The following is a 72,089-nucleotide window of genomic DNA, read 5'->3' on the forward strand; positions in this document are numbered from 1 at the left end:
ACGTTGTCACTTTATTCCCTGCTGTTTTGTTTCTCATCTCAATCTGACATTCTTTTTATTTCTTGGTTGATTATTTTCAGTGCAGTTCCCAATTTGTTTTATTTATTTTAGGTGTTTCTTTTTACAAATGGGACAAAGATATCTTAATTTGTTAGGGGATGACTTTTGAATCAACAGTAGAATGGGGCACCAGGAAGCTGTGATAGCAATTTTAGATGCTGCCACTACGTTGTAAGCAGTGAACCCTGTCCTGGCACCATTGAGCTGTATATTATATCTGTTCTGCATCTTACCAGAGTAGCTGTTTGAGTTACATGAATCAAGAAGAGGAAACCGGACAAAAGGAGCTACTTAAGACCTTGTGTTCAACAGAAGTAGAAAGACACTGAAAGGTGCAAAGACCAAAAATACATTTTTGAAAGCCCTGCATCTGTCCTTAGAGGGGACAATATCTGAGAGGAGCGTCTCGGCACTGCAAGAACTGTGAGGTATAAAGAGGACTGGACAGTAAACCTTTGAGGTATTCTGAGTCTGCAGTGAAGGTGGCCACTTACACATTTTTTATTGTATAGCCTGCTTTGATTTTGTGTGTTATGTGATGTGTACAAAATAAGGTGTTGGAACATCTGTAAAGCAAGTCGGGATTAAGCCCTGATACAGTAAAAAGGAAAAAAGCACTGGTAAAGCCAATCGGTCTGACACTGGCTGGCAGTCTTTTGATTTTGCCAGTTCTTATTTTGTTTTCTTATTTTTGTTTTATAGTAGGGAGTGTTTTTTTCTTACTCTCACCACCTTTCTTACTTCTGTATTATTTTCTTCCACCACGTTTCAAACCTGGGTTGTTTGTGTTTGCCTTCAGAGATGACATGGTCTGGCAGTTCAACTGGATGGTTCCCATGAGGATCAGGGTCAAGACTGATTTGCCAAAGGCAAGGTCTAAACCGAGGTGGCATGGTGAGCAAAAGAACCATTAATGGGGATGGAACCCCGCGTGAGTGCCAGTGGTTAGATTACTTGCAAGCATTCCTCCAATCACCTTTTGAGAGAACTTTACATGGACCAATTGTACGAAGCCTATATTTTCAATCCTAGAAAGCCACATAGCCATAATTTGAAAATGTTGCTTCAGTATATTCATAATGATTTTGATATTTGGAGGGGAACTGAGGAAATCATTTTGGCATCTGTTTTATCGCTCAACAACTGCAATCCTGACTTACAAATCACACTTGAATGCAGAAATAAAAAGAAAATTGTATGACAAAACGTATCTTAAGATCAGGACCAGAAACAGAGTTTCAATACTGTCTTATGCAAACCTGCTAAGTAAAATTCAATCGCAATATGGTAGCTTTCATTCTAGGGCGGTGAGAGATAACTTGTCCTTGTTCTGCTTCTCTGGTTTGGTGGATGTGATTAGTCATGAGTGACATCTCGGATTGAGATTCCTGTGTGATAAAGTGTGGTTTCTGTATGGTAGAAGTATTATGTGGTCTTGCAGGGGTGCCTTACAGTGCAATACTGATAAAATATGCAAAGATGGAACCCGGGTACTCTATCAGTAGACCTTCTCTCATTATACTCTCTAAGTATACCCTCCATCAGTCCTGGTGGAGTGACAAAGAGCATACAGACTACTTAGAGGAACAATTGTGAAGCTTTTCAAATCAGCAACATGGACATAAGTAATTGACACACATTGGGAGGATTTCAACACCACTTTAGAAAAGATGCTCTGATTTTTATGTATTTTTAGATACAAAAATGAAATCAATACATACAGTAGGACCGGAGCTATCAGTTTTCAAGCAATAAATAAATCAATACTTTGCAATGTGAAAAACATTAATGTTACGTTCAGTGGGAAAAACACATATATGTAGTTGATACTTTAAAGGGTGAGTTCAATGGAACCCACTCGGAGTTAAGGTCTCTGAAGGTCTAAGATCAGTTCATAACAGCTAGCACAGTTGTACCTCTTTAAAGTGAATGAGGTGCAGAGGTGCACTTTCAGCTGTCAAACGGAGCTGTAAATCAGAATTGCGGGGTTGAAATAGTTACTTCAGCAAAATGGTACTTGCATGGGTGAGTTGAGCAAAACCCTTTAGAATTAAAGCAAGGAGCTGGTCCTGGACCAATCTAACTCGCTCAGGGGCTCGGGTGTAGAGGTGCTCTTGGCTACCCAAGCTGCTGAACAGGATCTGTGGCCAGAAGAACTGGTAGGTGTGGCAAAAAAGGGTAAAAAACAAATGCAAGGTCTTTAAGATGGAGCCACAGGAGTGGTTGGTTCTTCGAGCGGATATATCTCTGCTCTCTAAGCATTCAATCAAGCAGGTTGTCATTGAACTACAAAACAACAAGCCTTGGTATCTTCAAGCACTCTGGTTAGAGAAATCTTAATCCGGAGGACCAGGGGAATGGTGTAGAAAGCTGAGCCTCACTGAGGGTTGGGACAAGAGTTTCCAGAATCCACCTACACAAGGACTTGGAGCAGCCATTTCAGGTGGCTTGGGGTGCAAGACTTTAAGGTTGTGGACTTTGCAGTTTGTGCCTGCCAACTGCAGGGGACTTGTTCCTCTAATTCAAGGGAGTTCTTGTGATGACTGGGGTTTGTAGAGGTGTTCACATTCCTTTGCTAACTGGACTCTTGCCTTGACCGAGTTGAAATCCAGTGGTTACAGGGTGGCTGCCACAGGTGCACCTCTCTTCGTGGAGTCCTGCTATGTTGTGTAACAGGTCTCTTGGTATCATGTCGAACCTGAGGTTCTGGTGTCTGGGGTGGCCCTTAAATCCTAGATTTAGGGAATGTTAGTGGGTGTGAGGCCTAATAGCTAATTGAAATCATGTCCTGTGGCTAATCCGCGTCAGTAGTAACAACATGCTAATGTTAGGGATGATTCACAGAACTAACATAAGACAAATTCCTAAACTTACTGCTTTTGGTATTCACAGAAGTTAGGATTTTGTCTTAAGTTTGTCTTAAGACAAACTTAAGACAGGCTTTAGACAGATTTAGGACAGACTTAAGACAAAATCCTAACTTAAGTCTGTCTTAAGTCTGTCTTAAGACAAAATCCTAACTTTTGTGAATACCAAAAGTAGTAAGTTTAGGATTTTGTCTTAAGTTTGTTCCGTGAATCGGGCCCGTTGTATGTCACTAAAGTTAGTCAGAACCTGTTTCAGCCTAAATTCAAGATTACCAGAACCATCCTCAGTGGTTCACCTCAGCTGCCAGCCCATGGAAGTGGGGTCAGCCTTGTGGAGGTGAATGCCTCCTGCATAGCGAATTTCCAGTCTGTCCATGAAATACAGAGCCTGGGGCAGGGGAAGGGTTTGTCCTCGAGCTGTGGACTGTTAGATTGACCAGTGTCATGAATGAAGCCTATGAGGCTCACTGCATTGCCAGTTCAATTCACTAATCATCATGTGTGGGCCGAGGTGTCACCTCCTGCTCACACAGGTCCATTGTCTCTGACCTCTGGGAGCAACACAAACTTCCCAGCATGAGGTCAGGCTTATGTGTGGGCATCAAGTCTTCAGAAAAGTCAGCCAAGACCTGGGAACACTGGTTAAATTAGGTGGGCACTTTCTGAAGTGTCACCTAAATAGACGCTGGTTAGACCTCAACACCACCAGTGTTTCAAGGATTAAAAAGCACACACTTGAAAGAAATCAGCTGTGCCATCATGGAGCTGGACATAGAGGTAATGTCCCAATGCCAGCCCATATTATCCGACGGGACACCAATCCTTTGTGGTGGAATTACGTTTAGAACACTACCACATGGCACTATTTTAATACTGATAAATATGATGTTGAGATACACGAAGATATATGTATATTACATTTCAACTTTGTAGACACACTATCATGAAACCTTAAACGAGGGATAAAGTTCACTGCACAAATCTAATTATTGTTATTGTCCGGTAAATGATAAAGCTATCAAATAGAAAAAACGGTTGCGACCTGACTGAGGTTTCGACATGGTCATATGGGTGCTGTTTATTATATATGCAGAACCACTTCCTTGATTTGGTCAGAGGAGCACTAACACTGCGAGGTCACTGCATACTAGAATTCCTGCTCAGCTGTTTTCTGTTTTCCGACACGTCCACACGATGGACAGCCTGATGGCACTTACCCAGAGGTAAAGGGAAAGTTAGACCACCCAGCAGGGATTTTGCAAACCACCCACCCTAGGCAAGACTAGGTTAATCTTTTTAGCTATTCTCGTAATGGTAATTACATTATTCTGTTTCCTTTTATTGATCATTACAGCACACATATTACACTCAAGAATCGCAATGCTGTAATGTATAGAGAAATGGCAGGTTGTGTATTACTTTGGGTATGCATGAGAGTCCAAACAAATAGCTCTAGATTTCTTACAATGATTCCTTGGGAAATCAGGTTGGGCATGTCCTGAAGTTGCACAATCTATCTGCTACCTGGTTAGGTTTGGGGTACCAATAGTGCTCTGTGGGCTGGCAGGATTACAGGCAGCACATCCTGGGGGTATGCATAGAATTAATCTGGCACAATCCTGTAGTTTATGTTGTCCAATATACACACAGTTTTTACTAGGAAGTATAAAGCCGTGCGACAATATTAGAACATCTTAGAACCTACATTTGCTATTACTCAAGTTTACTTTTTCCTACTTTCCGTTCTTGATGGCTGATCCTCACTTTTCCTTTCCCTTCGTATATGTAATATCTATCCTTGCACTCCATTTCTTTTCCATACTTTTAGTTTTTTTCTAATTAGTTTTTCTCCCTCAATTTCTCTTTGCCAATCTTTCAGGGTAGCTCGATTTCCTCTTTCTGCAATAGATTTCTTGTTTTTACTATCAAATGTGTCCACAGCCATCCTCCTAAGCATATGGTCTCTCCAAATGCCCTCTATACTCCATCTTGTCTTCTTTGCTCTGCTGCATAAGTTCTCCTAGATGAGATAAATGAATAATCGTCTATTTTCTGTGAGCCCTAGTCATAGCCTTGTATTATAAAAGCAAATCATGAATTAAATTAAAATAAGATGATTTTAATCAAGCCCTAGTCATAGCCTCTGTATTATAAAAGCAAATCATGAATTAAATTAAAATAAAATGATTTTAATCAAGGGAATATATATATATTTATATATTGGGGACATGTAGTTGGCCCATAATAGGGATCGCACCTGCATATATGTATTGTTATGGCCACAATTGAAATATAATTGGCTTGTTGAAATTTCTTCTACAGTAAGGTGCTCCTGGGTTGTCGATATAATCGAAATTTCCCTTTTGGACCTACGGTGGTTATTAATCTTCCCATTGTCTACTCTAACCCAGTGAATACACCACTTTGTATATATATTTGTATCACTTGTTTGGGATGGGGGGCGCACATACACAGGAACTGCCTACTCTGTTGTATGTCATACCACCAACATATTCATAATTACAACATTTGAGATTGTCGCCCTTAAAGTAAGGAACATTATCTTTTATAGCTCTTAGTTTAGATGCAGAATTACAATGGGGTACATTACCCCGTCGTGGCACTGGAATTGTTCTGTGTAGAATGTGACATGTGCTGATTGCGTGTATGATATACCATTTATTAGCTTCATAAAACTATTCAAGTATTAGAATTCATTCCATGCTCATATTGTGAAATAATATTTCCTTCCAGCTGTTATATGCAGAAATCTGTTTACGTACATTAATGTTGCCAAAGCTGTTCCATTTTACACATCATGACTCACTTTTTGATTTCTGTTCTGATTATGATTGCTTTAATTATAAATTATTAATTTCAATTCATTTGTATTCACAATTGAGCTCTAAATTTGGAATGGATCCAGCGCGTCGATTGGCTTAGTAGTATTTCTTCCAAGGTAATTACAGGCTTACAGAACGATTGCATTGGCGATTCAAATGTGATTTTATTGCTCTCATTTTTTGCATCTTCACGAATTTTCAATTGCTTTATTTACAAGTATTGAAGACATTAGACAATCGTTTTTGCAATTGCAGTCTATTGTTTTGTATTTCTTCCAAAACGATAGTATCTTGTTCATGTTCATGAATCAAGACGTGTATTTCGTATAGGGGATAGAGCGCAATTCCTCAACTTGATAAAGGCATTGCCGAAACGCGTTGTTGTTTGTGTACACAAATAAAATCTGTGTACTGTCCTCTGGTGTGCTGCTGGACTTCTTCGTGGGGTTTCCTGCTTTGTTCCTGCTTTCTGCAATATATATATATATATATATATATATATATATATATATATATATATATATATACATATATAATCACCTAGCCTGAGTAGTGTAGTTCCAATAGTACCCTGTCATGCAGGACCTAGACTTTTTACGGATAACATATACCGTGGGTCTGGTGGCCGACTGACTCCGTACACCCCCGCTGCATATGTTAGCCTATAGGTGAAAGGTTTAGTCCACAAAAGGCTGCAGTCCTTATAAGGCGTGATGTACTTATAAGGCATTCTGTCCTTATTTGGAGTTATGTCCTTATAAGGCTCGTTCATATGAAACAACGGGAGCTGATGTAGGGAAAGTGTACAATGTTCCTTGGACCTATATTAGGTTACCGATATGAAATATAACATCTGTTCTTACTTGAGCTGAAAAGAGCTAATTAATACGAATGAGGCGGTTTTGTGTGTTCCATATAGAGGTAACACGAAGTCCCTATATCATTCCATCTCCCATTTACCATCCCATTCTCCTTTCCCTTTCGTGTGATCAGTTGAATGGTCCTGGACCTGTCCATCCTCTTCTTTGGTGAAGAAGTTGACTGAGAGAACATTGTGAATGTGTGACGGCTCCTTGTCAAATGCTATGCTGTGCATGGACAGTCATGTGACAGCCGTGCTCTTGCACTGGAGAATTATAGCTGACGTCCACCTTTATGCCCTGATTTTGACAGACTTATCCCAAGTTCCCTGCAGTTTTCCATGGACACGTTCCACAAGCTTTAACCTGACCAAATGTATCCATGACAAACCCTGAGAGTGCATTAGTGTTACTTTGTTTGCAATACCCGTTAGATCAGAAATTTAGTTTTTGTGCAAAATCAAATATACAACAAGACTTGCAATGAAGGTGTCTGTGGTGTCACAATGAAGCCACTATGTGATGTTCAGGCCTTGCTAATATGAAATTTGAACTCTAATTTAGAATGAGTTCTACTTTGTAAATTACATTCTATGTTTGGAATGAGAGTTCTAATTAGGAAATAAAAGAATTCCATTAGACTGCAGATTGGAACCAACCTTCTAATTTGGATAGTCAGAACTATGGAATGCAAATTCTACCCTTGGAATGCGTCTTGCGCAAAACAAAATGTTTTTTCAGGTTCAAGCAGCAGCTGTGCATGATGTCTAAGGTTCATTTTGTGAGTAGTAATGAGCAGATTCTAAGGCTACAGTTTTGTTGGGCACCTTGTCTCCCCTGGGTACCCAGAACTACCTTCTATTGACTGAATGGGTGCAATGCTCTTGAAGCTGTGTAGAGTCACACAAGGAGTCTATGGCAAGCCAGGCCAGCACAGAGGCATTCACACAGATGAAGACTCAGAGCCCAGACATAAGGCCACTGTCAGGCTCTGCTATTCAGTGCAGAAGAAAGATACAGGGTGTCTTCTAATTCTTAGATCCCACCCTGCCATTTGAATACCTGAAACACACCTGTGAAATGGGCAGAGAAGATAGGAGGAAACAGAATGAAAAGCTGTGCATTCCTGTGCAGTGCACTAGGCCCGTCTCACCAGCGCCTTTACAGATTCTGTTACGATGGGTTTGAAGGACATTCTTTTTGGCAGCGACATTGAAAGATGACTATTGTTAATTATTGACCACTGTGGCTACAATATCTGTAGAATAATCAAGACAAAGAGAAATTCTGAAACAAATCCTCTGACAGCTTCTGTCTGTCTAGGCAGGTTCAAAATAAAAGTCTGTACGCAAATAAGAGAACACAGGAAACCTTAATAATTAGTTAATTGTAACTGAATTCCTTCCCACAATCTTTTGGTTCTGTGATGTCATGTTACAGACGGGCTTACACCTATCAACATAATGTAACACTGGTCTCTCCATGAAGCCTTGAGTGTTATACGCGTTTCCATCAATCCCTTGTGACATCAGGTACTACATCACATCCCTGGTCCTGGCAGGCTTGTGACATCATGTACCTCATCACACCCCTGGCAGATATTATGACATCATTCACCACTTAGATATATGTAGAGCCATAGTCAGGGATGTCTGCAGTGTGAGTGCAGTGTGTAGGCTAGTGTATGAATGGTGTGAAAGCGGTGTGAATGGGGGACTTTGGGGCACCTAGACTGACATCAGACAGACAGGATGGCCACAACAGCTCTACTTCGAGGCCTCTGATGGGTGCTTGCCTGGTTCCTTCAGGGGGAGAAATCAGGAAGACCTTGTGCCTGCCCTGTGATTGCTTGGTTCCTTCAGAGAGGAGAAACCAATCAACACCTTGCAGACTGCAGCAGCCAATGAGAAGGCAGTCGTTTGCACTGTGACGTGGGGGTGCCTGGACCAGTCGGTGTGGTATGGCCAAATAAGAAGTTGTTTTCCGGGGTTCTCCAGTAGGCAAATTGAATTTTGCCCTGAGCTCGACGGACCCTAGCACCGCCCCTATCTGGAGCTGGACACCGGATGTCTATATATCTGTTGGGAAGAAAGGTAGCCCCCTGAATGATGGTGTGAATGGTGTGAATGTCCAGTAGCAAAGGTCAAAACCTTGGCGTGGTGCTACTGCTCACAAGTTTACCCATGAACTTGTGCTAATTTGACCTGTTTTGGATGAAAGTTGATCGTGCATTGGCTTTGATTTCTTTGTCTTTCTGTTCTGTGTTTTTCTCCTAACTGCTTTCTTGTCCTTTATCTCATGTTGCCTTTCTCACTTTTGCTTTTGAAATCTCACTTCACTCTCTTCACACATTCTTTTGTTCCTTCATTGTTCAATTCATCTATGGGTTTTGTCTTCTCATTTGTTTTGTCTTATATTTTATTCTTTCATCCTGTGTAGGCTTCCAACTTTCCTCATTGCTTTTTTTTCTATTTTGTATCTTGGACTTTCTCTTGTCCAGAATATTTTCTTTTCTCATTCTTACTGTATCCTTTCTCTTATTCCAACTTCCATACATTCTTTATTTCCTCGTTCTTCTTTATGTTGTCCTTATTTTATCCTTTCTAACATTTTACTTGTTTTCATATTGTTCCTTTCACCACTCTTGTACTTCACTACTTTCTGGCATCAATACTTCATGTCTTCATTTTTTCTCAACGTTGTCACTTTATTCCCTGCTGTTTTGTTTCTCATCTCAATCTGACATTCTTTTTATTTCTTGGTTGATTATTTTCAGTGCAGTTCCCAATTTGTTTTATTTATTTTAGGTGTTTCTTTTTACAAATGGGACAAAGATATCTTAATTTGTTAGGGGATGACTTTTGAATCAACAGTAGAATGGGGCACCAGGAAGCTGTGATAGCAATTTTAGATGCTGCCACTACGTTGTAAGCAGTGAACCCTGTCCTGGCACCATTGAGCTGTATATTATATCTGTTCTGCATCTTACCAGAGTAGCTGTTTGAGTTACATGAATCAAGAAGAGGAAACCGGACAAAAGGAGCTACTTAAGACCTTGTGTTCAACAGAAGTAGAAAGACACTGAAAGGTGCAAAGACCAAAAATACATTTTTGAAAGCCCTGCATCTGTCCTTAGAGGGGACAATATCTGAGAGGAGCGTCTCGGCACTGCAAGAACTGTGAGGTATAAAGAGGACTGGACAGTAAACCTTTGAGGTATTCTGAGTCTGCAGTGAAGGTGGCCACTTACACGTTTTTTATTGTATAGCCTGCTTTGATTTTGTGTGTTATGTGATGTGTACAAAATAAGGTGTTGGAACATCTGTAAAGCAAGTCGGGATTAAGCCCTGATACAGTAAAAAGGAAAAAAGCACTGGTAAAGCCAATCGGTCTGACACTGGCTGGCAGTCTTTTGATTTTGCCAGTTCTTATTTTGTTTTCTTATTTTTGTTTTATAGTAGGGAGTGTTTTTTTCTTACTCTCACCACCTTTCTTACTTCTGTATTATTTTCTTCCACCACGTTTCAAACCTGGGTTGTTTGTGTTTGCCTTCAGAGATGACATGGTCTGGCAGTTCAACTGGATGGTTCCCATGAGGATCAGGGTCAAGACTGATTTGCCAAAGGCAAGGTCTAAACCGAGGTGGCATGGTGAGCAAAAGAACCATTAATGGGGATGCAACCCCGCGTGAGTGCCAGTGGTTAGATTACTTGCAAGCATTCCTCCAATCACCTTTTGAGAGAACTTTACATGGACCAATTGTACGAAGCCTATATTTTCAATCCTAGAAAGCCACATAGCCATAATTTGAAAATGTTGCTTCAGTATATTCATAATGATTTTGATATTTGGAGGGGAACTGAGGAAATCATTTTGGCATCTGTTTTATCGCTCAACAACTGCAATCCTGACTTACAAATCACACTTGAATGCAGAAATAAAAAGAAAATTGTATGACAAAACGTATCTTAAGATCAGGACCAGAAACAGAGTTTCAATACTGTCTTATGCAAACCTGCTAAGTAAAATTCAATCGCAATATGGTAGCTTTCATTCTAGGGCGGTGAGAGATAACTTGTCCTTGTTCTGCTTCTCTGGTTTGGTGGATGTGATTAGTCATGAGTGACATCTCGGATTGAGATTCCTGTGTGATAAAGTGTGGTTTCTGTATGGTAGAAGTATTATGTGGTCTTGCAGGGGTGCCTTACAGTGCAATACTGATAAAATATGCAAAGATGGAACCCGGGTACTCTATCAGTAGACCTTCTCTCATTATACTCTCTAAGTATACCCTCTATCAGTCCTGGTGGAGTGACAAAGAGCATACAGACTACTTAGAGGAACAATTGTGAAGCTTTTCAAATCAGCAACATGGACATAAGTAATTGACACACATTGGGAGGATTTCAACACCACTTTAGAAAAGATGCTCTGATTTTTATGTATTTTTAGATACAAAAATGAAATCAATACATACAGTAGGACCGGAGCTATCAGTTTTCAAGCAATAAATAAATCAATACTTTGCAATGTGAAAAACATTAATGTTACGTTCAGTGGGAAAAACACATATATGTAGTTGATACTTTAAAGGGTGAGTTCAATGGAACCCACTCAGAGTTAAGGTCTCTGAAGGTCTAAGATCAGTTCATAACAGCTAGCACAGTTGTACCTCTTTAAAGTGAATGAGGTGCAGAGGTGCACTTTCAGCTGTCAAACGGAGCTGTAAATCAGAATTGCGGGGTTGAAATAGTTACTTCAGCAAAATGGTACTTGCATGGGTGAGTTGAGCAAAACCCTTTAGAATTAAAGCAAGGAGCTGGTCCTGGACCAATCTAACTCGCTCAGGGGCTCGGGTGTAGAGGTGCTCTTGGCTACCCAAGCTGCTGAACAGGATCTGTGGCAAGAAGAACTGGTAGGTGTGGCAAAAAAGGGTAAAAAACAAATGCAAGGTCTTTAAGATGGAGCCACAGGAGTGGTTGGTTCTTCGAGCGGATATATCTCTGCTCTCTAAGCATTCAATCAAGCAGGTTGTCATTGAACTACAAAACAACAAGCCTTGGTATCTTCAAGCACTCTGGTTAGAGAAATCTTAATCCGGAGGACCAGGGGAATGGTGTAGAAAGCTGAGCCTCACTGAGGGTTGGGACAAGAGTTTCCAGAATCCACCTACACAAGGACTTGGAGCAGCCATTTCAGGTGGCTTGGGGTGCAAGACTTTAAGGTTGTGGACTTTGCAGTTTGTGCCTGCCAACTGCAGGGGACTTGTTCCTCTAATTCAAGGGAGTTCTTGTGATGACTGGGGTTTGTAGAGGTGTTCACATTCCTTTGATAACTGAACTCTTGCCTTGACCGAGTTGAAATCCAGTGGTTACAGGGTGGCTGCCACAGGTGCACCTCTCTTCGTGGAGTCCTGCTATGTTGTGTAACAGGTCTCTTGGTATCATGTCGAACCTGAGGTTCTGGTGTCTGGGGTGGCCCTTAAATCCTAGATTTAGGGAATGTTAGTGGGTGTGAGGCCTAATAGCTAATTGAAATCATGTCCTGTGGCTAATCCGCGTCAGTAGTAACAACATGCTAATGTTAGGGATGATTCACAGAACTAACATAAGACAAAATCCTAAACTTACTGCTTTTGGTATTCACAGAAGTTAGGATTTTGTCTTAAGTTTGTCTTAAGACAAACTTAAGACAGGCTTTAGACAGATTTAGGACAGACTTAAGACAAAATCCTAACTTAAGTCTGTCTTAAGTCTGTCTTAAGACAAAATCCTAACTTTTGTGAATACCAAAAGTAGTAAGTTTAGGATTTTGTCTTAAGTTTGTTCCGTGAATCGGGCCCGTTGTATGTCACTAAAGTTAGTCAGAACCTGTTTCAGCCTAAATTCAAGATTACCAGAACCATCCTCAGTGGTTCACCTCAGCTGCCAGCCCATGGAAGTGGGGTCAGCCTTGTGGAGGTGAATGCCTCCTGCATAGCGAATTTCCAGTCTGTCCATGAAATACAGAGCCTGGGGCAGGGGAAGGGTTTGTCCTCGAGCTGTGGACTGTTAGATTGACCAGTGTCATGAATGAAGCCTATGAGGCTCACTGCATTGCCAGTTCAATTCACTAATCATCATGTGTGGGCCGAGGTGTCACCTCCTGCTCACACAGGTCCATTGTCTCTGACCTCTGGGAGCAACACAAACTTCCCAGCATGAGGTCAGGCTTATGTGTGGGCATCAAGTCTTCAGAAAAGTCAGCCAAGACCTGGGAACACTGGTTAAATTAGGTGGGCACTTTCTGAAGTGTCACCTAAATAGACGCTGGTTAGACCTCAACACCACCAGTGTTTCAAGGATTAAAAAGCACACACTTGAAAGAAATCAGCTGTGCCATCATGGAGCTGGACATAGAGGTAATGTCCCAATGCCAGCCCATATTATCCGACGGGACACCAATCCTTTGTGGTGGAATTACGTTTAGAACACTACCACATGGCACTATTTTAATACTGATAAATATGATGTTGAGATACACGAAGATATATGTATATTACATTTCAACTTTGTAGACACACTATCATGAAACCTTAAACGAGGGATAAAGTTCACTGCACAAATCTAATTATTGTTATTGTCCGGTAAATGATAAAGCTATCAAATAGAAAAAACGGTTGCGACCTGACTGAGGTTTCGACATGGTCATATGGGTGCTGTTTATTATATATGCAGAACCACTTCCTTGATTTGGTCAGAGGAGCACTAACACTGCGAGGTCACTGCATACTAGAATTCCTGCTCAGCTGTTTTCTGTTTTCCGACACGTCCACACGATGGACAGCCTGATGGCACTTACCCAGAGGTAAAGGGAAAGTTAGACCACCCAGCAGGGATTTTGCAAACCACCCACCCTAGGCAAGACTAGGTTAATCTTTTTAGCTATTCTCGTAATGGTAATTACATTATTCTGTTTCCTTTTATTGATCATTACAGCACACATATTACACTCAAGAATCGCAATGCTGTAATGTATAGAGAAATTGCAGGTTGTGTATTACTTTGGGTATGCATGAGAGTCCAAACAAATAGCTCTAGATTTCTTACAATGATTCCTTGGGAAATCAGGTTGGGCATGTCCTGAAGTTGCACAATCTATCTGCTACCTGGTTAGGTTTGGGGTACCAATAGTGCTCTGTGGGCTGGCAGGATTACAGGCAGCACATCCTGGGGGTATGCATAGAATTAATCTGGCACAATCCTGTAGTTTATGTTGTCCAATATACACACAGTTTTTACTAGGAAGTATAAAGCCGTGCGACAATATTAGAACATCTTAGAACCTACATTTGCTATTACTCAAGTTTACTTTTTCCTACTTTCCGTTCTTGATGGCTGATCCTCACTTTTCCTTTCCCTTCGTATATGTAATATCTATCCTTGCACTCCATTTCTTTTCCATACTTTTAGTTTTTTTCTAATTAGTTTTTCTCCCTCAATTTCTCTTTGCCAATCTTTCAGGGTAGCTCGATTTCCTCTTTCTGCAATAGATTTCTTGTTTTTACTATCAAATGTGTCCACAGCCATCCTCCTAAGCATATGGTCTCTCCAAATGCCCTCTATACTCCATCTTGTCTTCTTTGCTCTGCTGCATAAGTTCTCCTAGATGAGATAAATGAATAATCGTCTATTTTCTGTGAGCCCTAGTCATAGCCTTGTATTATAAAAGCAAATCATGAATTAAATTAAAATAAGATGATTTTAATCAAGCCCTAGTCATAGCCTCTGTATTATAAAAGCAAATCATGAATTAAATTAAAATAAAATGATTTTAATCAAGGGAATATATATATATTTATATATTGGGGACATGTAGTTGGCCCATAATAGGGATCGCACCTGCATATATGTATTGTTATGGCCACAATTGAAATATAATTGGCTTGTTGAAATTTCTTCTACAGTAAGGTGCTCCTGGGTTGTCGATATAATCGAAATTTCCCTTTTGGACCTACGGTGGTTATTAATCTTCCCATTGTCTACTCTAACCCAGTGAATACACCACTTTGTATATATATTTGTATCACTTGTTTGGGATGGGGGGCGCACATACACAGGAACTGCCTACTCTGTTGTATGTCATACCACCAACATATTCATAATTACAACATTTGAGATTGTCGCCCTTAAAGTAAGGAACATTATCTTTTATAGCTCTTAGTTTAGATGCAGAATTACAATGGGGTACATTACCCCGTCGTGGCACTGGAATTGTTCTGTGTAGAATGTGACATGTGCTGATTGCGTGTATGATATACCATTTATTAGCTTCATAAAACTATTCAAGTATTAGAATTCATTCCATGCTCATATTGTGAAATAATATTTCCTTCCAGCTGTTATATGCAGAAATCTGTTTACGTACATTAATGTTGCCAAAGCTGTTCCATTTTACACATCATGACTCACTTTTGGATTTCTGTTCTGATTATGATTGCTTTAATTATAAATTATTAATTTCAATTCATTTGTATTCACAATTGAGCTCTAAATTTGGAATGGATCCAGCGCGTCGATTGGCTTAGTAGTATTTCTTCCAAGGTAATTACAGGCTTACAGAACGATTGCATTGGCGATTCAAATGTGATTTTATTGCTCTCATTTTTTGCATCTTCACGAATTTTCAATTGCTTTATTTACAAGTATTGAAGACATTAGACAATCGTTTTTGCAATTGCAGTCTATTGTTTTGTATTTCTTCCAAAACGATAGTATCTTGTTCATGTTCATGAATCAAGACGTGTATTTCGTATAGGGGATAGAGCGCAATTCCTCAACTTGATAAAGGCATTGCCGAAACGCGTTGTTATTTGTGTACACAAATAAAATCTGTGTACTGTCCTCTGGTGTGCTGCTGGACTTCTTCGTGGGGTTTCCTGCTTTGTTCCTGCTTTCTGCAATATATATATATATATATATATATTACTTCCACTCCTTTCCCTTGCACTCGTTGTCGCTGCAAACAGGAGCCCAGACCACGGTTAAGTGCTTCAAAAGGAATCTTTATTCGTCCGCTCTCAGGTAGTTAGACAGCCATTACGCGTTTCGAGCCCGTGGGCCCTTGATCACATGACGCTGTTATCACTCACACCTGGGCTTTTTAAACATTTTTTTCAAAAGTGCATTTTTTTCTTTTTAAAGTGACAAGGTGCTTACTAGAGTTACCAATGGGATAGTGCAATATACAGGTAATAGACATAGAAGAGATATTCCTATCTTTTGCGTTTGACATACATAAATACCACAATGTTGATATTTAAAATTCACTTCATTGTTGACAATAAATATATAAATAAATATATAAATATAATTTCATATATATACAATTGTGTAAAAAAGGGGAAAAACGCTTTTGATAAAATGTCATCTAAAAGCAGCCACTAATAAATTCTTGTGTAGAGTTTTTTTCCCGCTGAAACATGTTATTATATTCAATAATCATTTTAGTTGTAATGACATAGTGTCTTAGTTTCAGTAGATATTGGCAATTCAGTTTATAACATTGATGTTATTAGAAAACCCAATTATGTCAAACCTAGAGATGTTTTTTGCTAAAACCCATAATGCATGTTGTTTTTTGGTAACATTTGGCGTATGAAAGTGTCAAGTGCTTATTGTGTTTTTTCTACCTTGTCCCTACCCAAAACGTGTGACAGTGATAAAGAACAGAGAGGCAGTTTGCAGATTGCTTCTATATAAAATATACTATAGATATTTAGTCATTTGCAATTAATTTTTAAAAATAGATTAAAAGGGCGCATATTTTGGAAAAGTTAGGTCTAAAGGCAAGTGTATAAGTCCTCTGTGCTGTTTAGGCCTACAGGTTGTTTGCTGTCCAGTTGAAGAATGTATCTAGTTTCCAATAATCTTAGGGCTTTCTCCCTGTTGCCTCCTCTCTTGTTGTGTGGCACATTGTCAATCAAAAAGTATTTTAAACCTTTGGGGTCTCCATTGTGGGTTTCTTCAAAGTGCCGTGCCACAGGGTATGTGTGATCTTTGTTCTTGATGGCTCTCATGTGCTGAAGTATGCGTTTGTGGCCTTGGAGAACTGTGCTCCCAACATATTGAAGGCCACAAGGACACTCCAGCACATAGATCACATATTCTGTCTTGCATGTCAGAAATCTGTGTATGGGGAATTCTTTGTCACTAAAAGGTGTTTTATAGGACCGTTTGTTTTCTCCATATTGACATGCTTTGCATACCGTGCACTTAAAAAAACCCGTGCGTTGTTCTAGCCAGGTGGTTTTTTTACATACGAAAGGGTCATTATGGACCAACTCGTCCCTCATCGAGGGTCCTTTACTGTATGTGATTGCTGGTTTGCTCGCTAGGCAATGGCCAATAATGGGATCACCTAGTATGAGTGGCCAATTGTCTTTAATGATTTTACTTATGGCCCTCGATTGTTTGTTGTATTCCAATATAAAACGGAATGTTTCTAAATTGGAAGCAATTTCATCGGTGGGACTAGCATTAATGCTGTTATTCTCTGTTTGTGGTGTCAAAAGGCAGTCCCTACTGATTTTGCTGCATCTTTTTATGGCCATATCTATAGTTTTTCTGGAGTACCCCCTCTCAAGAAATCGTTTGGTGCTTGCCACCTGGGCACTAAACAAATCGTTCTCATTGCTACTTATACGCTTCAATCTTAGCATCTCCCCATACGGTATGCTCTGTATAAGATGTTTAGGGTGGGAGCTAGTGGCGTGTAGTATGGCATTTCCCGCCGTTTTCTTGCGGTGAAGTTTAGTGGCAATTGACCCCTCTTTTATGTATACCTCAACGTCAAGAAATTCTGCCCTTTGCTCACTAATATTGGCTGTGAATTCCAGATTTAAGTTATTGGAATTGAGTCTATTGACGAACATCTCTGCCCCTGACCGGGTCCCCTTCCAGACGATAAAGAGGTCGTCAATATATCTAAGCCAAAGTTTTACATGTGTGTTTATGGTTTGTTCATGTTCTTTATGGAGGACCAACTCCTCCCACCAGCCCATGTGTAAACATGCATAGCTAGGGGAGAAGCTGGCCCCCATCGCAACGCCCCGTAGTTGTTGGTATAGAGTATTTCTATACATGAAAATGTTGTTGTTAAGACAGAACTCAGTCATGTCTTTGAGCATTTTGTTATGATTTGAATAATGTGAGGGTCTTTGGTTGAGGTAATGTAATAGTGCCCTGATGCCATCTTGATGATTAATAGACGTATAAAGTGAGGAGACATCTAAAGTAATTAATAAATAGTCATCATTCCAACTGAAGTCTTTGATTTTGGATAAAAAGTCACCAGTGTCACGTATATACGATGGTAGCTGCTGCACAAAGTTCTGGAGAAAAAAGTCAACATATTTAGATGTTCGTTCTAGCAGGCTGTTCCTCGCCGAAATAATAGGTCTCCCTGGTGGATTCGTGGGATCCTTGTGTATTTTGGGGATGAAGTATATGATTGGGGTTGTTGGATGGTCATTACGGAGATAGAGGTATTCATCCTGTGTGAGCAATCCTGCATTTTTCCAAGTGATCAGCTTCATCCTGTAAGTGTTGTAAGTGTTCCTCAGGGTTAACTGATCACTTTTACGGTAGCATACTTTGTCTTGTAGTTGTTTCATGGCTTCATCATTGTACTCGGATTTTTTCCATAGGACTAGATTGCCACCCTTGTCTGAATTTCGAATGACAACATCAGAATTGTTTTTTAATTTTTTCATCAATATGTGATATTGAATCTCAGTCTTATTCTTCTTGGTTCTGGCAATTCTTTGTGTCCTGTGATTGAGTTTTTTTATTTGACTGACCACATGTTCCTGGAAAATTTCGATTCCATCTCGAGGCATAATGGGATTAAAGGTTGAAGTAGGTTTAAATCCCGTTTCAATCATATGGGTGATAGGCACTCGTCGTTCCATCTCATATTGTGTAGATGTCATGTTTTCATCAAGCAAAGCTTGCATTGTATTGAGCATGGATACATCAGCATTGGTAGCATCAATAGATGGTGATTTTGATGACCCAGATATTTGTTTTGAACTGTCTTCTGTCCCTGATGTTTTCTGTGACATGAAGTGTTTTTTCAGTTTTAGTTTGCGTATACTGCGATAGATATCCATGCGTGTTGAGGCATAGTCAAAAGTACTCTCAGGGCAATAAGATAGTCCTAGCGAAAGTAATTGTTCTTCCGCTTTGGTCAAATCGATGTTTGCCAAATTGATTATTGTTGGACTTATTGCCGGTTTTGTCGTCTCCAATTTCTGCGGGTCATCCCCCTCTTTCTGGGAGCGTTTGCGTTTTGCTGCTCGCCTCTCTCTGCGTTTGATGGTTGGTGTTTTACGTAAGCATTTACTTGATTTCTGGGGCGCAGTGTTTCTCTGCGTTCTCTGCATAAAAAATCAACTTCATCAACCAGAGAGATTTGGGTGTGTGCTGGTCTCGTAGTGCGCCCGCCAACTTCAGGTTCCGATTCACTTTCTATGGCGGAGCTAAGATCCGAATTGGAGAAAGTTGCTGTTCTGTTAGCACTGGTTCCTATGTTCGCTTGTGTTGTGCCATATTTAGATGCCTTGATGGAGTCGAATTTCTTTGCAAATGTAAAAATGCGGCCGCATTCGTAATCCTTGCGGTCTCTGTGAAACTTGAACGCTTTTCTTTCACGGATGATTTCCTCCTCTTTTTTCAGTCTTTTTGTCATCTCCTCTTTTAATTTACTTAATTCTTCATTTTGTCCCATTGAATTGAGTTCTCCATTGAGTAAAACAATTTCTTCTTGTAGCTTTGTGCGGTCTTTTTCGGCATATTTTACCAAAATCGTGACTAATTTTCTAGAGGATTCTAAGTTGGTCTCGGCCCACTCCCTCATCATTTCAGGGTCGGGGTTCTCATAACTGGGAGCTGTTAAAATCCGTAGGCCTCTCGGTATTCTCCCAACATCCAAATAGCGCTGCAATGATTTCGCCTCCCACCATTTACTTTGCTCTGATTTCATTTTCTTCTCCAAGATTTTTACTTTTTCTTTCAAGCTGGTATTTTTAATGCTGTCAGTTGCATGCTGGGAGATGCAGTGCAAGGTGGGTGCTTTCAAATCATCAAAAATATCTGCTGCTGCTGCCTCTCTGTCTTTGAGCGCGTCTGCTGACATGATAGATGTTGCCTTCGAGCTTGGACTGATTAAATACTAATTATTGGGCGGGTAGCGTACACTTGACAATGTTCTTTATGGTTTAATTGCCCTTTCCGCTTCGCCGCCTCGCACACCTCTGACCCAGCGTTATGTGAACAAATACGGGCCGCTGTATCACTATCACTCGCTGGTATACTGGGTTGTCACATCAGCCGATGTGAGTTCTCCTACCTGCGAGTGTTTCCGCGATCGCGTGTCCGCTTCTGCTGTTGCTGGGGGGCCGCTGTTCTTTAATCCTCCCGGATTACTTCGTTTTCGGCTTGGAAGGCCACGTCTCCCTTGAGAACAGCTTAGCCGCTTGCACAGAGGGGGTCCAGGTTGCGCCGGAGGAGACAAAACCGGCAGCTTTATATTACTTCCACTCCTTTCCCTTGCACTCGTTGTCGCTGCAAACAGGAGCCCAGACCACGGTTAAGTGCTTCAAAAGGAATCTTTATTCGTCCGCTCTCAGGTAGTTAGACAGCCATTACGCGTTTCGAGCCCGTGGGCCCTTGATCACATGACGCTGTTATCACTCACACCTGGGCTTTTTAAACATTTTTTTCAAAAGTGCATTTTTTTCTTTTTAAAGTGACAAGGTGCTTACTAGAGTTACCAATGGGATAGTGCAATATACAGGTAATAGACATAGAAGAGATATTCCTATCTTTTGCGTTTGACATACATAAATACCACAATGTTGATATTTAAAATTCACTTCATTGTTGACAATAAATATATAAATAAATATATAAATATAATTTCATATATATACAATTGTGTAAAAAAGGGGAAAAACGCTTTTGATAAAATGTCATCTAAAAGCAGCCACTAATAAATTCTTGTGTAGAGTTTTTTTCCCGCTGAAACATGTTATTATATTCAATAATCATTTTTTCGTGGGGTTTCCTGCTTTGTTCCTGCTTTCTGCAATATATATATATATATATATATATATATATATATATATATATATATATATATATATATATATATATACATATATAATCACCTAGCCTGAGTAGTGTAGTTCCAATAGTACCCTGTCATGCAGGACCTAGACTTTTTACGGATAACATATACCGTGGGTCTGGTGGCAGACTGACTCCGTACACCCCCGCTGCATATGTTAGCCTATAGGTGAAAGGTTTAGTCCACAAAAGGCTGCAGTCCTTATAAGGCGTGATGTACTTATAAGGCATTCTGTCCTTATTTGGAGTTATGTCCTTATAAGGCTCGTTCATATGAAACAACGGGAGCTGATGTAGGGAAAGTGTACAATGTTCCTTGGACCTATATTAGGTTACCGATATGAAATATAACATCTGTTCTTACTGGAGCTGAAAAGAGCTAATTAATACGAATGAGGCGGTTTTGTGTGTTCCATATAGAGGTAACACGAAGTCCCTATATCATTCCATCTCCCATTTACCATCCCATTCTCCTTTCCCTTTCGTGTGATCAGTTGAATGGTCCTGTACCTGTCCATCCTCTTCTTTGGTGAAGAAGTTGACTGAGAGAACATTGTGAATGTGTGACGGCTCCTTGTCAAATGCTATGCTGTGCATGGACAGTCATGTGACAGCCGTGCTCTTGCACTGGAGAATTATAGCTGACGTCCACCTTTATGCCCTGATTTTGACAGACTTATCCCAAGTTCCCTGCAGTTTTCCATGGACACGTTCCACAAGCTTTAACCTGACCAAATGTATCCATGACAAACCCTGAGAGTGCATTAGTGTTACTTTGTTTGCAATACCCGTTAGATCAGAAATTTAGTTTTTGTGCAAAATCAAATATACACCAAGACTTGCAATGAAGGTGTCTGTGGTGTCACAATGAAGCCACTATGTGATGTTCAGGCCTTGCTAATATGAAATTTGAACTCTAATTTAGAATGAGTTCTACTTTGTAAATTACATTCTATGTTTGGAATGAGAGTTCTAATTAGGAAATAAAAGAATTCCATTAGACTGCAGATTGGAACCAACCTTCTAATTTGGATAGTCAGAACTATGGAATGCAAATTCTACCCTTGGAATGCGTCTTGCGCAAAACAAAATGTTTTTTCAGGTTCAAGCAGCAGCTGTGTATGATGTCTAAGGTTCACTTTGTGAGTAGTAATGAGCAGATTCTAAGGCTACAGTTTTGTTGGGCACCTTGTCTCCCCTGGGTACCCAGAACTACCTTCTATTGACTGAATGGGTGCAATGCTCTTGAAGCTGTGTAGAGTCACACAAGGAGTCTATGGCAAGCCAGGCCAGCACAGAGGCATTCACACAGATGAAGACTCAGAGCCCAGACATAAGGCCACTGTCAGGCTCTGCTAGTCAGTGCAGAAGAAAGATACAGGGTGTCTTCTAATTCTTAGATCCCACCCTGCCATTTGAATACCTGAAACACACCTGTGAAATGGGCAGAGAAGATAGGAGGAAACAGAATGAAAAGCTGTGCATTCCTGTGCAGTGCACTAGGCCCGTCTCACCAGCGCCTTTACAGATTCTGTTACGATGGGTTTGAAGGACATTCTTTTTGGCAGCGACATTGAAAGATGACTATTGTTAATTATTGACCACTGTGGCTACAATATCTGTAGAATAATCAAGACAAAGAGAAATTCTGAAACAAATCCTCTGACAGCTTCTGTCTGTCTAGGCAGGTTCAAAATAAAAGTCTGTACGCAAATAAGAGAACACAGGAAACCTTAATAATTAGTTAATTGTAACTGAATTCCTTCCCACAATCTTTTGGTTCTGTGATGTCATGTTACAGACGGGCTTACACCTATCAACATAATGTAACACTGGTCTCTCCATGCAGCCATGAGTGTTATACGCGTTTCCATCAATCCCTTGTGACATCAGGTACTACATCACATCCCTGGTCCTGGCAGGCTTGTGACATCATGTACCTCATCACACCCCTGGCAGATATTATGACATCATTCACCACTTAGATATATATAGAGCCATAGTCAGGGATGTCTGCAGTGTGAGTGCAGTGTGTAGGCTAGCGTATGAATGGTGTGAAAGCGGTGTGAATGGGGTACTTTGGGGCACCTAGACTGACATCAGACAGACAGGATGGCCACAACAGCTCTACTTCGAGGCCTCTGATGGGTGCTTGCCTGGTTCCTTCAGGGGGAGAAATCAGGAAGACCTTGTGCCTGCCCTGTGATTGCTTGGTTCCTTCAGAGAGGAGAAACCAATCAACACCTTGCAGACTGCAGCAGCCAATGAGAAGGCAGTCGTTTGCACTGTGACGTGGGGGTGCCTGGACCAGTCGGTGTGGTATGGCCAAATAAGAAGTTGTTTTCCGGGGTTCTCCAGTAGGCAAATTGAATTTTGCCCTGAGCTCGACGAACCCTAGCACCGCCCCTATCTGGAGCTGGACACCGGATGTCTATATATCTGTTGGGAAGAAAGGTAGCCCCCTGAATGATGGTGTGAATGGTGTGAATGTCCAGTAGCAAAGGTCAAAACCTTGGCGTGGTGCTACTGCTCACAAGTTTACCCATGAACTTGTGCTAATTTGACCTATTTTGGATGAAAGTGGATCGTGCATTGGCTTTGATTTCTTTGTCTTTCTGTTCTGTGTTTTTCTCCTAACTGCTTTCTTGTCCTTTATCTCATGTTGCCTTTCTCACTTTTGCTTTTGAAATCTCACTTCACTCTCTTCACACATTCTTTTATTCCTTCATTGTTCAATTCATCTATGGGTTTTGTCTTCTCATTTGTTTTGTCTTATATTTTATTCTTTCATCCTGTATAGGCTTCCAACTTTCCTCATTGCTTTTTTTTCTATTTTGTATCTTGGACTTTCTCTTGTCCAGAATATTTTCTTTTCTCATTCTTACTGTATCCTTTCTCTTATTCCAACTTCCATACATTCTTTATTTCCTCGTTCTTCTTTATGTTGTCCTTATTTTATCCTTTCTAACATTTTACTTGTTTTCATATTGTTCCTTTCACCACTCTTGTCCTTCACTACTTTCTGGCATCAATACTTCATGTCTTCATTTTTTCTCAACGTTGTCACTTTATTCCCTGCTGTTTTGTTTATTCTCAATCTGACATTCTTTTTATTTCTTGGTTGATTATTTTCAGTGCAGTTCCCAATTTGTTTTATTTTAGGTGTTTCTTTTTACAAATGGGACAAAGATATCTGAATTTGTTAGGGGATGACTTTTGAATCAACTGTAGAATGGGGCACCAGGAAGCTGTGATAGCAATTTTAGATGCTGCCACTACGTTGTAAGCAGTGAACCCTGTCCTGGCACCATTGAGCTGTATATTATATCTGTTCTGCATCTTACCAGAGTAGCTGTTTGAGTTACATGAATCAAGAAGAGGAAACCAGACAAAAGGACCTACTTAAGACCTTGTGTTCAACAGAAGTAGAAAGACACTGAAAGGTGCAAAGACCAAAAATACATTTTTGAAAGCCCTGCATCTGTCCTTAGAGGGGACAATATCTGAGAGGAGCGTCTCGGCACTGCAAGAACTGTGAGGTATAAAGAGGACTGGACAGTAAACCTTTGAGGTATTCTGAGTCTGCAGTGAAGGTGGCCACTTACACGTTTTTTATTGTATAGCCTGCTTTGATTTTGTGTGTTATGTGATGTGTACAAAATAAGGTGTTGGAACATCTGTAAAGCAAGTCGAGATTAAGCCCTGATACAGTAAAAAGGAAAAAAGCACTGGTAAAGCCAATCGGTCTGACACTGGCTGGCAGTCTTTTGATTTTGCCAGTTCTTATTTTGTTTTCTTATTTTTGTTTTATAGTAGGGAGTGTTTTTTTTCTTACTCTCACCACCTTTCTTACTTCTGTATTATTGTCTTCCACCACGTTTCAAACCTGGGTTGTTTGTGTTTGCCTTCAGAGATGACATGGTCTGGCAGTTCAACTGGATGGTTCCCATGAGGATCAGGGTCAAGACTGATTTGCCAAAGGCAAGGTCTAAACCGAGGTGGCATGGTGAGCAAAAGAACCATTAATGGGGATGCAACCCCGCGTGAGTGCCAGTCGTTAGATTACTTGCAAGCATTCCTCCAATCACCTTTTGAGAGAACTTTACATGGACCAATTGTACGAAGCCTATATTTTCAATCCTAGAAAGCCACATAGCCATAATTTGAAAATGTTGCTTCAGTATATTCATAATGATTTTGATATTTGGAGGGGAACTGAGGAAATCATTTTGGCATCTGTTTTATCGCTCAACAACTGCAATCCTGACTTACAAATCACACTTGAATGCAGAAATAAAAAGAAAATTCTATGACAAAACGTATCTTAAGATCAGGACCAGAAACAGAGTTTCAATACTGTCTTATGCAAACCTGCTAAGTAAAATTCAATCGCAATATGGTAGCTTTCATTCTAGGGCGGTGAGAGATAACTTGTCCTTGTTCTGCTTCTCTGGTTTGGTGGATGTGATTAGTCATGAGTGACATCTCGGATTGAGATTCCTGTGTGATAAAGTGTGGTTTCTGTATGGTAGAAGTATTATGTGGTCTTGCAGGGGTGCCTTACAGTGCAATACTGATAAAATATGCAAAGATGGAACCCGGGTACTCTATCAGTAGACCTTCTCTTATTATACTCTCTAAGTATACCCTCTATCAGTCCTGGTGGAGTGACAAAGAGCATACAGACTACTTAGAGGAACAATTGTGAAGCTTTTCAAATCAGCAACATGGACATAAGTAATTGACACACATTGGGAGGATTTCAACACCACTTTAGAAAAGATGCTCTGATTTTTATGTATTTTTAGATACAAAAATGAAATCAATACATACAGTATGACCGGAGCTATCAGTTTTCAAGCAATAAATAAATCAATACTTTGCAATGTGAAAAACATTAATGTTACGTTCAGTGGGAAAAACACATATATGCAGTTGATACTTTAAAGGGTGAGTTCAATGGAACCCACTCAGAGTTAAGGTCTCTGAAGGTCTAAGATCAGTTCATAACAGCTAGCACAGTTGTACCTCTTTAAAGTGAATGAGGTGCAGAGGTGCACTTTCAGCTGTCAAACGGAGCTGTAAATCAGAATTGCGGGGTTGAAATAGTTACTTCAGCGAAATGGTACTTGCATGGGTGAGTTGAGCAAAACCCTTTAGAATTAAAGCAAGGAGCTGGTCCTGGACCAATCTAACTCGCTCAGGGGCTCGGGTGTAGAGGTGCTCTTGGCTACCCAAGCTGCTGAACAGGATCTGTGGCCAGAAGAACTGGTAGGTGTGGCAAAAAAGGGTAAAAAACAAATGCAAGGTCTTTAAGATGGAGCCACAGGAGTGGTTGGTTCTTCGAGCGGATATATCTCTGCTCTCTAAGCATTCAATCAAGCAGGTTGTCATTGAACTACAAAACAACAAGCCTTGGTATCTTCAAGCACTCTGGTTAGAGAAATCTTAATCCGGAGGACCAGGGGAATGGTGTAGAAAGCTGAGCCTCACTGAGGGTTAGGACAAGAGTTTCCAGAATCCACCTACACAAGGACTTGGAGCAGCCATTTCAGGTGGCTTGGGGTGCAAGACTTTAAGGTTGTGGACTTTGCAGTTTGTGCCTGCCAACTGCAGGGGACTTGTTCCTCTAATTCAAGGGAGTTCTTGTGATGACTGGGGTTTGTAGAGGTGTTCACATTCCTTTGCTAACTGGACTCTTGCCTTGACCGAGTTGAAATCCAGTGGTTACAGGGTGGCTGCCACAGGTGCACCTCTCTTCGTGGAGTCCTGCTATGTTGTGTAACAGGTCTCTTGGTATCATGTCGAACCTGAGGTTCTGGTGTCTGGGGTGGCCCTTAAATCCTAGATTTAGGGAATGTTAGTGGGTGTGAGGCCTAATAGCCAATTGAAATCATGTCCTGTGGCTAATCCGCGTCAGTAGTAACAACATGCTAATGTTAGGGATGATTCACAGAACTAACTTAAGACAAAATCCTAAACTTACTGCTTTTGGTATTCACAGAAGTTAGGATTTTGTCTTAAGTTTGTCTTAAGACAAACTTAAGACAGGCTTAAGACAGATTTAGGACAGACTTAAGACAACATCCTAACTTAAGTCTGTCTTAAGTCTGTCTTAAGACAAAATCCTAACTTTTGTGAATACCAAAAGTAGTAAGTTTAGGATTTTGTCTTAAGTTTGTTCCGTGAATCGGGCCCGTTGTATGTCACTAAAGTTAGTCAGAACCTGTTTCAGCCTAAATTCAAGATTACCAGAACCATCCTCAGTGGTTCACCTCAGCTGCCAGCCCATGGAAGTGGGGTCAGCCTTGTGGAGGTGAATGCCTCCTGCATAGCGAATTTCCAGTCTGTCCATGAAATACAGAGCCTGGGGCAGGGGAAGGGTTTGTCCTCGAGCTGTGGACTGTTAGATTGACCAGTGTCATGAATGAAGCCTATGAGGCTCACTGCATTGCCAGTTCAATTCACTAATCATCATGTGTGGGCCGAGGTGTCACCTCCTGCTCACACAGGTCCATTGTCTCTGACCTCTGGGAGCAACACAAACTTCCCAGCATGAGGTCAGGCTTATGTGTGATCATCAAGTCTTCAGAAAAGTCAGCCAAGTCCTGGGAACACTGGTTAAATTAGGTGGGCACTTTCTGAAGTGTCACCTAAATAGACGCTGGTTAGACCTCAACACCACCAGTGTGTCAAGGATTAAAAAGCACACACTTGAAAGAAATCAGCTGTGCCATCATGGAGCTGGACATAGAGGTAATGTCCCAATGCCAGCCCATATTATCCGACGGGACACCAATCCTTTGTGGTGGAATTACGTTTAGAACACTACCACATGGCACTATTTTAATACTGATAAATATGATGTTGAGATACACGAAGATATATGTATATTACATTTCAACTTTGTAGACACACTATCATGAAACCTTAAACGAGGGATAAAGTTCACTGCACAAATCTAATTATTGTTATTGTCCGGTAACCGATAAAGCTATCAAATAGAAAAAACGGTTGCGACCTGACTGAGGTTTCGACATGGTCATATGGGTGCTGTTTATTATATATCTGCAGAACCACTTCCTTGATTTGGTCAGAGGAGCACTAACACTGCGAGGTCACTGCATACCAGAATTCCTGCTCAGCTGATTTCTGTTTTCCGACACGTCCACACGATGGACAGCCTGATGGCACTTACCCAGAGGTAATGGGAAAGTTAGACCACCCAGCAGGGATTTTGCAAACCACCCACCCTAGGCAAGACTAGGTTCATCTTTTTAGCTATTCTCGTAATGGTAATTACATTATTCTGTTTCCTTTTATTGATCATTACAGCACACATATTACACTCAAGAATCGCAATGCTGTAATGTATAGAGAAATTGCAGGTTGTGTATTACTTTGGGTATGCATGAGAGTCCAAACAAATAGCTCTAGATTTCTTACAATGATTCCTTGGGAAATCAGGTTGGGCATTTCCTGAAGTTGCACAATCTATCTGCTACCTGGTTAGGTTTGGGGTACCAATAGTGCTCTGTGGGCTGGCAGGATTACAGGCAGCAAATCCTGGGGGTATGCATAGAATTAATCTGGCACAATCCTGTAGTTTATGTTGTCCAATATACACACAGTTTTTACTAGGAAGTATAAAGCCGTGCGACAATATTAGAACATCTTAGAACCTACATTTGCTATTACTCAAGTTTACTTTTTCCTACTTTCCGTTCTTGGTGGCTGATCCTCACTTTTCCTTTCCCTTCGTAAATGTAATATCTATACTTGCACTCCATTTCTTTTCCATACTTTTAGTTTTTTTCTAATTAGTTTTTCTCCCTAAATTTCTCTTTGCCAATCTTTCAGGGTAGCTCGCTTTCCTCTTTCTGCAATAGATTTCTTGTTTTTACTATCAAATGTGTCCACAGCCATCCTCCTTAGCATATGGTCTCTCCAAATGCCCTCTATACTCCATCTTGTCTTCTTTGCTCTGCTGCATAAGTTCTCCTAGATGAGATAAATGAATAATCGTCTATTTTCTGTGAGCCCTAGTCATAGCCTTGTATTATAAAAGCAAATCATGAATTAAATTAAAATAAGATGATTTTAATCAAGCCCTAGTCATAGCCTCTGTATTATAAAAGCAAATCATGAATTAAATTAAAATAAAATGATTTTAATCAAGGGAATATATATATATATATATATATCAATCATTAAAGGTGCCTCTGAACACGAAGACGCTACTCCGGTGGTGCAAGGTAACAACCCCATTTATTTCTACAACTGCAAATGGTGTCCAGTTTAAAACCACTTTCCCCCGACGCGTTTCGAAGCCTCCGCTTCTTCCTCATGGGGCAGTTTGGCAGCACATGACGGCGCAACTGCAGCAGGTTATTTATACCCCCTCCATTGCATGCTCTCTCCAGTGAGGCATGCTGGGTGCTGTAGTTGTAATCTCTCCCCTCCATTAGGGTCCGTTACTGTGCCTCAATTAATGCCATTATTATCGTTTCCAGCCCTCCATTGAGCCCCCAGGCATCCATTTCAGTGTCACATTTTCGAAGGCACCACCGCCGTTTAAAGACCGGGAGATCCCAGCCGTCACAGACCTGTTTCACTCAGACGGTGCATCTTCCGCGGCTGAGGCCGCCGCGTGTAATGTCAATCATTAAAGGTGCCTCTGAACACGAAGACGCTACTCCGGTGGTGCAAGGTAACAACCCCATTTATTTCTACAACTGCAAATGGTGTCCAGTTTAAAACCACTTTCCCCCGACGCGTTTCGAAGCCTCCGCTTCTTCCTCATGGGGCAGTTTGGCAGCACATGACGGCGCAACTGCAGCAGGTTATTTATACCCCCTCCATTGGGAAGATGCACCGTCTGAGTGAAACAGGTCTGTGACGGCTGGGATCTCCCGGTCTTTAAACGGCGGTGGTGCCTTCGAAAATGTGACACTGAAATGGATGCCTGGGGGCTCAATGGAGGGCTGGAAACGATAATAATGGCATTAATTGAGGCACAGTAACGGACCCTAATGGAGGGGAGAGATTACAACTACAGCACCCAGCATGCCTCACTGGAGAGAGCATGCAATGGAGGGGGTATAAATAACCTGCTGCAGTTGCGCCGTCATGTGCTGCCAAACTGCCCCATGAGGAAGAAGCGGAGGCTTCGAAACGCGTCGGGGGAAAGTGGTTTTAAACTGGACACCATTTGCAGTTGTAGAAATAAATGGGGTTGTTACCTTGCACCACCGGAGTAGCGTCTTCGTGTTCAGAGGCACCTTTAATGATTGACATTACACGCGGCGGCCTCAGCCGCGGAAGATGCACCGTCTGAGTGAAACAGGTCTGTGACGGCTGGGATCTCCCGGTCTTTAAACGGCGGTGGTGCCTTCGAAAATGTGACACTGAAATGGATGCCTGGGGGCTCAATGGAGGGCTGGAAACGATAATAATGGCATTAATTGAGGCACAGTAACGGACCCTAATGGAGGGGAGAGATTACAACTACAGCACCCAGCATGCCTCACTGGAGAGAGCATGCAATGGAGGGGGTATAAATAACCTGCTGCAGTTGCGCCGTCATGTGCTGCCAAACTGCCCCATGAGGAAGAAGCGGAGGCTTCGAAACGCGTCGGGGGAAAGTGGTTTTAAACTGGACACCATTTGCAGTTGTAGAAATAAATGGGGTTGTTACCTTGCACCACCGGAGTAGCGTCTTCGTGTTCAGAGGCACCTTTAATGATTGATATATATATATATATATATATTGGGGACATGTAGTTGGCCCATAATAGGGATCGCACCTGCATATATGAATTGTTATGGCCACAATTGAAATATAATTGGCTTGTTGAAATATCTTCTACAGTAAGGTGCTCCTGTGTTGTCAATATAATCGAAATTTCCCTTTTGGACCTACGGTGGTTATTAATCTTCCCATTGTCTACTCTAACCCAGTGACTACACCACTTTGTATATATATTTGTATCACTTGTTTGGGATGGGGGGCGCACATACACAGGAACTGCCTACTCCATTGTATGTCATACCACTGACATATTCATAATTACAACATTTGAGATTGTCGCCCTTAAAGTAAGGAACATTATCTTTTATAGCTCTTAGTTTAGATGCAGAATTACAATGGGGTACATTACCCCGTCGTGGCACTGGAATTGTTCTGTGTAGAATGTGACATGTGTTGATTGCGTGTATGATATACAATTTATTAGCTTCATAAAACTATTCAAGTATTAGAATTCATTCCATGCTCATATTGTGAAATAATATTTCCTTCCAGCTGTTATATGCAGAAATCTGTTTACGTACCTTAATGTTGCCAAAGCTGGTCCATTTTACACAGCATGACTCACTTTTGGATTTCTGTTCCGATTATGATTGCTTTAATTATAAGTTATTAATTTCAATTCATTTGTATTCACAATTGAGCTCTAAATTTGGAATGGATCCAGCGCGTCGATTGGCTTAGTAGTATTTCTTCCATGTTAATTACAGGCTTACAGAACGATTGCATTGGCGATTCAAATGTGATTTTATTGCACTCCTTTTCTGCATCTTCACAAATTTTCAATTGCTTTATTTACAAGTATTGAAGACATTAGACAATCGTTTTTGCAATTGCAGTCTATTGTTTTGTATTTGTTCCAAAACGATAGTATCTTGTTCATGTTCATGAATCAAGAGGTGTATTTCTATAGGAGATAGAGCGCAATTCCTCAACTTGATAAAGGCATTGCCGAAACGCGTTGTTGTTTGTGTACACAAATAAAATCTGTGTACTGTCCTCTGGTGTGCTGCTGGACTTCTTCGTGGGGTTTCCTGCTTTGTTCCTGCTTTCTGCAATATATATATATATATATATATATATATATATATATATACAAATATAATCACCTAGCCTGAGTAGTGTAGTTCCAATAGTACCCTGTCATGCAGGACCTAGACTGTTTACGGATAACATATACCGTGGGTCGGTGGCAGACTGACTCCGTACACCCCCGCTGCATATGTTAGCCTATAGGTGAAAGGTTTAGTCCACAAAAGGCTGCAGTCCTTATAAGGCGTGATGTACTTATAAGGCATTCTGTCCTTATTTGGAGTTATGTCCTTATAAGGCTCGTTCATATGAAACAACGGGAGCTGATGTAGGGAAAGTGTACGATGTTCCTTGGACCTATATTAGGTTACCGATATGAAATATAACATCTGTTCTTACTGGAGCTGAAAAGAGCTAATTAATACGAATGAGGCGGTTTTGTGTGTTCCATGTAGAGGTAACACGAAGTCCCTATATCATTCCATCTCCCATTTACCATCCCATTCTCCTTTCCCTTTCGTGTGATCAGTTGAATGGTCCTGTACCTGTCCATCCTCTTCTTTGGTGAAGAAGTTGACTGAGAGAACATTGTGAATGTGTGAATGTGTGACGCCTCCTTGTCAAATGCTATGCTGTGCATGGACAGTCATGTGACAGCCGTGCTCTTGCACTGGAGAATTATAGCTGACGTCCACCTTTATGCCCTGATTTTGACAGACTTATCCCAAGTTCCCTGCAGTTTTCCATGGACACGTTCCACAAGCTTTAACCTGACCAAATATATCCATGACAAACCCTGAGAGTGCACTAGTGTTACTTTGTTTGCAATACCCGTTAGATCAGAAATTTAGTTTTTGTGCAAAATCAAATATACAACAAGACTTGCAATGAAGGTGTCTGTGGTGTCACAATGAAGCCACTATGTGATGTTCAGGCCTTGCTAATATGGAATTTGAACTCTAATTTAGAATGAGTTCTACTTTGTAAATTACATTCTATGTTTGGAATGAGAGTTCTAATTAGGAAATAAAAGAATTCCATTAGACTGCAGATTGGAACCAACCTTCTAATTTGGATAGTCAGAACTATGGAATGCAAATTCTACCCTTGGAATGCGTCTTGCGCAAAACAAAATGTTTTTTCAGGTTCAAGCAGCAGCTGTGTATGATGTCTAAGGTTCATTTTGTGAGTAGTAATGAGCAGATTCTAAGGCTACAGTTTTGTTGGGCACCTTGTCTCCCCTGGGTACCCAGAACTACCTTCTATTGACTGAATGGGTGCAATGCTCTTGAAGCTGTGTAGAGTCACACAAGGAGTCTATGGCAAGCCAGGCCAGCACAGAGGCATTCACACAGGTGAAGACTCAGAGCCCAGCCATAAGGCCACTGTCAGGCTCTGCTAGTCAGTGCAGAAGAAAGATACAGGGTGTCTTCTAATTCTTAGATCCCACCCTGCCATTTGAATACCTGAAACACACCTGTGAAATGGGCAGAGAAGATAGGAGGAAACAGAATGAAAAGCTGTGCATTCCTGTGCAGTGCACTAGGCCCGTCTCACCAGCGCCTTTACAGATTCTGTTACGATGGGTTTGAAGGACATTCTTTTTGGCAGCGACATTGAAAGATGACTATTGTTAATTATTGACCACTGTGGCTACAATATCTGTAGAATAATCAAGACAAAGAGAAATTCTGAAACAAATCCTCTGACAGCTTCTGTCTGTCTAGGCAGGTTCAAAATAAAAGTCTGTACGCAAATAAGAGAACACAGGAAACCTTAGTAATTAGTTAATTGTAACTGAATTCCTTCCCACTATCTTTTGGTTCTGTGATGTCATGTTACAGACGGGCTTACACCTATCAACATAATGTAACACTGGTCTCTCCATGCAGCCTTGAGTGTTATACGCGTTTCCATCAATCCCTTGTGACATCAGGTACTACATCACATCCCTGGTCCTGGCAGGCTTGTGACATCATGTACCTCATCACACCCCTGGCAGATATTATGACATCATTCACCACTTAGATATATATAGAGCCATAGTCAGGGATGTCTGCAGTGTGAGTGCAGTGTGTAGGCCAGCGTATGAATGGTGTGAAAGCGGTGTGAATGGGGGACTTTGGGGCACCTAGACTGACATCAGACAGACAGGATGGCCACAACAGCTCTACTTCGAGGCCTCTGATGGGTGCTTGCCTGGTTCCTTCAGGGGGAGAAATCAGGAAGACCTTGTGCCTGCCCTGTGATTGCTTGGTTCCTTCAGAGAGGAGAAACCAATCAATACCTTGCAGACTGCAGCAGCCAATGAGAAGGCAGTCGTGTGCACTGTGACGTGGGGGTGCCTGGACCAGTCGGTGTGGTATGGCCAAATAAGTTGTTTTCCGGGGTTCTCCAGTAGGCAAATTGAATTTTGCCCTGAGCTCGACGAACCCTAGCACCGCCCCTATCGGGAGCTGGACACCGGATGTCTATATATCTGTTGGGAAGAAAGGTAGCCCCCTGAATGATGGTGTGAATGGTGTGAATGTCCAGTAGCAAAGGTCAAAACCTTGGCGTGGTGCTACTGCTCACAAGTTTACCCATGAACTTGTGCTAATTTGACCTATTTTGGATGAAAGTGGATCGTGCATTGGCTTTGATTTCTTTGTCTTTCTGTTCTGTGTTTTTCTCCTAACTGCTTTCTTGTCCTTTATCTCATGTTGCCTTTCTCACTTTTGCTTTCGAAATCTCACTTCACTCTCTTCACACATTCTTTTATTCCTTCATTGTTCAATTCATCTATGGGTTTTGTCTTCTCATTTGTTTTGTCTTATATTTTATTCTTTCATCCTGTATAGGCTTCCAACTTTCCTCATTGCTTTTTTTTCTATTTTGTATCTTGGACTTTCTCTTGTCCAGAATATTTTCTTTTCTAATTCTTACTGTATCCTTTCTCTTATTCCAACTTCCATACATTCTTTATTTCCTCGTTCTTCTTTATGTTGTCCTTATTTTATCCTTTCTAACATTTTACTTGTTTTCATATTGTTCCTTTCACCACTCTTGTACTTCACTACTTTCTGGCATCAATACTTCATGTCTTCATTTTTTCTCAACGTTCTCACTTTATTCCCTGCTGTTTTGTTTCTCATCTCAATCTGACATTCTTTTTATTTCTTGGTTGATTATTTTCAGTGCAGTTCCCAATTTGTTTTATTTATTTTAGGTGTTTCTTTTTACAAATGGGACAAAGATATCTTAATTTGTTAGGGGATGACTTTTGAATCAACAGTAGAATGGGGCACCAGGAAGCTGTGATAGCAATTTTAGATGCTGCCACTACGTTGTAAGCAGTGAACCCTGTCCTGGCACCATTGAGCTGTATATTATATCTGTTCTGCATCTTACCAGAGTAGCTGTTTGAGTTACATGAATCAAGAAGAGTAAGTAAGTAAGTAAATATTTTATTTGTACATGATTAATTAAAATCTTTACAAGTCGAATAAAAAACATTTAAAAGGACAATTAAAAATTGCAAAGAGAATTAACCAAAGGGTATTTAAAAGTTCTCTCTGTCCTGTGCGTTTGCCAAGTTGATTCAGATTAAAGTGTTGCATTGTTAAAATCAACAGTCCTCAAGCTCTCATGTATCTGACTCCGGCCAGTTCAAAGAATTTTACGACCTGACAGTTTAGTTTTGTTTTGCTGGGATTGAAGCAAAGTTTGACTGCCTGTCTGCATGTCCGTATACCATAGGTTTTGAATGAGTCTCGCAGGAATTTGCATCTCAGATCTTTCAGTTTGGGGCAGATGCACACTGCGTGGACAAGGTCTTCCTTTCCTGCTTTACACAGACGGCATTGTGGATCAAGATTTTTCCTTATCCAGGGCGGTAGGTGAGGATATACCGGGATTACGCCCAGACGCATTTTTAAAAATTTCTCTTTCATTCTTAGGTTCATGCCCACATTGAGGTAAGCCTGTGGTTGCATTGGACCATAATCATTAAGGATTACCCAACCATGTGCTTTTTTTGTCAGGGCCTCCTTGTCTTCAGTTTTAGAGATGAGTCTAACTACTTTTTTGGCTGTTTTTTTAAACGTCACATGGTCTGTTGGAATGTCCCATAAGTTGGATAGGCCCAGCACTTCAAGAGAGTCAATTAAATACTTCCTCGCTGATGATTTTTGATGCTGAAGAGTCTCATCCCAGATGTTAGAATTTAGGGAATCATTGTTGGCGTTACGTATCTTGTGCCAGGCAGTGACGTATGCACACCGTCTTTCTAAGGTTTGTTTCGCGATGCCAAATTCCAGTCGTATTTGTGCTGAGGAGACTTGTTTTGGCAAGTTAAAGATGAGCCTGTAAGAGTTTGAGATGATTGTGTCCAGAAGAGTGGCGTCTTTTCCTTGAAGGGGTTCGCTCCCGTAGGTGAGTGTTGGTTGCAGTTTTGCGCGAAGTACTTGGAGAAGTGGATAGAAGGTCAGATCTGGGAGTTTAGTTTTTAAGGATTTTAGGGCAAGGGAGGTTGCCATTCCCTTGCCTCGCAGGGAGTCCAGCTGGGGTTTAAAAGTGATCTTCGAGTCCAGTATTATGCCCAAGTATTTGTAAGTTGTTACGTTTTCCAATCGTTCTCCATTTATATGCCAATTATGTTCCCTTTTCTTTTTGTAGTTTACTGCCATAACCTTAGATTTATTGAAATTTATCTGCAGTGCATTTTTATTTGAAAAATCGTAGATGGTGTTTAGAAGGTGCTGAAGACCAATGGGTGTCTGGCTGATGAGCACCAGGTCGTCTGCATACAGCAGGTTGGATAGTGTGGTCTTCCCTAGCTTTGGTGCATGGCAGTATTTTTTGTCTAGTTCGCCGGGCAGGTCGGCTAGGAAGAGGTTGAATAGCATTGGGGCTAGGACACAGCCTTGTTTGAGGCCCTTTGTTGTTTTTATTGGTTTTGAAAGATGTGTGCCTGCACCAAGTTTCACTTTAATCCAGGTGTCAGAGTGTAGTGCTATCAGTACGTTTAAGAGATGAACAGGTATGCCCCATTTGGTCAGTTTTTGCCATAACATGTTGCGGTCTACATGATCGAACGCTGCAGTATAGTCGATGAAGGAGAGATATAAAGATTTATTGTTATCTCTTGCTGATTCCATCAGTAGAGTCAGGGCCGTGATGTTTGTAATTGTTCCTTGGCCCTGACGGAATCCGGTTTGGGTGTTCGGGATTACCGAGTTTGCGGCGGCCCATGAGGTTAATTCCTCTAGTATGTTCCCTGCAAAGTATTTAGCTTCTACGTCAATTAGTGCTATCAGACGGTAATTTTTTGGGTCTTTTTTGCTCGAATGTTTATGGATTGGACTGATTATTGAACCATGCCATGACTCTGGTAGAAACTGATTAGTTTTTGCGTAGTTGAATAAAGATGTTAACGCGACGCTCCAGAACTCTACGTCGTTTTTGTAAAGCATTGATGGTAAGCCATTGGGTCCAGGGGCTCCTGTTGGTCTTCCTTTCGCTATTTGTCTTCTGATGTCTTCAGTCCCAATCGTCGATGGCTGTGGATCTGAGACTGTTGAGGTGTCGGCGGCATTCTTTAAATCGTTCGCTTTCAAGATGAAAGTGCTGCGTTTGTTGTTTGCTTCTCTTTGGTGGTATCCTGGTACTACCTCCACGTCATCCGTGCTCAACCTCCTTAGCACTTCCTCTTTAGTTGTAGCCTCGCTATTAAAGTGACTGGCTAGATGGTTTATCCATGCTTCTTCTGTGATGTTAGAATCTATGCCACCATGGTCAGGATTTTTTATTTCCTTGATCATTCTCCAGAATTTAGAGCTGTTTTTTTGTTTCGCTTCGTGGAATAGTTTTGCCCACAGTTGATCGTTTTTATTTTTCTGTTTCTCCCATTTCTTCTGTTTTAGTGTTTTTTTAGCTTCCCTCAAGGTTGCCTGCATATCTTTATTGTCCGGGTCTTGCCGTATCTTTCTCAGCGTGTGGTTTATTATTCGTTTTTGGATCTTCATGCCTGGAGAGAGTGATGTTTTATTTAGGTGTCCCTTGCCATACGGAGGCTTCTTTACTGGACCCTTAGATAATTTGTCTGCAACTTTTTGGGTGAAGTTTTGCCATTCTTTTGATGGTGTGTTCAGGCGCTTTACTGTTTGAATGTATAAAGATTTTACGTCGAGACTTATTGTAGTGATGTTGTTGGAGTTACATCGAAGTCGCCTTAGGTTTGATGTTATGTCTATCTTTGGGCCGGTGTATGGTTCTGTGTTTAATAGTGCTCTTGCTTTTATACAGATTTCTTGGGGGAGGTGGTCACTAAGGTCGTTGACCCCTATCCTAAATGTTGTTATCATTGGGAACATGTTTAAGGATGTAAAGGTGTAGTCGAGATGGGAGGTGTGATTATTGGAATGAAATGTTGGGGCCGGTGGATTGTCGCCAGCAAGTCGCCCGTTAAGTGCCCTTAGGTTGAGGTCTTCTAGCTGTCTCAATAGTTTTTTTGAGTTGGTTGTTGATTTATCTGTTTTAGCCATGCTTTGTCTTGGCACGCCCCACGCGGAGCTGAGTTCTTGCTGAATGTTATTATCGTGGTCTGTGTTGATGAGGAACATATTGAAGTCACCACCGACTATGATCTGGTCGGACTGGTCTTCTTCGGAGATTTTTTGCAGTACTTTTATCAGTTCATTTGCTGCTTTTCGTTTTTGTGTAGGATGAATATAAGTATTTATTATTATAACCTCTTGAGTATGTTGTTGTAGTGTTAGCTGGGTTTTAACCGTCAGGATTCCGCTGGGGGGGGATATGTAAAACTCTGTGGGTCTTATTGTTCCTATTGTGGCTATGGATGCCAAGATGGCAAGACCTCCTGATCTGCGTCCAAAGATAGAATTTTTGCTGGCAGGGAGAAAGCATGATGTAAACCCTTGAATTTCGAATGGTTCTTCCTCCCAAGTTTCTTGGAGGAGCAGGAGGTCGAATTGGTTTAGGTACTGCAGGAATTCAGGGTCGTGTCTTTTGCTTGCCAGGCCGTTGATATTCCAAATACAAATTTTTATTTGTTTGACTTTTTCTGTAGTGCTCTCAGTGTTCAGAACCCTTTGTCAATTTGGAATAGCTGTATTAATAGTTCGCTGGATCAATGGCAGCTTTTGGGTGAAGATTGGTGGGTTTTGGTCATTTTGTAGGAGTTCCTGACCATTGACCGTTGTTGCCCCAAGTTTGGAATGTGCTGTCGGCGAGAAACTCCTTGCTCCTTTTAGCACTGAATTGGTCTTTTTTCGCGCCGGTGATCTGGGCGGAAGTAAAAAAGGTGCCGGGTATCGAGGTTGTTCTACAAGTCGTAAGTCGATCCCCCAATTTTTAAAGATTATTTTTTCTTCCATTATCTTTTTCGCTGTCTCGGGAGTATTCCACGTTGTTTTTGTCATTTCTTGGTGGATGATGTCGTTACTGGGGATGAATTCAATTTGGAGCAGGTCTGAAGAGTAAGTGTTCTCTAGGGTTGTTATTGAGTGAAGGAGTTTAAGAATGTTACCCCTGTTTAATATGTCGTCCCTGCCAAGGGACGTGTATTCTGGCGCAAAGAGAATGACAGTGGAATTTGCTTGGTTGGTGATGTTTTTGCAGTTTGGTTGGAAACTCGCGTAGGTGTTGTGACTAGAGTGGGGTTGCCTGCTTATGCTGCTCACAGTTGGGCTGTTTATTTGGGTTCTTAATGTGTGCTCGACTCTTGTTTCGGTTATATTGCTATTAGTTGTGCTATTTGATGGTTGAATGAGTTCTGTATTATTAATGAGCTTAGTTGTAGAAGTGGTTTTTTGTGTTGAATTAAACTTGACTGTGGGGTCATCGATCTTTCTTGGTTCACAATTGTTTTGGTCAAGTAATTGGTTGTTTGTTTCCAGGTGAAATTTCTTGGCTGGGCTTCTGGTTGTCTTTTGGGCTGTGGCGTGAGGAGGGTTAATTAGCTGCTCTTGTATTTTATCTTGATCCTCTTGTTGTGGTGTATGTGGGCATGGCTCCGTGTCCGTTGCTTCAGAGGAGCTTTTGCTGTCTTCTTGCTGTGGGTTGGACTGTTTTTTGGTGAAAAAGTTGACGTTTGATATGAGCTTTTTCCTCCCTTTCCTTTTTTTCCTTCGAATTTTGTTCTGTGCTTTGTTGTTCTTTGGTGTCAGATTAGTGGGGGTGGCTATTTGGATTACTGGTTCGACGCCTGGGACCTTTAGCTGGGTAGAGGTCAATTCCCTGCTCTCTGCAGTTGGATTGGTGGCTGCTCCCGGGACCAGTGTTGGCTTGGGGTCCTGCGGTTTTTGTTTTGGAATTGATGCTGCACAACAATCTTGCATTAGAGGAATTGATGGTTTTTGTTTTGGAAATGATGCTGCATTACAATCTTGCGTTAGTGGAATTGATGATTTTATTTCTCGCATCAGGTCCCCTAGCATTGATGGCATTGTGGCTAGTTTGTCTAATATCAATTCACAGGAGCATGGTTGGGAGGGTGACTTGATCGTGTAGGTCGCTTCTTGGCCCCTTTTTATGAGACCGTTTAGTTCAGATATCTTCCCCTCAATGCCTAGTATAGAAGTAGCTATTGATTGTAAGACAGTTAGCTGGGTGTCCATTTTTAGCGATTGGAACTCTAGTGCTTTGGCAGTTGTTTGCAAAGTATTTATGATTATAGGCCATGGGCTTTCAGCTAGTGGATTTAACGTGCTATTGCTGTTCCCCTGGCTTAATGAGGTGTTTGGTTCGTCGAATAAAGTGTTGTACTCTGGCCTCAGGTTGTAAGAGGCGATGAGATCTTCCCATTCCTGCGTGGCCATGAATGTCATATCATTTTCCGCGGAGCAGGTCGTGGAGTTGAGGTCGCTGTAATGAGATAGGGAGCGACGCGTTTTTGAATTGGACTCGATTGTCCCGCTCTGGGCGCTTGTATGCCCCCCATGGTCTGGTTTTGTTCTTATTGGGGGCTCTGTTTGCGTAGTGGTTATGTTAGTCTGTTGGAGTTGTTGGTATTGTTCTTTTAGTAATGTTTCTTGCTTGGTGCTCAAGCTGTCCCGGTTTGTCCGGTTGTTTTGTTGCTCCGTTGAGAAATTTCTGTTTGTTTGTCGAGGTAACGCATCTTGGATGTTCCAACTGTTACCGTCCTTGCTGTCTACTGTCATAGATGGGCTTTGCAGTTTCTTGTCCTGGTTCTCCTGGCTGACCCAACTTTCCTGATGCGGTTTGTTGGTTTCAGTTGAGTGAAGTGCCTCCCTTGAGATGGTATTTGGGGAGTTGGCTGTCACGGCGGGTCCGCCCGTTTCTGATGTGGTCTCTCTTGTGCGATCGACCGTGTCCTTGTCACGTGTGTTAGCCAAGCTTTGGTGGTTTCTTCTGATTGCTCCTTGGTCTACCTTTGGCGGTGACGTTGCCGGACTCCTCAGAACTGGCGAGGTTTTTGAGACTGGTGGATCGTCTAGTATGGTGCTACTGCTCCCCTCTGTAGTCAGTAGGGCGTCATTTGTGTGACTATCAGAACAGGTATAAGTGACTGCCTCGGGTAGGAGAGGAGTTTGCAGACCCTCTATGCATCCAGTCTTAGAGTAGATTGCTAAACCTGGATCTTTCAGGAAGGAAAATTTTGTGTATATCTTGGGTTGTTTAGTACATTTCCTTTTTGTTTCTGATGTTTCTAGTAGTCTCTCTATAGAAATGAGCTCCTTTGATTCGCTAAGAGATTTTAAAAATGACTTCGTCCTGATGATTGGGGGTTGCGATGTTGAGAGTGATGGGCCTAGTGCGGCGGCTGTTGGTAGTTCCGGGTCCGATTGTTGTTGATGGGCCGTGACAGAACTCAGGTTGGGGAAGTTGGCCTTTGATGGTGTCTTGTCCTGTTCTGTCCTTTTGCCGTCTCCATTCGTAGGTGAGGCTGGGTTTGGTGAGGCCGTTAGAACGCTCCTATCTGTCTTGACTGAGGTGTTTTGGGTGACCTCTACAAACCCTTGAAGACCCTCTTGAAGCGGTTTGATGTGCAGATCGAGTGCTCTCTTTATCTTCTTGGGCTTTGAGGGAGGATTCAGGTGGGGGTTGGGTAGCAATTCCCTGACTCTGCCAGATCTCATCTTTGTTGTCTTGAAGGCCTGTTATCTCGGAGGCCTAGTTTAGAGTAGTTAAGTTAGATTGGAATGAGATGGATAAAGCTGGGGGGGTGTGTAGATAGTTAGATAATGTGCAGAAGGGGTGCACACGATCAGACCCTCAAACCCTCAAACCCCTGACCCCCAGGACCGTGTCCGTATCCGTGTCCGGGTTGTTTGCTGTTTCCGGGAAGCAAGTAAGTAGACGCCTGGCGTCGTCTGTGGCGAGGGAGAGGTAACTTGAGGACAGGCGCTGGCAGTCCCCTCAGGGGGGGTCAAGGCGGGACGCTGAACACTAGGCACAACAATGGACAACACTGGACACGACAAGCAACAAACAACAAGACAGCGTCAGGAGATTACTCCTTGCCACATCCCGTTGTGTCCCACTGTCTCCCGCTGCGTCAGCTGTGCCGGTTTTGCCAGTTTGCCAGTCCTCTGACCCGTGTTCTCCCGTGCGTGCGCGCCTCACCTCGCCTCGCCTTAGCTCACTCGCTCACTCGGCACCACTGTTGGCCGGGTTCAGTCCGGCGATGAATCAGTGGTCCTGTCGTTTCTTTTCTTTTCTTTTTGCGGCGTCGGCTTGCTGATTCAAGTTTCAGGTTTTTTGGCTCGGACCACGAGGAGGGAGCTTGAGGGGGAGGGGTGGTGGTCGATGTGACTTAGAGAAGCGCGCTAACAGCTTGCACCTCTCACTGCGCCCCTCTCATCTCCTCTGATCGCTTGACGTTATATCTGCTGATTTCTGCTGATTTCTGCTGTCCTGCTGTCCTGCGAGGACTCTGCGCTGCTCCTCTCAGATCACGGCAGTGTTTGGGGGTGGTGAGACAAGGTAGCACCTCCTGTGCCTGCAACCTCCGTCCTCCGTCCGCATCTGTCACTGTAATGCAGGCGGAGACGTTGAAGCTGTAACGCCAGCTCTGTGTGCGCAATTTTAAGCACCCTTTTAGTCTCTTAAGGGTGATGCCGAGGTGGGGCGGAGAACAAACGAGCCGGAGCTACAGGGGCCGGAGCTGCCGGAGCTACGGGAGCTACGGGAGCCGCGGGGAGCGGGGAGGGGGGAGGGGGGGGGGGCAGATTGGACTGCTGCACCAGCCTGCTCAACCCGACCCGACCCGACCCGGCCCAACCCAACCCACCTGTGTCTCTCTTGCTCTCTGCCGAATCGTCACGGCTCCGCAGCACCCGGCTCCACAGCTCCACAGCTTCGCTCAACTACTGCACTAGCAGTCCGCGGGAAAGCAGGCTCCTCCTCCTTCGTGGGCCCGTGTGATCAGCTCTCCAGAAGGTTAGTAGAGAGTGTTTCAGAAATCAAGAAGAGGAAACAGGACAAAAGGACCTACTTAAGACCTTGTGTTCAACAGAAGTAGAAAGACACTGCAAGGTGCAAAGACCAAAAATACATTTTTGAAAGCCCTGCATCTGTCCTTAGAGGGGACAATATCTGAGAGGAGCGTCTCGGCCCTGCAAGAACTGTGAGGTATAAAGAGGACTGGACAGTAAACCTTTGAGGTATTCTGAGTCTGCAGTGAAGGTGGCCACTTACACGTTTTTTATTGTATAGCCTGCTTTGATTTTGTGTGTTATGTGATGTGTACAAAATAAGGTGTTGGAACATCTGTAAAGCAAGTCGGGATTAAGCCCTGATACAGTAAAAAGGAAAAAAGCACTGGTAAAGCCAATCGGTCTGACACTGGCTGGCAGTCTTTTGATTTTGCCAGTTCTTATTTTGTTTTCTTATTTTTGTTTTATAGTAGGGAGTGTTTTTTTTCTTACTCTCACCACCTTTCTTACTTCTGTATTATTGTCTTCCACCACGTTTCAAACCTGGGTTGTTTGTGTTTGCCTTCAGAGATGACATGGTCTCGCAGTTCAACTGGATGGTTCCCATGAGGATCAGGGTCAAGACTGATTTGCCAAAGGCAAGGTCTAAACCGAGGTGGCATGGTGAGCAAAAGAACCATTAATGGGGATGCAACCCCGCGTGAGTGCCAGTGGTTAGATTACTTGCAAGCATTCCTCCAATCACCTTTTGAGAGAACTTTACATGGACCAATTGTACGAAGCCTATATTTTCAATCCTAGAAAGCCACATAGCCATAAGTTGAAAATGTTGCTTCAGTATATTCATAATGATTTTGATATTTGGAGGGGAACTGAGGAAATCATTTTGGCATCTGTTTTATCGCTCAACAACTGCAATCCTGACTTACAAATCGCACTTGAATGCAGAAATAAAAAGAAAATTGTATGACAAAACGTATCTTAAGATCAGGACCAGAAACAGAGTTTCAATACTGTCGTATGCAAACCTGCTAAGTAAAATTCAATCGCAATATGGTAGCTTTCATTCTAGTGCGGTGAGAGATAACTTGTCCTTGTTCTGCTTCTCTGGTTTGGTGGATGTGATTAGTCATGAGTGACATCTCGGATTGAGATTCCTGTGTGATAAAGTGTGGTTTCTGTATGGTAGAAGTATTATGTGGTCTTGCAGGGGTGCCTTACAGTGCAATACTGATAAAATATGCAAAGATGGAACCCGGGTACTCTCTCAGTAGACCTTCTCTCATTATACTCTCTAAGTATACCCTCTATCAGTCCTGGTGGAGTGACAAAGAGCATACAGACTACTTAGAGGAACAATTGTGAAGCTTTTCAAATCAGCAACATGGACATAAGTAATTGACACACATTGGGAGGATTTCAACACCACTTTAGAAAAGATGCTCTGATTTTTATGTATTTTTAGATCCAAAAATGAAATCAATACATACAGTATGACCGGAGCTATCAGTTTTCAAGCAATAAATAAATCAATACTTTGCAATGTGAAAAACATTAATGTTACGTTCAGTGGGAAAAACACATATATGCAGTTGATACTTTAAAGGGTGAGTTCAATGGAACCCACTCAGAGTTAAGGTCTCTGAAGGTCTAAGATCAGTTCATAACAGCTAGCACAGTTTTACCTCTTTAAAGTGAATGAGGTGCAGAGGTGCACTTTCAGCTGTCAAACGGAGCTGTAAATCAGAATTGCGGGGTTGAAATAGTTACTTCAGCAAAATGGTACTTGCATGGGTGAGTTGAGCAAAACCCTTTAGAATTAAAGCAAGGAGCTGGTCTTGGACCAATCTAACTCGCTCAGGGGCTCGGGTGTAGAGGTGCTCTTGGCTACCCAAGCTGCTGAACAGGATCTGTGGCCAGAAGAACTGGTAGGTGTGGCAAAAAAGGGTAAAAACAAATGCAAGGTCTTTAAGATGGAGCCACAGGAGTGGTTGGTTCTTCGGGCGGATATATCTCTGCTCTCTAAGCATTCAATCAAGCAGGTTGTCATTGAACTACAAAACAACAAGCCTTGGTATCTTCAAGCACTCTGGTTAGAGAAATCTTAATCCGGAGGACCAGGGGAATGGTGTAGAAAGCTGAGCCTCACTGAGGGTTGGGACAACAGTTTCCAGAAGCCACCTACACAAAGACTTGGAGGAGCCATTTCAGGGGGCTTGGGGTGCAAGACTTTAAGGTTTGGACTTTGCAGTTTGTGCCTGCCAACTGCAGGGGACTTGTTCCTCTAATTCAAGGGAGTTCTTGTGATGACTGGGGTTTGTAGAGGTGTTCACATTCCTTTGCTAACTGGACTCTTGCCTTGACCGAGTTGAAATCCAGTGGTTACAGGGTGGCTGCCACAGGTGCACCTCTCTTTGTGGAGTCCTGCTATGTTGTGTAACAGGTCTCTTGGTATCATGTCGAACCTGAGGTTCTGGTGTCTGGGGTGGCCCTTAAATCCTAGATTTAGGGAATATTAGTGGGTGTGAGGCCTAATAGCCAATTGAAATCATGTCCTGTGGCTAATCCGCGTCAGTAGTAACAACATGCTAATGTTAGGGATGATTCACAGAACTAACATAAGACAAAATCCTAAACTTACTGCTTTTGGTATTCACAGAAGTTAGGATTTTGTCTTAAGTTTGTCTTAAGACAAACTTAAGACAGGCTTAAGACAGACTTAGGACAGACTTAAGACAAAATCCTAACTTAAGTCTGTCTTAAATCTGTCTTAAGACAAAATCCTAACTTTTGTGAATACCAAAAGTAGTAAGTTTAGGATTTTGTCTTAAGTTTGTTCCGTGAATCTGGCCCGTTGTATGTCACTAAAGTTAGTCAGAACCTGTTTCAGCCTAAATTCAAGATTACCAGAACCATCCTCAGTGGTTCACCTCAGCTGCCAGCCCATGGAAGTGGGGTCAGCCTTGTGGAGGTGAATGCCTCCTGCATAGCGAATTTCCAGTCTGTCCATGAAATACAGAGCCTGGGGCAGGGGAATGGTTTGTCCTCGAGCTGTGGACTGTTAGATTGACCAGTGTCATGAATGAAGCCTATGAGGCTCAATGCATTGCCAGTTCAATTCACTAATCATCATGTGTGGGCCGAGGTGTCACCTCCTGCTCACACAGGTCCATTGTCTCTGACCTCTGGGAGCAACACAAACTTCCCAGCATGAGGTCAGGCTCATGTGTGGGCATCAAGTCTTCAGAAAAGTCAGCCAAGACCTGGGAAAACTGGTTAAATTAGGTGGGCACTTTCTGAAGTGTCAGCTAAATAGACGCTGGTTAGACCTCAACACCACCCGTGTGTCAAGGATTAAAAAGCACACACTTGAAAGAAATCAGCTGTGCCATCATGGAGCTGGACATAGAGGTAATGTCCCAATGCCAGCCCATATTAACCGACGGGACACCAATCCTTTGTGGTGGAATTACGTTTAGAACACTACCACATGGCACTATTTTAATACTGATAAATATGATGAGATACACCAAGATATATGTATATTACATTTCAACTTTGTAGACACACTATCATAAAACCTTAAACGAGGGATAAAGTTCACTGCACAAATCTAATTATTGTTATTGTCCGGTAAACGATAAAGCTATCAAACTAGAAAAAACGGTTGCGACCCGACTGAGGTTTCGACATGGTCATATGGGTGCTGTTTATTATATATGCAGAACCACTTCCTTGATTTGGTCAGAGGAGATCTAACACTGCGAGGTCACTGCATACCAGAATTCCTGCTCAGCTGTTTTCTGTTTTCTGACACGTCCACACGATGGACAGCCTGATGGCACTTACCCAGAGGTAATGGGAAAGTTAGACCAACCAGCAGGGATTTTGCAAACCACCCACCCTAGGCAAGACTAGGTTTATCTTTTTAGCTATTCTCATAATGGTAATTACATTATTCTGTTTCCTTTTATTGATCATTACAGCACACATATTATACTCAAGAATCGCAATGCTGTAATGTATAGAGAAATTGCAGGTTGTGTATTACTTTGGGTATGCATGAGAGTCCAAACAAATAGCTCTAGATTTCTTACAATGATTCCTTGGGAAATCAGGTTGGGCATGTCCTGAAGTTGCACAATCTATCTGCTACCTGGTTAGGTTTGGGGTACCAATAGTGCTCTGTGGGCTGGCAGGATTACAGGCAGCATATCCTGGGGGTATGCATAGAATTAATCTGGCACAATCCTGTAGTTTATGTTGTCCAATATACACACAGTATTTACTAGGAAGTATAAAGCCGTGCGACAATATTAGAACATCTTAGAACCTACATTTGCTATTACTCAAGTTTACTTTTTCCTACTTTCCGTTCTTGATGGCTGATCCTCACTTTTCCTTTCCCTTCGTATATGTAATAACTATCCTTGCACTCCATTTCTTTTCCATACTTTTAGTTTTTTTCTAATTAGTTTTTCTCCCTAAATTTCTCTTTGCCAATCTTTCAGGGTAGCTCGCTTTCCTCTTTCTGCAATAGATTTCTTGTTTTTACTATCAAATGTGTCCACAGCCAGCCTCCTAAGCATATGGTCTCTCCAAATGCCCTCTATGCTCCATCTTGTCTTCTTTGCTCTGCTGCATATGTTCTCCTAGATGAGATAAATGAATAATCGTCTTTTTTCTGTGAGCCCTAGTCATAGCCTTGTCTTATAAAAGCAAATCGTGAATTAAATTAAAATAAGATGATTTTAATCAAGCCCTAGTCATAGCCTCTGTATTATAAAAGCAAATCATGAATTAAATGAAAATAAAATGATTTTAATCAAGGGAATATATATATATATATTGGGGACATGTAGTTGGCCCATAATAGGGATCGCACCTGCATATATGTATTGTTATGGCCACAATTGAAATATAATTGGCTTGTTGAAATTCCTTCTACAGTAAGGTGCTCCTGAGTTGTCGATATAATCAAAATTTCCCTTTTGGACCTACGGTGGTTATTAATCTTTCCATTGTCTACTCTAACCCAGTGAATACACCACTTTGTATATATATTTGTATCACTTGTTTGGGATGGGGGGCGCACATACACAGGAACTGCCTACTCCGTTGTATGTCATACCACCAACATATTCATAATTACAACATTTGAGATTGTCGCTCTTAAAGTAAGGAACATTATCTTTTATAGCTCCTAGTTTAGATGCAGAATTACAATGGGGTACATTACCCCGTCGTGGCACTGGAATTGTTCTGTGTAGAATGTGACATGTGTTGATTGCGTGTATGATATACAATTTATTAGCTGCATAAAACTATTCAAGTATTAGAATTCATTCCATGCTCATATTGTGAAATAATATTTCCTTCCAGCTGTTATATGCAGAAATCTGTTTACGTACATTAATGTTGCCAAAGCTGTTCCATTTTACACAGCATGACTCACTTTTGGATTTCTGTTCCGATTATGATTGCTTTAATTATAAGTTATTAATTTCAATTCATTTGTATTCACAATTGAGCTCTAAATTTGGAATGGATCCAGCGCGTCGATTGGCTTAGTAGTATTTCTTCCATGTTAATTACAGGCTTACAGAACGATTGCATTGGCGATTCAAATGTGATTTTATTGCACTCATTTTCTGCATCTTCACAAATTTTCAATTGCTTTATTTACAAGTATTGAAGACATTAGACAATCGTTTTCTGCAATTGCAGTCTATTGTTTTGTATTTGTTCCAAAACGATAGTATCTTGTTCATGTTCATGAATCAAGAGGTGTATTTCTATAGGAGATAGAGCGCAATTCCTCAACTTGATAAAGGCATTGCCGAAACGCGTTGTTGTTTGTGTACACAAATAAAATCTGTGTACTGTCCTCTGGTGTGCTGCTGGACTTCTTCGTGGGGCTTCCTGCTTTGTTCCTGCTTTCTGCAATATATATATATATATATATATATATATATATATATATATATATATATATATATATATATATATATATATATATATATATATATATATATATAATCACCTAGCCTGAGTAGTGTAGTTCCAATAGTACCCTGTAATGCAGGACCTAGACTGTTTAAGGATAACATATACCGTAGGTCTGGTGGCACACTGACTCCGTACACCCCCGCTGCATATGTTAGCCTATAGGTGAAAGGTTTAGTCCACAAAAGGCTGCAGTCCTTATAAGGCGTGATGCTCTTATAAGGCATTCTCTCCTTATTTGGAGTTATGTCCTTATAAGGCTCGTTCATATGAAACAACGGGAGCTGATGTAGGGAAAGTGTACGATGTTCCTTGGACCTATATTAGGTTACCGATATGAAATATAACATCTGTTCTTACTGGAGCTGAAAAGAGCTAATTAATACGACTGAGGCGGTTTTGTGTGTTCCATGTAGAGGTAACACGAAGTCCCTATATCATTCCATCTCCCATTTACCATCCCATTCTCCTTTCCCTTTCGTGTGATCAGTTGAATGGTCCTGTACCTGTCCATCCTCTTCTTTGGTGAAGAAGTTGACTGAGAGAACATTGTGAATGTGTGAATGTGTGACGGCTCCTTGACTGTCAAATGCTATGCTGTGCATGGACAGTCATGTGACAGCCGTGCTCTTGCACTGGAGAATTATAGCTGACGTCCACCTTTATGCCCTGATTTTGACAGACTTATCCCAAGTTCCCTGCAGTTTTCCATGGACACGTTCCACAAGCTTTAACCTGACCAAATGTATCCATGACAAACCCTGAGAGTGCACTAGTGTTACTTTGTTTGCAATACCCGTTGGATCAGAAATTTAGTTTTTGTGCAAAATCAAATATACAACAAGACTTGCAATGAAGGTGTCTGTGGTGTCACAATGAAGCCACTATGTGATGTTCAGGCCTTGCTAATATGAAATTTGAACTCTAATTTAGAATGAGTTCTACTTTGTAAATTACATTCTATGTTTGGAATGAGAGTTCTAATTAGGAAATAAAAGAATCCCATTAGACTGCAGATTGGAACCAACCTTCTAATTTGGATAGTCAGAACTATGGAATGCAAATTCTACCCTTGGAATGCGTCTTGCGCAAAACAAAATGTTTTTTCAGGTTCAAGCAGCAGCTGTGTATGATGTCTAAGGTTCATTTTGTGAGTAGTAATGAGCAGATTCTAAGGCTACAGTTTTGTTGGGCACCTTGTCTCCCCTTGGTACCCAGAACTACCTTCTATTGACTGAATGGGTGCAATGCTCTTGAAGCTGTGTAGAGTCACACAAGGAGTCTATGGCAAGCCAGGCCAGCACAGAGGCATTCACACAGATGAAGACTCAGAGCCCAGTCATAAGGCCACAGTCAGGCTCTGCTAGTCAGTGCAGAAGAAAGATACAGGGTGTCTTCTAATTCTTAGATCCCACCCTGCCATTTGAATACCTGAAACACACCTGTGAAATGGGCAGAGCAGATAGGAGGAAACAGAATGAAAAGCTGTGCATTCCTGTGCAGTGCACTAGGCCCGTCTCACCAGCGCCTTTACAGATTTTGTTACGATGGGTTTGAAGGACATTCTTTTTGGCAGCGACATTGAAAGATGTCTATTGTTAATTATTGACCACTGTGGCTACAATATGTGTAGAATAATGTGGGGTTCTTACGTTACCGCGTTCGGGTTCTTTGCACGGAACCTGGAATGAAGGTTCCGTGCAGGGAATGTGGAGCGGTCAGGGTTGGCAGTTGCTGCCGGGGAATCCGAGTGTCTGGACTGCATTAAAGAAGCTCTTCTACTCTTACCTGCTCCGTCCTCTTCGTCTTCTTTTCATTGGCGACGGGCTGGTCCAGCTCTCAGTTCCCCTCCATTTGTCCGGTGATGTGGTTTTCCTGCCTGCACTCCTGGGTGACGAAGAATCGTCGAAGTTGAGTCTGGCCAAGCTTGGATGATCGCCGGACTTGGAATGCCTCCTGTTTTTCTCCAATCTCATCTTCGCCGGTGAGATTATTTTGTTTTTTTTTCTTTGCCTCTTCTGTTTCTCGGCGCGTAGATCGGCGCGCGGCGTATGTCTGAGCGTCACGCTCTGACGTCCTTCGTCTCCTTGCGTATTGTTGCCTTGACAACCTGGAGTTACGAGGCATGCGCTTTAATTAGAAGCAGCGCGTGTTGTCCTTCGTCTCCTTGTGTACTGTTGCCTTGGTAATCTGGAGTTATGTGTCATGCGCTTTGATTTGAAGCAGCGCGTGTAGCCCAGCGACTCGAAGTGTTTTGATGACACACGGAGCAATTTGAAAGCTTCACAATTTTAAGCTTTGTGCTATGTACATGAAAGCACCTTCCTTGAAATATGAAATTTACAGTTATGTGCACATGTAGTTTTTTTTTTCCCTAAGCAGAAGAGTGCATTTCTTTGGAGGTTTCTTTGAAAGTACCGTTTTTTTTTAGTGACATTTGCAGTATTGTGTTAATCTTTGTGGCAGCAACTCACCCACGCAAGATTGATTATGGATAACATTGCTGCTCCACCCCCATTTTTACAGCTACCTGGCCCTCCTCCTATGCTATGGCCACAATGGAAGGCCACTTTTGAGGCCTATTTAGAAGCAATTGATGGTGACACCTTCACGTCCAAGAAAAAGAAGGCTTTATTAATGTACAATGTTGGTGCTGAGGCAAGGTCAATCCTTCAAACTTTACCTCTGGAGTCAGTGTGGGTGTGCACCAGCCGTGGTGAAGACGGGGATGCACTAGTTGCTGATGATTATGCTTCCTTGGTAAAAACTCTCGATAAAAGGTTCAATCCCAAGCGCAATGTAGTCTTGGAATGACACAAGTTTTTACAACGTGCACAGATGCCTGGTGAATCCATTGATGACTTTGTTGCGGCTCTCAGAATTTTAGCTCTTAAGTGTAATTACAGAGAATTTCGGGATGAAATAATTCGCGATCAGCTAATTGAGCGTACCTGTGACAAGAAAGTGCAACAAAAGCTTCTGTCTTCTGATGATCCTGACCTTGAGACTGCCCTTATCTTAGCAAAGAGTGTTGAACATTCTCAACTCTGCATGAAAGAATTAAATACTCCTGTGTCTTCATCCGAAACGACTTCTGCATCTGAGGTCAAGCTGGTCACCACAAAAGCTTCACCCAAATCGACCAAGAGTATCAATGCTTCCCGGACACCACCCTCGTCTAATCTTCCGAAAACAAGACTTGAACAACATCCTGCGTGTTATCGCTGCGGTAGCACCTCTCATCTGGGAAACTTCAAATTTTGTTATGCCATAAATCAAACTTGTTTCAAGTGCGGCAAGAAAGGACACTTAGCACGGATGTGCAAGGCAACTGTACCACAGAGGGTACCTCCTCGTACTGTGAGGGCCATAGAAGAGGACTGTGTGTATGAGGATGACGAGCGCTATGAATTATTAATGTTATCTTCATCTTCGACACATGAAGAAGGGGTTGTAGAAATAGCTTCCATCAGTGAGGGTCAAAGAAGGAAAAGTCCTGTGTGCATCATAAATGTGAATGGGAATGGCATGAAGTTTCTTGCTGATTCCGGTTCCCCTTTTACTCTAGTTAATGTCAAGGATTTTAAAACTCTGGGCAATGTTTCACTAGTTCACTCTAACATAAGAATTTTTGCGTATGGTGGTAAAAGAGTGAAAGTAGTTGGCAAATTCAAGGGGAAGTTAGAATTCAAGGATGAGTGTATCTTCTGTACTATATTTATAGTGGAGGAAGGTGCGAATTTATTAGGATGGCATGAACAAGGCGAATTTGGGATTATCCTTGATCCTAACCATGTTGACATGGTGTTATCTAAACGGGAGGCTAGACAGTACTATGCTAGTCTTCCAGAGGTTCCTCCAATACATACTATCACGTCTGATGTGTGCGTTATGAATGATTGGATTAAAAGTTATCCTGAGGTATTTAGTGGTAAGTTGGGCAAACTCAAGGGATTTCAACACCGCATAGTTCTCAAGGATGGTGCTGTTGCTGTGGCGCACAAGGTACGGAAGGTACCACTCAGTATGCGTGGGGAATTGAGGCTTGAGTTAGAACGGTTATGCGCACTGGGTGTGATCGAGGCTATTGAAGGGTCTGAGTGGTTGTCACCCATTGTTTTAGCGCGCAAGGCCGATAAGTCCCTCAGGATGTGTGTGGATTTGCACGATCTTAATGCGTGCATCTGGGTCGATCGACAACCTCTACCCAACATCAATGAGATGTTGTCGACCTTGGAGGGTGCCAGGTATTTTACTTCTCTTGACATATCCTCCGCATACCATCAAGTCGAACTGTGCAAGGACTCCAGACATCTTACGTCATTCGTGACTCCTGATGGAGCTTTCCGTTATCTACGCATGCCGTTTGGATTGGCATCGGCTTCTGCAGTGTTCCAACGTCTCATGGGAAACTTATTCAGGAACACTGTGGGTGTGGTGTTTTTCCAGGACGACATTCTTATTCACGGGAAGACCATACAGGAGCACGATGTCCGGGTTAAGCATGTGTTGGATATAGTCAAGTCTAGTGGTCTGACATTAAGGAGGGACAAATGCAGATTTCTGCAAGAAGGGGTAGATTACCTTGGTCACCATATCTCCGCTAAGGGGGTGGAACCAAAAATGAAGTTACTGGATGCCATTAAGGATGCACCTGATCCCATAAACAAAGACCAGTTACGCTCCTTTCTAGGGCTTGTTGAATATTACGCTAAGTTTGTACCCAACTTTTCAGACAGAACTGTGTGTTTGCGTAGTCTTCTTAAGAAGAATGTGAAGTACACTTGGTCTGAGCAATGTGCGTCTGATTTTAGGTCTCTCAAGGAGGCTATTGTACAGGCACAGCCACTCAAACATTTTGACATCAACGATAAATGCATAGTTACCACTGACGCCAGCAATGTTGGCCTTGGTGCTGTTTTAATGCAGAGGAGATCAGACAATAAGGAAGAAATCATTGCTTTTGCATCCAGAACACTTCGGGGTGCTGAAGGAACTTATTCTACCATCGAAAAGGAGGCATTGGCACTATGGTGGGGTGTACAGTATTTTCGTAATTTTCTGTGGGGTAACAATTTTGTTCTCAGAACTGATCATAAGCCTTTGGTAGATCTGTTCACCACCAAAGGAGGTGGCAGAGCTACGCCTCGTATTGCCAAATGGCAATACAGACTGAATGAATTCAATTATTGCCTGGAGTATGTTGCAGGTGTGAAGAACTGTGTGGCTGACTGTTTATCTAGGCTGCCTCTTTCTGCCAGTGTTAGTGAACCTGCCAATGACTTTGTGGAAATGGTGTGTGCAGTCAGCGCTATTGCTGATAAGGGGATTGGAAACTGGCCATTTCTGAAGATGCGGAGCTTTCCAGGGTAATCGATTTGGTAATCCAGGGTTGGCCCAACAGTGCTGTTATTCCCGAGGAATTGATCCCCTATTCAAGAATTAGTGACGAGTTGTCTCTGGTTGATGGGATTTTACGCAGGGGTGGGTTACTGGTTGTTCCCTTGTCTTTACGGAAGAAAGTTTTAGACTTAGCTCATGAAGGTCATTTGGGCATTCGAGCAATGAAGCGGAGAGTGAGGGAAGATTTTTGGTGGCCGGGTGTTGACAGGTCCATTGAACATTGTGTCAGGGATTGTGGTGCGTGCGTGTTGAGCGACAAATCTCAGGTAACTTGTACGTCCTCTGTCAGTCCCGTTGTAGTCAAGGAGGCACCATGGTTTAAATTGGCTTTTGATGTGGCTGGTCCATTCAGCGGTTTAGGGGCTTCTCCCAAATACGTGCTAGTCCTGATTGACTATATGTCCAAGTGGCCGGAGGTCAAATTTGTGGATGGTATTAACTCTAGTGTGGTTATTAAATTTTTGTTGGAGGTTTTTCTTCGGGAGGGATTTCCAGAGGAATTGGTGACTGACAATGGTACACAGTTGGTGTCTGCTGAGATGCAAAGTTTTTTGTGCAAGCACGGCATCAAACACACACTTACCTCCCTTTACCACCCACGCAGTAATGGGTTGGTTGAGCGTTTTAATCGTGTTGTCAAGGAACAGCTACAGTTGGCCTCTGTTAATGGTCTGGATTGGAAGGTTGTGATTTCGGATGTGTTGTGGGCAATGAGGACAACTCCACACTGTAGTACGGGTGTGTCTCCATTTTCTTTGTTAAGGGGTAGGGTTGCCGGTTCGAACCTCAACAAGGATTGGATGTCAAGGAAGGTTGTGGATCCACTGAGGTTGGGTGCGGTGGCGGATGTTAGAGCTGCCACTCAAGCCAAGTATGGCTCTAATTGTCCTAAGCAGTCTTCTGTGTGTGAAGGGGATTGGGTGAGGATTAAAAAACCTGTTTTTGTTCGTAAGGGTTCTTCTCGTTTTTCTGCTCCTATGAGGGTCAGTAAGGTGAGAGATCATGTAGTTGTCCTGGATAATGGCAAGGTCTGGAATAAGTCTGTGGTTTCTGTGGTACCTAGGTCTAAGGTGGAGTTTGTAAGAGCCAAATTTGGTGTTGGTACTCAGGGTACAATTCCACCTTCCAGCGTCAATGTGCATGGTGGTCGCATTTTGGAGAATAATCCTGCTTCTCAACAAGGCCCTTCGAGAACCAAGTTTCTTCCTGTTAGGTCTAGGTCATCCCCTGTTAAGTTGAGGGATTATATTAGATTTTGACTTTCTGTAGTTGGGGGTTAATGTGCCTATGTGTGGGTAGTTTTTGTTTTACGGAATGGAGGGTTTGTGTTTTTTTTTTGTGAAGGAAGGGGGGTGTGTGGGGTTCTTACGTTACCGCGTTCGGGTTCTTTGCACGGAACCTGGAATGAAGGTTCCGTGCAGGGAATGTGGAGCGGTCAGGGTTGGCAGTTGCTGCCGGGGAATCCGAGTGTCTGGACTGCATTAAAGAAGCTCTTCTACTCTTACCTGCTCCGTCCTCTTCGTCTTCTTTTCAAATAATCAAGACAAAGAGAAATTCTGAAACAAATCCTCTGACAGCTTCTGTCTGTCTAGGCACGTTCAAAATAAAAGTCTGTACGCAAATAAGAGAACACAGGAAACCTTAATAATTAGTTAATTGTAACTGACTTCCTTCCCACAATCTTTTGGTTCTGTGATGTCATGTTACAGACGGGCTTACACCTATCAACATAATGTAACACTGGTCTCTCCATGCAGTCTTGAGCGTTATACGCGTTTCCATCAATCCCTTGTGGCATCAGGTACTACATCACCTCCCTGGTCCTGGCAGGCTTGTGACATCATGTACCTCATCACACCCCTGGCACATATTATGACATCATTCACCACTTAGATATATATAGAGCCATAGTCAGGGATGTCTGCAGTGTGAGTGCAGTGTGTAGGCTAGCGTATGAATGGTGTGAAAGCGGTGTGAATGGGGGACTTTGGGGCACCTAGACTGACATCAGACAGACAGGATGGCCACAACAGCTCTACTTCGAGGCCTCTGATGGGTGCTTGCCTGGTTCCTTCAGGGGGAGAAATCAGGAAACACCTTGTGCCTGCCCTGTGATTGCTTGGTTCCTTCAGAGAGGAGAAACCAATCAACACCTTGCAGACTGCAGCAGCCAATGAGAAGGCAGTCGTTTGCACTGTGACGTGGGGGTGCCTGGACCAGTCGGTGTGGTATGGAAAAATAAGAAGTTGTTTTCCGGGGTTCTCCAGTAGGCAAATTGAATTTTGCCCTGAGCTCGACGAACCCTAGCACCGCCCCAATCTGGAGCTGGACACCGGATGTCTATATATCTGTTGGGAAGAAAGGTAGCCCCCTGAATGATGGTGTGAATGGTGTGAATGTCCAGTAGCAAAGGTCAAAACCTTTGCGTGGTGCTACTGCTCACAAGTTTACCCATGAACTTGTGCTAATTTGACCTATTTTGGATGAAAGTGGATCGTGCATTGGCTTTGATTTCTTTGTCTTTCTGTTCTGTGTTTTTCTCCTGACTGCTTTCTTGTCCTTTATCTCATGTTGCCTTTCTCACTTTTGCTTTCGAAATCTCACTTCACTCTCTTCACACATTCTTTTATTCCTTCATTGTTCAATTCATCTATGGGTTTTGTCTTCTCATTTGTTTTGTCTTATATTTTATTCTTTCATCCTGTATAGGCTTCCAACTTTCCTCATTGCTTTTTTTTCTATTTTGTATCTTGGACTTTCTCTTGTCCAGAATATTTTCTTTTCTCATTCTTACTGTATCCTTTCTCTTATTCCAACTTCCATACATTCTTTATTTCCTCGTTCTTCTTTATGTTGTCCTTATTTTATCCTTTCTAACATTTTACTTGTTTTCATATTGTTCCTTTCACCACTCTTGTACTTCACTACTTTCTGGCATCAATACTTCATGTCTTCATGTTTTTCTCAACGTTCTCACTTTATTCCCTGCTGTTTTGTTTCTCATCTCACTCTGACATTCTTTTTATTTCTTGGTTGATTATTTTCAGTGCAGTTCCCAATTTGTTTTATTTATTTTAGGTGTTTCTTTTTACAAATGGGACAAAGATATCTTAATTTGTTAGGGGATGACTTTTGAATCAACAATAGAATGGGGCACCAGGAAGCTGTGATAGCAATTTTAGATGCTGCCACTACGTTGTAAGCAGTGAACCCTGTCCTGGCACCATTGAGCTGTATATTATATCTGTTCTGCATCTTACCAGAGTAGCTGTTTGAGTTACATAAATCAAGAAGAGGAAACCGGACAAAAGGACCTACTTAAGACCTTGTGTTCAACAGAAGTAGAAAGACACTGAAAGGTGCAAAGACCAAAAATACATTTTTGAAAGCCCTGCATCTGTCCTTAGAGGGGACAATATCTGAGAGGAGCGTCTCGGCACTGCAAGAACTGTGAGGTCTAACGAGGACTGGACAGTAAACCTTTGAGGTATTCTGAGTCTGCAGTGAAGGTGGCCACTTACACGTTTTTTATTGTATAGCCTGCTTTGATTTTGTGTGTTATGTGATGTGTACAAAATAAGGTGTTGGAACATCTGTAAAGCAAGTCGGGATTAAGCCCTGATACAGTAAACAGGAAAAAAGCACTGGTAAAGCCAATCGGTCTGACACTGGCTGGCAGTCTTTTGATTTTGCCAGTTCTTATTTTGTTTTCTTATTTTTGTTTTATAGTAGGGAGTGTTTTTTTTCTTACTCTCACCACCTTTCTTACTTCTGTATTATTGTCTTCCACCACGTTTCAAACCTGGGTTGTTTGTGTTTGCCTTCAGAGATGACATGGTCTGGCAGTTCAACTGGATGGTTCCCATGAGGAGCAGGGTCAAGACTGATTTGCAAAAGGCAAGGTCTAAACCGAGGTGGCATGGTGAGCAAAAGAACCATTAATGGGGATGCAACCCGCGTGAGTGCCAGTGGTTAGATTACTTGCAAGCATTCCTCTAATCACCTTTTGAGAGAACTTTACATGGACCAATTGTACGAAGCCTATATTTTCAATCCTAGAAAGCCACATAGCCATAAGTTGAAAATGTTGCTTCAGTATATTCATAATGATTTTGATATTTGGAGGGGAACTGAGGAAATCATTTTGGCATCTGTTTTATCGCTCAACAACTGCAATCCTGACTTACAAATCGCACTTGAATGCAGAAATAAAAAGAAAATTGTATGACAAAACGTATCTTAAGATCAGGACCAGAAACAGAGTTTCAATACTGTCTTATGCAAACCTGCTAAGTAAAATTCAATCGCAATATGGTAGCTTTCATTCTAGGGTGGTGAGAGATAACTTGTCCTTGTTCTGCTTCTCTGGTTTGGTGGATGTGATTAGTTATGAGTGACATCTCGGATTGAGATTCCTGTGTGATAAAGTGTGGTTTCTGTATGGTAGAAGTATTATGTGGTCTTGCAGGGGTGCCTTACAGTGCAATACTGATAAAATATGCAAAGATGGAACCCGGGTACTCTCTCAGTAGACCTTCTCTCATTATACTCTCTAAGTATACCCTCTATCAGTCCTGGTGGAGTGACAAAGAGCATACAGACTACTTAGAGGAAGAATTGTGAAGCTTTTCAAATCAGCAACATGGACATAAGTAATTGACACACATTGGGAGGATTTCAACACCACTTTAGAAACGATGCTCTGATTTTTATGTATTTTTAGATACAAAAATGAAATCCATACATACAGTATGACCGGAGCTATCAGTTTTCAAGCAATAAATAAATCAATACTTTGCAATGTGAAAAACATTAATGTTACATTCAGTGGGAAAAACACATATATGCAGTTGATACTTTAAAGGGTGAGTTCAATGGAACCCACTCAGAGTTAAGGTCTCTGAAGGTCTAAGATCAGTTCATAACAGCTAGCACAGTTTTACCTCTTTAAAGTGAATGAGGGGCAGAGGTGCACTTTCAGCTGTCAAACGGAGCTGTAAATCAGAATTGCGGGGTTGAAATAGTTACTTCAGCAAAATGGTACTTGCATGGGTGAGTTGAGCAAAACCCTTTAGAATTAAAGCAAGGAGCTGGTCCTGGACCAATCTAACTCGCTCAGGGGCTCGGGTGTAGAGGTGCTCTTGGCTACCCAAGCTGCTGAACAGGATCTGTGGCCAGAAGAACTGGTAGGTGTGGCAAAAAAGGGTAAAAAACAAATGCAAGGTCTTTAAGATGGAGCCACAGGAGTGGTTGGTTCTTCGAGCGGATATATCTCTGCTCTCTAAAGCATTCAATCAAGCAGGTTGTCATTGAACTACAAAACAACAAGCCTTGGTATCTTCAAGCACTCTGGTTAGAGAAATCTTTATCCGGAGGACCAGGGGAATGGTGTAGAAAGCTGAGCCTCACTGAGGGTTGGGACAACAGTTCCCAGAAGCCACCTATACAAGGACTTGGAGCAGCCATTTCAGGTGGCTTGGGGTGCAAGACTTTAAGGTTGTGGACTTTGCAGTTTGTGCCTGCCAACTGCAGGGGACTTGTTCCTCTAATTCAAGGGAGTTCTTGTGACGACTGGGGTTTGTAGAGGTGTTCTCATTCCTTTGCTAACTGGACTCTTGCTTTGACCGAGTTGAAATCCAGCGGGTACAGGGTGGCTGCCACAGGTGCACCTCTCTTCGTGGAGTCCTGCTATGTTGTGTAACAGGTCTCTTGGTATCATGTCTAACCTGAGGTTCTAGTGTCTGGGGTGGCCCTTAAATCCTAGATTTAGGGAATGTTAGTGGGTGTGAGGCCTAATAGCCAATTGGAATCATGTCCTGTGGCTAATCCGCGTCAGTAGTAACAACATGCTAATGTTAGGGATGATTCACAGAACTAACTTAAGACAAAATCCTAAACTTACTGCTTTTGGTATTCACAGAAGTTAGGATTTTGTCTTAAGTTTGTCTTAAGACAAACTTAAGACAGGCTTAAGACAGACTTAGGACAGACTTAAGACAAAATCCTAACTTAAGTCTGTCTTAAGTCTGTCTTAAGTCTGTCTTAAGACAAAATCCTAACTTTTGTGAATACCAAAAGTAGTAAGTTTAGGATTTTGTCTTAAGTTTGTTCCGTGAATCGGGCCCGTTGTATGTCACTAAAGTTAGTCAGAACCTGTTTCAGCCTAAATTCAAGATTACCAGAACCATCCTCAGTGGTTCACCTCAGCTGCCAGCCCATGGAATTGGGGTCAGCCTTGTGGAGGTGAATGCCTCCTGCATAGCGAATTTCCAGTCTGTCCATGAAATACAGAGCCTGGGGCAGGGGAAGGGTTTGTCCTCGAGCTGTTGACTGTTAGATTGACCAGTGTCATGAATGAAGCCTATGAGGCTCACTGCATTGCCAGTTCAATTCACTAATCATCATGTGTGGGCCGAGGTGTCACCTCCTGCTCACACAGGTCCATTGTCTCTGACCTCTGGGAGCAACACAAACTTCCCAGCATGAGGTTAGGCTTATGTGTGGGCATCAAGTCTTCAGAAAAGTCAGCCAAGACCTGGGAACACTGGTTAAATTAGGTGGGCACTTTCTGAAGTGTCAGCTAAATAGACGCTGGTTAGACCTCAACACCACCAGTGTGTCAAGGATTAAAAAGCACACACTTGAAAGAAATCGGCTGTGCCATCATGGAGCTGGACATAGAGGTAATGTCCCAATGCCAGCCCATATTATCCGACGGGACACCAATCCTTTGTGGTGGAATTACGTTTAGAACACTACCACATGGCACTATTTTAATACTGATAAATATGATGTTGAGATACACCAAGATATATGTATATTACATTTCAACTTTGTAGACACACTATCATGAAACCTTAAACGAGGGATAAAGTTCACTGCACAAATCTAATTATTGTTATTGTCCGGTAAACGATAAAGCTATCAAACTAGAAAAAACGGTTGCGACCTGACTGAGGTTTCGACATGGTCATATGGGTGCTGTTTATTATATATGCAGAACCACTTCCTTGATTTGGTCAGAGGAGCACTAACACTGCGAGGTCACTGCATACCAGAATTCCTGCTCAGCTGTTTTCTGTTTTCCGACACGTCCACACGATGGACAGCCTGATGGCACTTACCCAGAGGTAATGGGAAAGTTAGACCACCCAGCAGGGATTTTGCAAACCACCCACCCTAGGCAAGACTAGTTTTATCTTTTATCTTTTTAGCTATTCTCATAATGGTAATTACATTATTCTGTTTCCTTTTATTGATCATTACAGCACACATATTATACTCAAGAATCGCAATGCTGTAATGTATAGAGAAATTGCAGGTTGTGTATTACTTTGGGTATGCATGAGAGTCCAAACAAATAGCTCTAGATTTCTTACAATGATTTCTTGGGAAATCAGGTTGGGCATGTCCTGAAGTTGCACAATCTATCTGCTACCTGGTTAGGTTTGGGGTACCAATAGTGCTCTGTGGGCTGGCAGGATTACAGGCAGCATATCCTGGGGTTATGCATAGAATTAATCTGGCACAATCCTGTAGTTTATGTTGTCCAATATACACACAGTTTTTACTAGGAAGTATAAAGCCGTGCGACAATATTAGAACATCTTAGAACCTACATTTGCTATTACTCAAGTTTACTTTTTCCTACTTTCCGTTCTTGATGGCTGATCCTCTCTTTTCCTTTCCCTTCGTATATGTAATAACTAACCTCGCACTCCATTTCTTTTCCATACTTTTAGTTTTTTTCTAATTAGTTTTTCTCCCTAAATTTCTCTTTGCCAATCTTTCAGGGTAGCTCGCTTTCCTCTTTCTGCAATAGATTTCTTGTTTTTACTATCAAATGTGTCCACAGCCATCCTCCTAAGCATATGGTCTCTCCAAATGCCCTCTATGCTCCATCTTGTCTTCTTTGCTCTGCTGCATAAGTTCTCCTAGATGAGATAAATGAATAATCGTCTATTTTCTGTGAGCCCTATCCATAGCCTTGTATTATAAAAGCAAATCATGAATTAAATTAAAATAAGATGATTTTAATCAAGCCCTAGTCATAGCCTCTGTATTATAAAAGCAAATCATGAATTAAATTAAAATAAAATGATTTTAATCAAGGGAATATATATATATATATTGGGGACATGTAGTTGGCCCATAATAGGGTTCGCACCTGCATATATGTATTGTTATGGCCACAATTGAAATATAATTGGCTTGTTGAAATTTCTTCTACAGTAAGGTGCTCCTGGGTTGTCGATATAATCAAAATTTCCCTTTTGGACCTACGGTGGTTATTATTCTTCCCATTGTCTACTCTAACCCAGTGAATACACCACTTTGTATATATATTTGTATCACTTGTTTGGGATGGGGGGCGCACATACACAGGAACTGCCTACTCCGTTGTATGTCATACCACCGACATATTCATAATTACAACATTTGAGATTGTCGCCCTTAAAGTAAGGAACATTATCTTTTATAGCTCCTAGTTTAGATGCAGAATTGCAATGGGGTACATTACCCCGTCGTGGCACTGGAATTGTTCTGTGTAGAATGTGACATGTGTTGATTGGGTGTATGATATACAATTTATTAGCTGCATAAAACTATTCAAGTATTAGAATTCATTCCATGCTCATATTGTGAAATAATATTTCCTTCCAGCTGTTAAATACAGAAATCTGTTTACGTACATTAATGTTGCCAAAGCTGTTCCATTTTACACAGCATGACTCACTTTTGGATTTCTGTTCCGATTATGATTGCTTTAATTATAAGTTATTAATTTCAATTCATTTGTATTCACAATTGAGCTCTAAATTTGGAATGGATCCAGCGCGTCGATTGGCTTAGTAGTATTTCTTCCATGTTAATTACAGGCTTACAGAACGATTGCATTGGCGATTCAAATGTGATTTTATTGCACTCATTTTCTGCATCTTCACAAATTTTCAATTGCTTTATTTACAAGTATTGAAGACATTAGACAATCGTTTTTGCAATTGCAGTCTATTGTTTTGTATTTATTCCAAAACGATAGTATCTTGTTCATGTTCATGAATCAAGAGGTGTATTTCTATAGGAGATAGAGCGCAATTCCTCAACTTGATAAAGGCATTGCCGAAACACGTTGTTGTTTGTGTACACAAATAAAATCTGTGTACTGTCCTCTGGTGTGCTGCTGGACTTCTTCGTGGGGTTTCCTGCTTTGTTCCTGCTTTCTGCAATATATATATATATATATATATATATATATATATTAAAAAAAAAATTATATATATATATATATATATATATAATTATTATTTTTTTTTTGACAAAGGTGTGTAGCCGAAACGCGTCTGTCGGATGTTTTCTTGTTCTGTTGCTAAATAAATCTTAATGAAGATATTTCCCATGGAGTGCGCCTCATTCATGATCCGAGATAGGATCAACGACTAGGAATATATATATATATACATATAATCACCTAGCCTGAGTAGTGTAGTTCCAATAGTACCCTGTCATGCAGGACCTAGACTGTTTACGGATAACATATACCGTGGGTCTGGTGGCAGACTGACTCCGTACACCCCCGCTGCATATGTTAGCCTATAGGTGAAAGGTTTAGTCCACAAAAGGCTGCAGTCCTTATAAGGCGTGATGTACTTATAAGGCATTCTGTCCTTATTTGGAGTTATGTCCTTATAAGGCTCGTTCATATGAAACAACGGGAGCTGATGTAGGGAAAGTGTACGATGTTCCTTGGACCAATATTAGGTTACCGATATGAAATATAACATCTGTTCTTACTGGAGCTGAAAAGAGCTAATTAATACGAATGAGGCGGTTTTGTGTGTTCCATGTAGAGGTAACACGAAGTCCCTATATCATTCCATCTCCCATTTACCATCCCATTCTCCTTTCCCTTTCGTGTGATCAGTTGAATGGTCCTGTACCTGTCCATCCTCTTCTTTGGTGAAGAAGTTGACTGAGAGAACATTGTGAATGTGTGAATGTGTGACGGCTCCTTGTCAAATGCTATGCTGTGCATGGACAGTCATGTGACAGCCGTGCTCTTGCACTGGAGAATTGTAGCTGACGTCCACCTTTATGCCCTGATTTTGACAGACTTATCCCAAGTTCCCTGCAGTTTTCCAATGGTCACGTTCCACAAGCTTTAACCTGACCAAATGCATCCATGACAAACCCTGAGAGTGCACTAGTGTTACTTTGTTTGCAATACCCGTTAGATCAGAAATTTAGTTTTTGTGCAAAATCAAATATACAACAAGACTTGCAATGAAGGCGTCTGTGGTGTCACAATGAAGCCACTATGTGATGTTCAGGCCTTGCTAATATGAAATTTGAACTCTAATTTAGAATGAGTTCTACTTTGTAAATTACATTCTATGTTTGGAATGAGAGTTCTAATTAGGAAATAAAAGAATTCCATTAGACTGCAGATTGGAACCAACCTTCTAATTTGGATAGTCAGAACTATGGAATGCAAATTCTACCCTTGGAATGCGTCTTGCGCAAAACAAAATGTTTTTTCAGGTTCAAGCAGCAGCTGTGTATGATGTCTAAGGTTCATTTTGTGAGTAGTAATGAGCAGATTCTAAGGCTGCAGTTTTGTTGGGCACCTTGTCTCCCCTGGGTACCCAGAACTACCTTCTACTGACTGAATGGGTGCAATGCTCTTGAAGCTGTGTAGAGTCACACAAGGAGTCTATGGCAAGCCAGGCCAGCACAGAGGCATTCACACAGATGAAGACTCAGAGCCCAGACATAAGGCCACTGTCAGGCTCTGCTAGTCAGTGCAGAAGAAAGATACAGGGTGTCTTCTAATTCTTAGATCCCACCCTGCCATTTGAATACCTGAAACACACCTGTGAAATGGGCAGAGCAGATAGGAGGAAACAGAATGAAAAGCTGTGCATTCCTGTGCAGTGCACTAGGCCCGTCTCACCAGCGCCTTTACAGATTCTGTTACGATGGGTTTGAAGGACATTCTTTTTGGCAGCGACATTGAAAGATGACTATTGTTAATTATTGACCACTGTGGCTACAATATCTGTAGAATAATCAAGACAAAGAGAAATTCTGAAACAAATCCTCTGACAGCTTCTGTCTGTCTAGGCAGGTTCAAAATAAAAGTCTGTACGCAAATAAGAGAACACAGGAAACCTTAATAATTAGTTAATTGTAAATGACTTCCTTCCCACAATCTTTTGGTTCTGTGATGTCATGTTACAGACGGGCTTACACCTATCAACATAATGTAACACTGGTCTTCCATGCAGCCTTGAGTGTTATACGCGTTTCCATCAATCCCTTGTGACATCAGGTACTACATCACATCCCTGGTCCTGGCAGGCTTGTGACATCATGTACCTCATCACACCCCTGGCAGATATTATGACATCATTCACCACTTAGATATATATAGAGCCATAGTCAGGGATGTCTGCAGTGTGAGTGCAGTGTGTAGGCTAGCGTATGAATGGTGTGAAAGCGGTGTGAATGGGGGACTTTGGGGCACCTAGACTGACATCAGACAGACAGGATGGCCACAACAGCTCTACTTCGAGGCCTCTGATGGGTGCTTGCCTGGTTCCTTCAGGGGGAGAAATCAGGAAGACCTTGTGCCTGCCCTGTGATTGCTTGGTTCCTTCAGAGAGGAGAAACCAATCAACACCTTGCAGACTGCAGCAGCCAATGAGAAGGCAGTCGTTTGCACTGTGACGTGGGGGTGCCTGGACCAGTCGGTGTGGTATGGCCAAATAAGAAGTTGTATTCCGGGGTTCTCCAGTAGGCAAATTGAATTTTGCCCTGAGCTCGACGAACCCTAGCACCGCCCCTATCTGGAGCTGGACACCGGATGTCTATATATCTGTTGGGAAGAAAGGTAGCCCCCTGAATGATGGTGTGAATGGTGTGAATGTCCAGTAGCAAAGGTCAAAACCTTGGCGTGGTGCTACTGCTCACAAGTTTACCCATGAACTTGTGCTAATTTGACCTATTTTGGATGAAAGTGGATCGTGCATTGGCTTTGATTTCTTTGTCTTTCTGTTCTGTGTTTTTCTCCTAACTGCTTTCTTGTCCTTTATCTCATGTTGCCTTTCTCACTTTTGCTTTTGAAATCTCACTTCACTATCTTCACACATTCTTTTATTCCTTCATTGTTCAATTCATCTATGGGTTTTGTCTTCTCATTTGTTTTGTCTTATATTTTATTCTTTCATCCTGTATAGGCTTCCAACTTTCCTCATTGCTTTTTTTTCTATTTTGTATCTTGGACTTTCTCTTGTCCAGAATATTTTCTTTTCTCATTCTTACTGTATCCTTTCTCTTATTCCAACTTCCATACATTCTTTATTTCCTCGTTCTTCTTTATGTTGTCCTTATTTTATCCTTTCTAACATTTTACTTGTTTTGATATTGTTCCTTTCACCACTCTTGTACTTCACTACTTTCTGGCATCAATACTTCATGTCTTCATTTTTTCTCAACGTTGTCACTTTATTCCCTGCTGTTTTGTTTCTCATCTCAATCTGACATTCTTTTTATTTCTTGGTTGATTATTTTCAGTGCAGTTCCCAATTTGTTTTATTTATTTTAGGTGTTTCTTTTTACAAATGGGACAAAGATATCTTAATTTGTTAGGGGATGACTTTTGAATCAACAGTAGAATGGGGCACCAGGAAGCTGTGATAGCAATTTTAGATGCTGCCACTACGTTGTAAGCAGTGAACCCTGTCCTGGCACCATTGAGCTGTATATTATATCTGTTCTGCATCTTACCAGAGTAGCTGTTTGAGTTACATGAATCAAGAAGAGGAAACCGGACAAAAGGACCTACTTAAGACCTTGTGTTCAACAGAAGTAGAAAGACACTGAAAGGTGCAAAGACCAAAAATACATTTTTGAAAGCCCTGCATCTGTCCTTAGAGGGGACAATATCTGAGAGGAGCGTCTCGGCACTGCAAGAACTGTGAGGTATAAAGAGGACTGGACAGTAAACCTTTGAGGTATTCTGAGTCTGCAGTGAAGGTGGCCACTTACACGTTTTTTATTGTATAGCCTGCTTTGATTTTGTGTGTTATGTGATGTGTACAAAATAAGGTGTTGGAACATCTGTAAAGCAAGTCGGGATTAAGCCCTGATACAGTAAAAAGGAAAAAAGCACTGGTAAAGCCAATCGGTCTGACACTGGATGGCAGTCTTTTGATTTTGCCAGTTCTTATTTAGTTTTCTTATTTTTGTTTTATAGTAGGGAGTGTTTTTTTTCTTACTCTCACCACCTTTCTTACTTCTGTATTATTGTCTTCCACCACGTTTCACACCTGGGTTGTTTGTGTTTGCCTTCAGAGATGACATGGTCTGGCAGTTCAACTGGATGGTTCCCATGAGGATCAGGGTCAAGACTGATTTGCCAAAGGCAAGGTATAAACCGAGGTGGCATGGTGAGCAAAAGAACCATTAATGGGGATGCAACCCCGCGTGAGTGCCAGTGGTTAGATTACTTGCAAGCATTCCTCCAATCACCTTTTGAGAGAACTTTACATGGACCAATTGTACGAAGCCTATATTTTCAATCCTAGAAAGCCACATAGCCATAATTTGAAAATGTTGCTTCAGCATATTCATAATGATTTTGATATTTGGAGGGGAACTGAGGAAATCATTTTGGCATCTGTTTTATCGCTCAACAACTGCAATCCTGACTTACAAATCAAACTTGAATGCAGAAATAAAAAGAAAATTGTATGACAAAACGTATCTTAAGATCAGGACCAGAAACAGAGTTTCAATACTGTCTTATGCAAACCTGCTAAGTAAAATTCAATCGCAATATGGTAGCTTTCATTCTAGGGCGGTGAGAGATAACTTGTCCTTGTTCTGCTTCTCTGGTTTGGTGGATGTGATTAGTCATGAGTGACATCTCGGATTGAGATTCCTGTTTGATAAAGTGTGGTTTCTGTATGGTAGAAGTATTATGTGGTCTTGCAGGGGTGCCTTACAGTGCAATACTGATAAAATATGCAAAGATGGAACCCGGGTACTCTATCAGTAGACCTTCTCTCATTATACTCTCTAAGTATACCCTCTATCAGTCCTGGTGGAGTGACAAAGAGCATACAGACTACTTAGAGGAACAATTGTGAAGCTTTTCAAATCAGCAACATGGACATAAGTAATTGACACACATTGGGAGGATTTCAACACCACTTTAGAAAAGATGCTCTGATTTTTATGTATTTTTAGATACAAAAATGAAATCAATACATACAGTATGACCGGAGCTATCAGTTTTCAAGCAATAAATAAATCAATACTTTGCAATGTGAAAAACATTAATGTTACGTTCAGTGGGAAAAACACATATATGCAGTTGATACTTTAAAGGGTGAGTTCAATGAAACCCACTCAGAGTTAAGGTCTCTGAAGGTCTAAGATCAGTTCATAACAGCTAGCACAGTTGTACCTCTTTAAAGTGAATGAGGTGCAGAGGTGCACTTTCAGCTGTCAAACGGAGCTGTAAATCAGAATTGCGGGGTTGAAATAGTTACTTCAGCAAAATGGTACTTGCATGGGTGAGTTGTGCAAAACCCTTTAGAATTAAAGCAAGGAGCTGGTCCTGGACCAATCTAACTCGCTCAGGGGCTCGGGTGTAGAGGTGCTCTTGGCTACCCAAGCTGCTGAACAGGATCTGTGGCCAGAAGAACTGGTAGGTGTGGCAAAAAAGGGTAAAAAACAAATGCAAGGTCTTTAAGATGGAGCCACAGGAGTGGTTGGTTCTTCGAGCGGATATATCTCTGCTCTCTAAGCATTCAATCAAGCAGGTTGTCATTGAACTACAAAACAACAAGCCTTGGTATCTTCAAGCACTCTGGTGAGAGAAATCTTAATCCGGAGGACCAGGGGAATGGTGTAGAAAGCTGAGCCTCACTGAGGGTTGGGACAAGAGTTTCTAGAATCCACCTACACAAGGACTTGGAGCAGCCATTTCAGGTGGCTTGGGGTGCAAGACTTTAAGGTTGTGGACTTTGCAGTTTGTGCCTGCCAACTGCAGGGGACTTGTTCCTCTAATTCAAGGGAGTTCTTGTGATGACTGGGGTTTGTAGAGGTGTTCACATTCCTTTGCTAACTGGACTCTTGCCTTGACCGAGTTGAAATCCAGTGGTTACAGGGTGGCTGCCACAGGTGCACCTCTCTTCGTGGAGTCCTGCTATGTTGTGTAACAGGTCTCTTGGTATCATGTCGAACCTGAGGTTCTGGTGTCTGGGGTGGCCCTTAAATCCTAGATTTAGGGAATGTTAGTGGGTGTGAGGCCTAATAGCCAATTGAAATCATGTCCTGTGGCTAATCCGCGTCAGTAGTAACAACATGCTAATGTTAGGGATGATTCACAGAACTAACTTAAGACAAAATCCTAAACTTACTGCTTTTGGTATTCACAGAAGTTAGGATTTTGTCTTAAGTTTGTCTAAGACAAACTTAAGACAGGCTTAAGACAGATTTAGGACAGACTTAAGACAAAATCCTAACTTAAGTCTGTCTTAAATCTGTCTTAAGACAAAATCCTAACTTTTGTGAATACCAAAAGTAGTAAGTTTAGGATTTTGTCTTAAGTTTGTTCCGTGAATCGGGCCCGTTGTATGTCACTAAAGTTAGTCAGAACCTGTTTCAGCCTAAATTCAAGATTACCAGAACCATCCTCAGTGGTTCACCTCAGCTGCCAGCCCATGGAAGTGGGGTCAGCCTTGTGGAGGTGAATGCCTCCTGCATAGCGAATTTCCAGTCTGTCCATGAAATACAGAGCCTGGGGCAGGGGAAGGGTTTGTCCTCGAGCTGTGGACTGTTAGATTGACCAGTGTCATGAATGAAGCCTATGAGGCTCACTGCATTGCCAGTTCAATTCACTAATCAATCAATCAATCAATCAGTGACACTTGTAAAGCGCGCTAAATACCCGTAGGGTCTCAAGGCGCTGGGGGGGGGGGGAGGGGGGGTGCCGCTACTGCTCGAACAGCCAGGTCTTCAGCTTCTTCCTGAAGGAGAGGTGGTCTTGGGTCAGGCGCAGGTCGGTCGGGAGGGAGTTCCAGGTCTTGGCGGCCAGGTAGGAGAAGGACCTTCCTCCTGTAGTCGCTCTTCGGATGCGGGGGACGGCGGCGAGGGCGTGGTTGGCTGATCGGAGGTGGCGTTTGGGAGCGTGGAAGTTGACTCGGCTGTTGAGGTAGCTCGGGCCTTGGTCGTGTAGGGCTTTGTGTGCGTGGGTGAGGAGGCGGAAGGTGATTCTTTTGTTGACGGGGAGCCAGTGAAGGTCTCTCAGATGTCCGGAGATGTGGCTGGTTCGTGGGATGTCGAGGATGAGTCTGGCTGAGGCGTTCTGGATCCGCTGGAGTCTCTTCTGGAGCTTGGCGGTGGTACCGTCATCATAATCATCATGTGTGGGCCGAGGTGTCACCTCCTGCTCACACAGGTCCATTGTCTCTGACCTCTGGGAGCAACACAAACTTCCCAGCATGAGGTCAGGCTTATGGGTGGGCATCAAGTCTTCAGAAAAGTCAGCCAAGACCTGGGAACACTGGTTAAATTAGGTGGGCACTTTCTGAAGTGTCAGCTAAATAGACGCTGGTTAGACCTCAACACCACCAGTGTGTCAAGGATTAAAAAGCACACACTTGAAAGAAATCAGCTGTGCCATCATGGAGCTGGACATAGAGGTAATGTCCCAATGCCAGCCCATATTATCCGACGGGACACCAATCCTTTGTGGTGGAATTACGTTTAGAACACTACCACATGGCACTATTTTAATACTGATAAATATGATGTTGAGATACACCAAGATATATGTATATTACATTTCAACTTTGTAGACACACTATCATGAAACCTTAAACGAGGGATAAAGTTCACTGCACAAATCTAATTATTGTTATTGTCCGGTAAATGATAAAGCTATCAAATAGAAAAAACGGTTGCGACCTGACTGAGGTTTCGACATGGTCATATGGGTGCTGTTTATTATATATCTGCAGAACCACTTCCTTGATTTGGTCAGAGGAGCACTAACACTGCGAGGTCACTGCATACCAGAATTCCTGCTCAGCTGTTTTCTGTTTTCCGACACGTCCACACGATGGACAGCCTGATGGCACTTACCCAGAGGTAATGGGAAAGTTAGACCACCCAGCAGGGATTTTGCAAACCACCCACCCTAGGCAAGACTAGGTTAATCTTTTTAGCTATTCTCGTAATGGTAATTACATTATTCTGTTTCCTTTTATTGATCATTACAGCACACATATTACACTCAAGAATCGCAATGCTGTAATGTATAGAGAAAATGCAGGTTGTGTATTACTTTGGGTATGCATGAGAGTCCAAACAAATAGCTCTAGATTTCTTACAATGATTCCTTGGGAAATCAGGTTGGGCATGTCCTGAAGTTGCACAATCTATCTGCTACCTGGTTAGGTTTGGGGTACCAATAGTGCTCTGTGGGCTGGCAGGATTACAGGCAGCACATCCTGGGGGTATGCATAGAATTAATCTGGCACAATCCTGTAGTTTATGTTGTCCAATATACACACAGTTTTTACTAGGAAGTATAAAGCCGTGCGACAATATTAGAACATCTTAGAACCTACA

This window comes from Triturus cristatus, chromosome 9 (assembly GCF_964204655.1).
Source record: "Triturus cristatus chromosome 9, aTriCri1.1, whole genome shotgun sequence".
NCBI lineage: Eukaryota > Metazoa > Chordata > Amphibia > Caudata > Salamandridae > Triturus > Triturus cristatus.